At 33.8% G+C, this 65,021-nt stretch overlaps 2 protein-coding genes across 3 annotated transcripts; both read right to left on the bottom strand.

Moving 5' to 3' along the window:
• Window positions 1-5,764: 5,764 nt before the first annotated feature.
• LOC110100519 (E3 ubiquitin-protein ligase BOI) lies at window positions 5,765-31,169 on the bottom strand. 2 transcript variants are annotated; one of them, XM_020828047.2, is made up of 6 exons: window positions 31,009-31,168; window positions 30,813-30,906; window positions 29,837-29,949; window positions 15,757-16,091; window positions 7,179-7,732; window positions 5,765-6,087 (listed from the first exon to the last, which is right to left on the bottom strand). In XM_020828047.2, the coding sequence occupies exons 2-5, from the start codon at window positions 30,836-30,838 to the stop codon at window positions 7,181-7,183; spliced, it is 1,026 nt and encodes a 341-aa protein (XP_020683706.1). In that variant the 5' UTR covers window positions 30,839-30,906; window positions 31,009-31,168; the 3' UTR covers window positions 5,765-6,087; window positions 7,179-7,180. The 2 variants fall into 2 exon arrangements, with proteins under 2 accessions (XP_020683706.1, XP_028553255.1); XM_028697422.1 differs by lacking the exon at window positions 5,765-6,087 and having other exon boundaries at window positions 7,173-7,732; window positions 31,009-31,169.
• A 5,969-nt stretch (window positions 31,170-37,138) lies between these two features.
• Window positions 37,139-52,692, bottom strand: LOC110100517 (cytochrome c). The gene is made up of 3 exons (XM_020828046.2): window positions 52,414-52,692; window positions 43,920-44,053; window positions 37,139-37,556 (listed from the first exon to the last, which is right to left on the bottom strand). The coding sequence occupies exons 1-3, from the start codon at window positions 52,523-52,525 to the stop codon at window positions 37,461-37,463; spliced, it is 342 nt and encodes a 113-aa protein (XP_020683705.1). The 5' UTR covers window positions 52,526-52,692; the 3' UTR covers window positions 37,139-37,460.
• Between the last annotated feature and the right edge of the window lie 12,329 nt (window positions 52,693-65,021).

Here is a 65,021-nt window from a genome sequence, read left to right as displayed (position 1 = left end):
AATTAATGTTTCATCGATTATTATATTAAATATTTTCAAAATTAAAATTTATTTTCAAATAAACAAAAAAAAAATCAATGGATCTCTCAACTTCTTCAAATTTATTTTAATAATATTTTTTAACTATTTTATTTTAAATTTTATATCTTTATGTATATATTTATATAAATGTATATATACTCTAAAACTATTTAAACATTATATCTATGTAAATTTTAAATAGTGAGGGATCTCTTGAAACTTTAAACATAGATTAAGCCTATTTTAATAGAATTAGTGGGGAATGATAACTAATCAATGGGCAATTACTTAGATAATTGTTCATTAATTAACTCTTTAATTAATTAACTTGTGTTTAGTTCTTTGCATGCTTAGGGTGCACACACTCGCACTTAGCCTAGGGATCTCCTAGATTTAAGGACATGAGTGTTTTGTTTGTGTACTTGTACATGTGATGTGTAAGGGTTAGTAACTTTGATTCAATCCCACACAATTTAGAGACATCCTTAAGGACAAAAATTAATGATTTGTATAGAAAACTTAAAAATTTGTTATAATTAGGGTGCATGTTCTCTTTACTCGAGACTTTGAACAAATAAACTTAGTAATATCACCCCTCCATAGAAATTATTTTACCAATTTTTGGAGATCATTAGGCTCCCTAATCAATTTATTTAGGATTAATCCCTTAATTGACCCCTTTAGCCTTAATAAAATTCTAATAAATCAATATTAATTCTTAAAATTGCCTAAAATACCTTTAATTGACTTTAACTAAACCCTCAATCATTGAAAATTTAAATCCCTTTAAGTTGACATTGAAATGGACCTTAATTTAATTTAAAGTTAAAATTGATGTTTAATCAATATTAATTAATTAAAACTTATTAAAAATACCAAAAATTATTTAAGCACTTGTTGATCTCTCCTTAGATCATTCCTGATCTTTGGAGTTGATTTCAAGAAGTTTAGGACTGGTTTGGGGTTCAAATCCCTAAAAAGGACCCTTAATTCTAACAATTAAATAATTCCAATAAATACCCAAATTTCTAAAATTCATAACTAATTGTAAAAAATTTCAAATCAACCAAACTCAGTGGCTAATGACTCATACTAAAATCTAGTATTTTCTAAAAATGTCAAACCCCCAAAATCTGATCAAAGTCAAAAAGTCAACATTTTGGTCAACCTTAGGTCAAAAATTAGGTTAAAACTTCTAAAAATCATAACTTTTCATAGAAAACTTCAAATTGAGTGTGTCACCTGTCTAACAACTCATAATAAGGCCTAATATTTATTAAAAATCTGAACCCTTTAAATTTCCCTCTAATTCTAAAAATCAACTTTTTAGTTAATATATATAGATAATTTCCTAAAGCCATTAGATCATTAAAAAATTAAAATTTTTTTAACTTGATCGATAAAATTTTCAACCAATCTCCTAAAATCAGTAACCAATCCTTTTAATATTAATCTACTCCTCTTAATTTCAACCAACTTAAATTAATTTAATAAACCCCGATTACCATTGGGTTACCCAAGCCTACGAGGCTATTAGCTTAGCCCCAAGGAAGGTGAAATAAACTTCACGGACTCGATGTGAAACAAATGTAGTAATCAACTAACCCTTAAAATATATTTAAATAAAATTCTTAATATGATAATATTTAAGCTCTAACTTAAATCTCCCTTTAAACCTTAATAAACTCAAATACTAGAATACTTTAACTAATCACCCAACTTTTCTACACACACTTTAGATGGTTTGCTAGGACAAAAAACTCTAGATCTAGGTTAGGCAGGTGTTTAATTTACTGTTGTGTGTCAAATTTTTCGTAGTTTTACTGCATGCTGTGGATGACTATACTTGCTGTGTATGCTTACCTTTTTGCTGCACTCTGTGGATAATTGAAGTGTTTGGCGACTAGATTACCCTTAGGATAGGAGCGATCTGGATGTTCACATAATTTTCTGTAGGTGACCACGCTCATGCAGTGCAATAAAAAAGGGGGCTAAATCAATAAAATTTAATTATAAATATGCTTGCATATGTGCTTCAGCTGCCAAGCCCGCCAAGTAACTACTTGGGAATATTTTTGATTTATTAACTGCTTAGGATAACCCTACAGGAGAGTCTAGAATTTTTATTTTTATACAAGTGTAATTTGTGCAAGTGTTAAGTGTTGTGAAAGTGGAATTTTGAATTGGGATATATAGGTTCAAAGCTTGGACTCCAAAGAGAAAAGGACACCCCTTAGGGGAGTAGCCCTTTTCTATTTGGAGATCCAAATTTGGATCACTTCTTTCCTATCCAAAGAGAAAAGAGTGGCCTTCTCCTCAAAGGAAGTGTCCTCTTATCTATTTGGGTAGCCTACTACGAAGAATCAAAAGAGCTTGAAGGAAAGGAGCTTGGAGGAGAACGAGATTGAAGATTTGAAGACAAAAAATATCCCATTCAAAATTACTTGCATCTCTACCAGGTTTAGAATTCGGGTTGTTGTCAGTGGTGCCGGCCATTTTACTTTCTGCAAGACCCTGATTTGTAATAAGTAAGATAACTTTGCCTATGGACATTTATTAATTAATTCATTTATATTTGATGTGATGAAATGATTGCGTATATAATTACTTGTTTTCTTAGTTTTTTTGTGTTTGTGTGTCGCTTTCATTTTCGCTTAGATACTTGAGGCTCGTGAGGATGTGAAAGTTTTATACTCATAATTAAATAGTTTAAAAATTAATGAGTCTAAATAACATAGAAAGATAACGATTCTAGGGAATTAGCCAGGGATCGACCCCGGGGTCGCATGCATATTTGTGCATTTCTTCCTTGCTTTAGACCCTTCCCCGCCTGCGGGTAGAGTCCGGATAGTCTGACCTATGAGGACGAGGTGCCAGACCTGGGGAAGTCCAGTCCTCTAAAAAAATTATTTTCTAAGCTTATTTTTAACTTTCAAGTATATTTGATTTGAAGTTGTCAACTAGCATGCATCGCATTATAAACACATTTAAAAGAGTCAAAAATTTTAATTGCATTAGTCCTTAGTAATTTGCGCCCAACATAAGTCAAAAGGGTCCAATTAGGGAAATTTCTAGATGTCGGCCCGAGCTTTTCAAAACCTTAAATAAAATGTCCTTACCACTCTTTCATAAAATGTCCTTACCACTCGACGAGAAAAATCCAATGAGTCCAAGATCATTGAATTCTGACTTCATTAAGACCATCAAATGTCTAACGAATGGTACACGTTCAAGGGATTCAATATCGGACGTCCATCCAACCACTCCCCATTTACCCTTGATCTATCACCTATTTACGGGCCATACCACTCCAAAAATCTATAAATAAATCCCTAATTTCTCTTGAAATGGGACCTAAGCAAGAAGTAGAAAAGAAGAAGAAGAAGAAGAAGAAGAAGAAGAAGAAGAAGAGAAGAAGGAGAAGAGAAGAGAAGAGAAGAAGGATATGAGGGAAGAAACTCCTCGACCACGGTTCGGAATTCTGCCCGACGTCTTCCACGGGATGTCGGAATTCTTCCCGACTTCCACGGGATGCCGGAATTCTGCCCAACTTCAACTGGACGCCAAAATTCTGCCCAAGTAATGCCGAAGTTCCGCCCGACTTTCTCGTGACACCGAAACTTCGCCCAAGTGACGCCGGAATTCTACCCGGCCTCCAAGTGAATTTGGGATTCAACCAGAATACCCAATATCGTCGAATCTTAAATTATTGTTTGTAACTGAACTTCAATTCAAGAGTGGATTATTGTAATCTGATCGTCCTAAATTTTAAGGATGATTCAGCCTCTTGTACCTCAAGAAAATACTAGTAGAACTCTTTCAACTGGGCGTGACCCCTTGGTTTTTTCCCCTTCTCGGGTTTTCCACGAAAACACATTGAAATTGGTCTAGTTAATAAGATTTCACTAGTGCTTCTTATCTATTGCAAATGATGGTCTATTCCATGATTGATGTTGATATAATATAATATAATATGTATAAAATGTATAAAAGGGATTCCATAGTGGAATTTAGAAGAGCCTTGTAGTATGAGAGCTGTTTTTAAGAGATTATTTGTTATTTATTCAATTGAACTTCTTTGAAGAGAGGAGATAAGAGGTTAAGAATTCAAATATAACTCTTGGTGTTGACATTTGGAGTCAAAATTAATATTACATGTATCGATCTTATAAACAATGGCGTATATTGATGTTGGTGATGATCAAGTGGGAAGGTGTTGGCCCTTGTGATGATGATGTGTATTAACTTTAAATATAATGGCTTGAGTTAACATTATCTATAATAGTATGTGACAAAGTCAGCGAGCATCAATGGTGATATTGATGTCATGCATCAGTCTTATAGTGATGACATAGGTCATCGTCATTATTAATGATATATGAATAAGCTAACATGCATTGATTTAGTGAGAATATTAAAGTTGGGTGACGATAGTTAGGAGATCATATCTAGGTGAGGTAGTCAAAGAATTGTAGTCAAGCGATAGTAGACAAAGGATCATAATCGAATAAAGCTAATCATAGGGTCATAGTTGAGTGATGGTGGTTAGACTGTAGTCAATGAATAGTGGTCAGAAGACCATAGTCGAGTGATGATGGCTAGAGGACCATAGTCAGATGACGCTGGAATTAGGTGACATAATCAAAGGACCATGCGACAGTGATCAAAGGATCATATTCGGGTGACAATGGTAAAAAAAAAAAATCGTTGGGGCATTGTATTCGGACGATAGTAGTTATAGGGCCATAGTTAGCCAATGATATTTAGAGGATTATAGACAAATGATAGTGCTCGGGAGACTGTAGTTGTGTAATGGTGGTCAAAAGATTATAGACATGTGACAATGGTCAGTTAGAGATTATAGTCGGATGATAGTAGTTGAAGAACCTTACTCGCAAAAAGATGATTGGAGGACCAAAATCTGGCGACAGGTTGGGGAATAATAGTTTGTCGTAGTGGTTAGGGAACCAAACTTACTCAGCGATGATTAGAAGACATCATCACCGTAGTCGGGAGGCCATAGTCTGATGGTGGTGGTTTGAAGCTTTGATATTCTTCAAATAATGAGCTCTCTTAAATATCAAGCCAATGATCATAGCCCCTCACTATGTAAATATAGACAAAATCCAATACACTCCATTGGACGACCTGTAAATATAATTGATCTACTTCCTTTTTATTGATTGATATTCTAATTTTACCTGATAAAATAATTTTAATGGTACAATAACATTTCATACTTATAAATCAATTCTTCAAATCAAAACAATTTTACCTCATCTCTTGAAGCTTAGACCATCTCCAACCGTTCGGCAAACAACCAAATGGAGGCCAACCGGATGCCTTTTCCTCCGCCATTTGATCGGGGCGCCATTTTTTGATCTCTACCGAACTTGCGGAAGAAAGACGCGAAAGAAGAGAACGACGGTCAGAGAGCAAAATGGCATTCGATTGGAGATGAATCACGACAGTTTTTTGTTTCACTGCATTTTGGAGTGAAAAATGAGATTTTCGGTTGGAGATGCCCTTACATCGTGATTTTGGATTAAGGGTTCGTTTGGAACTATTTTTAATTGCTTAAATCAACTTTTAAAAGAAAAAATAATTGTACTAAAAAAATTATAATTAAAAAGCCATCCCAAACAAAACCTAAATCCCTTCAACAAGCGGTACTGTATGCTGCCAAAGTGTAGCACCTAAGGGTTTTAGAACTTCCACCACCAGATCACAAAATGCAGATATATAAAAGAAAAAGAACACTAACATAACATAACCGTTTACATCACGATTCATATGATTGAAATTCGAAATACAGAACAGAGAGCCATGTCATGAAACATCATTTAGTCCGTAATTAACTATTTAATGGTCACAACTTTACACTTTTACAGCATCCGTCAATTTTGTAATTCTGCATTAATACATTCATATTATAACGATAACAATGGCACACAACTAGTTTGCTTAGATCAAGCTCACATACCTTCAGCTCATTAATTTACTTCTGCTCCAAAACCTTCATTCCGCTCAAATGAAAATCAGTGGCAATCCCAGTTTTCCAGCAACCTATACAAGATGAAAAACTACATAAAGGTACGTAAAATCATATGCACGAAAATAGCCAAAAAGAATTCTACAAGATGGATGGCACAAATCCTAGAGTCTTCTTTTGTGCTATTATGAGTTGGCGAGCCAAAATATATTGGGGGATTTACATACCGACAATTGAACTTGTACATAATTAGCTATGTTGCACCGATATGGATATAGCGATACGGATACGACATGATACGGATACGGGACACGTCAATTCTTTAAAATACAAGAAAGGGTTGGTGCGGACACGACATTATAATTTATAAATTATATATAAAAATTAAGAAAACAATCAAAGCATAATATTTGAAATTACAAAAAAAATGAAAATAACATCATTTGCAGCGTATCAAAATAAAAGTAAGCATTAAATGTCTAGTACAACAACAAAAGCATAAACATAAATTGTCTAGCAAATGAAGTTTCAACTATTCAATAGAAAGAATGATATGATTTGCTTCTTCAATTGTTTGTCTTTGAACTTCTATATCATCTTCAATAAAAAACATGCCTTCTAATTCAGGCTCATCAGATGAAAGATTAGCAATTTCTAATATTCACATATCATCAAGAGACACAAATCCATCTCAGCAATGAGATGATCTCACTCGCAGCCACAGAAGTAAATACAACGGGTCTTTTTTTGGATACGCGTGTCCTTTTGAAATTAAATAGTATTTTTATTGGATACGGCAAAGACGTATCCAACACGTATCAATGCCGTATCGGACGTGTATTCGTTATCGGTGTATTGGATACAACATGCCTTCATAAATAGGTGTATCGGTGCAACATAGATAATTAGATAACTAACACCTAAAATGTTATATTTAGGTATATAGCATCCCAAAGTCCAAATGATATCGGGACATATGCGTGAGAAGATGTATTTCACCTTATATAAGTGATGTTAGTGGTATTTTAATATTATTTAGAGATTAGAATGTTATATTAATAAAAATGGAACTTTAGGTGTAGCAGAGAGAAATAAGAATTCAGCAGTATGCATGTAAATTCCTCAAATATTTTCCTATAATAAAAAATTTCAGGTTGAGAGCAACCTTTATGTCATGAAAACCTGGACACTGGAGGAGTTTGCACAGTGGCAAATAGGACAGACATTGGTGTAACCAGCACAGTCCACGCACAGGCAAAGATGTCTACATGGTATCAGCAGCATTGAGATCTCCTTGGCCTTACATGACTTGCAGGTCATCTGCTCACGACTTAGTCCTTTGCTAGCAGTTTGAAGGTAGCAGCTGCCCCCAAGAACAGGGTTAGGATTAAAAGAAGAGGCTGCATCATCAACTTCACTGTCCCCACAACCTTCCTTGCCTTGATCTGCAGCAGCAGCACCCTGAGCCAAGGCTTGTTTAAGATTGCTTTGCAGCATTCGCACCATGGACTCATTGTATTGAGCTCTGCGCTGCCAGGACTGTGCTTCCATGGCCGTGTTCTTAATTCGCTCGACAAGCTCCCTATTCTTCCTGTTCATGTTCTCAATCTCAAGTTCCTTCTCCTGAAGCTTCTTTCCTACCCCTCTCTCAATGGCATTCAGAAATGAAACCGTGTGTCTCTGCTTCATCTCCTTGACACCTTTCATGATCTGTGCTTCCTGTTCAATATTTAAATTTCAGTTGATGAGAAAAGATGGGGTAGTGTAAGGTTTGGAGAATAGAAGACATGTTTGAATTCAATTCATGGAAATTAAGGAAATGTCCATGCTTAATGGTCATCATCGTCAGCATTATCTCAATTATTTGGGGTCTATATTATGAGTCATTTTTCTCAGATGAGATGTTCACTTTTATTGAGGCCTTTATATAAAATTTATAACCAATGCTAATTTTGATCTATCATTTTTTTTCTTTCTAAGCATTCAAGATTATAATAGATCCCACACAAAATAAACATACATTTAAAATGATTTATTTAATTCACATGGATCGCATCTTAATGTATGTAATGCTTCGCATTTCACTTCACTCACCAAAGTTGAATACAAATGAACACACAAAATAAGAAAAACACAAGCACATAATGTATTGAAATACATAATTTTCTTGATTCTTATGTATTAACATGGAGTTAAATTTTGGATGGGTTGTTTCGTATCTTCTAACAATGTTCATCAAATCAAAAAACTGTCATCTACAATCAACATACACCAAAAAAAAAAAAAAAAGAGAGGAAAAAACACCAAGGTATCTCATCTTTAACATATTTTCAAGCATCTCCATAAATCAATCGTAAACTCTTTGGTTACTTCACTGCTTCTATAATGCTAGTGGCAAGCAACTCCATCTTCGATCACTTCGAATAGTTCCTGAACTCCCAAAATTGTGAACTTAGAAATTCATCATGAGATTAATTGAAATTTCCACAAATATCAATTTGCATTTATTTAGACTTGGGATTCAAGAATTCCTGATAGAGACATACTATAATCAATGACCCCTCCCTACCAGAAAAAGACTCTTGAATGAGGATATTTAGCTCTTCATACTAGGGGAATTTGCTTTCCGTAATGGCAATCGCATAGAAATCCCACTACACTATGGGCTCACAGGAGGAAAAATGGGTTTGATGATGGATGATAAAACTCAAGAACCCATTCCATTGTTTAGGGTTCTGTCAGGTGGGCCCCATTCAAACAGCCAAGGAGTTGTTTTACGCAAACTTGAGTAAAGAGTCGTTTGTTGTAACTATAGACATAGGTCAGGCAGCTTGTTAGGATCATTCATACTGAAGCAACAAGCTAGACTTTAGTCTAGATTTAGTAAGACTTGATTATTGCAGTTGCATTTGTTATTAGCAACCATAAACTACATCATCCAAGGTGTTCCCCTAAGGATGGGGGCAACATCATGCTAAGGACATGATTTTCTTATGATCTTGCAAATTAGAATTGAGTAATTCAAAGGTGTAAAACATGTCTAGTTATGATTTAGAAGCATTTAGCATAATAGACAACTCAAAGGCAATATATGTCCACTATATGGAAAACTATATTTGTTCATGCCTTTAGAAATCATTAATATGACAACATGATTTTTGGTGTGCTAGGATGTTTTTCGGTATATTGACGAATTTATTTAAGTTTGACCCGACATTATGAATGAATGGCCTCGTCCAGCCTTCTAAGGGTTTAGTAAAAATATCTAATTTGCTCAATTTAATCATTGGGTTTCACATTGCCCCAATTTAGTCCCTCAACTATTAAAAAATATCTAATTTGCTCCTCTGTTAAATTTGCAATTTAAATTGACAGAAGAAGCAGCAAGGCTTTGCTTCTTTAAGGATATTTAAGTAAAAATACTTCTTATTTGCTCGCCTTCCCGCTATAATCTCCTAAGACGAAACTGGTGACCAAACTGTGAGAGGGGGAAGACTTGCAGCTACGAGCAAGGCGACGTGCTGCGAGCGAGACGCGCTTCGAGTGAAATGGCATGCTTCTATTCGACATCCAAAGTTGCATGCTGCTGCGAGCGAAACACGCTGAGAGCAAGACAGCGCGATTCGACATTCAAAGACAGCGCGCTTTGACATCCAGAGACCCCTACTGCTACGAGCGACCGGGATCAATCATGATGAGCTTCAACATCCAGAGACTTAAAGTTTTTTTTAACAAAATAAAATTTCAAACTTCACAATACATAAGTTGTGAGCTTTGCCTTGTCAAAATTATTGCAAAGTATAAGTTCCTCAAAATTAGTTTAGTATTTCCGCTTATCAAAAGTTTGGGATACAATAATTAACCGCCCCCCACCACACACACCGACACACCCACACACAGAAAATGACATTTTTTATTATTTATATAGTTATATTATTATTTATTAAAATAAAATCATAGTTAAATTATGACTTTTATCTTTTAATCATCTTTTTATAGCACTAGTTTTTATATAAAAATAAATTATATTGGGATATTATAATCAAAATTTTATTATGATAAAATAACAACTTTAGAATTTGGTTTAAAATAAATATTTGATTGTATTGATATTATGATATTATAAGTTGAAATAAATATTTTTTGTTGTGATTACTATAAAAAGTTAGCTATGAAATATGATTAGGCATTAGTGTATGAATGATGTTTTAGCCATAACATTGAGAAAGAAATATTTAATTATATTGATATTGAAGTAACTATTAAACTTTTCTAGAATATAACAAGTAAACATTACAATTTATATATATTTTTTCATCTTATATTTTATCTTTTTAAAATAATAATTATCAACAATTTTTTTTAACTACCTTGGCCTCAAATTTGGATAAAAATTTGAGAGAGATTATTTGAAAAAATATATAATTTATTCCCCCACAAAAGAGAATTCCTGGCTCCGCCACTAACAGGATGATTTGCATCTTTAGGAAGTAAATTAAGATAACAAGAATGACTTAATAAGTGAAGATATTGCACATTCATGTTTTATTTAAAATATCGAGAAATAAACTAATATTTTTATTTTATTTTATTATGTTCTTGTTCTACTTCAGATTTAGGTGATTGTTTCTTATATAACTCAAAATGACTATCCAATGGATTGCAAATTAGTTTTGACTAACTCATATTGAATCACTGCAACACCTTTTCAACATACTCATCTTGGAACAACTTCAATATACCTACACTTATATCCCTACTGATTCTCATACTGAGAATTTTCTTTATTGTACCCAAATCTTTCATTTCAAACTCCTGTGATAATTGCTTCTTCAAACATCTTATCTTATTAATATTTAACCTAGCAATTAGCATGTCATCCACATACAACAACAGAATGATATAATAATTATCAAAATATGTAAAGAAATAACAATGATATACCTGGCATTTTATGTACTCATTATCTGACATAAACCTATTAAATCTTCTGTACTATTGCCTTTGGTGTCAGCTTTAGCCCATATAAGCTATTTTAAGCCTACACACCTGATCTTCTTTACCTGTGACCACATATCCTGAGATTGCATCATGTATAACTCTTCTTCAAGGTCACCATGAAGAAATATTGTCTTTACATTCATCTAATATAGATGTAAATACTTCACCGCTACTATACTCGGCACAACTTTGAATGTAGTCATCTTCTCCACTTAAGTAAAAAAATTTCAATGTAGTCAACTCCTTCCTTATACTACAAAAATTTTAACTACAAGTCTGGCCTTTTAGCACTTATTACTATCGGGTTCTTCTTTCAACTTATAAATACATTTATTATGTAGTGTTTTTTTGCCACCTAGTAGCTCTGTCAACTACCAAGTCTAATTCACCTCAAGTGATCAACTTAATCAGTCTCATCATAGCACTCCAGTAATATAAGGAAAGAGAATACCTCTATGCTGTTTTTTAGATTCTGCTGGATCTCCTGACTTCAATAGGTATCTGAGGAACTCTCTATGCTTCTTCAACTTTATCTTCTTGATCATCATTATCATCCTCAATCTCAACATATTTAAAAGAATCTAAAGGAATCTCAGTTCTATCCTTATACATTTCATTTTCATTGAATTTAACATCTCTACTCCTAATGAATTTCTAATTCTAATAATCTCAAAATTTATTCTCAAAATTTATAGAAAAATTCATCTGAGCCATATCCAATGAATGTACACATAATAGATTTTAGATCAAGCTTACTCCTATATCTTGCATTAATATGAACATAGGATGAACCAAAAATTTTGAGGTGAGATAAACTTGCCTCCTTGTCACTTCAGACATCCTCATGTAACTCTTATGCAGGGAAACTGAAGGATCACAATTGATCATACTAGCAGCAGTATTCGCTGACTCTGCCCATAATTATTTGGATAGACCTGTATGCAACCTCATGCACCTGTCACCCTCAGTGATATTTCTATTCATGTGCTTTGCAATACCATTCTGTTGTGGTGTTATTAGAATAGTAAATTCATGTATAATCTCATTCAAGACATAATACTTCTTGAGCTTCTTATCACAATACTCACCACTATTATCTGATCTGAAACATTTCAGCTTTAAACCTGTATTATTCTCAACCATGACCTCCACTTCTTGAAAACATCAAACACATCTGACCTTTGTTCTAAGACTACACCAACACTTTTTGCTATGATTATCAATAAAAGTGATAAAATAGAGAGACCTTCTATAGAAGAAACTAGTGCAAGATCCCATACATCAATATGTACTAACTCCAGCTTTTTGACTTTACTTTTGGACTAATTTTTTTAAAGCTCAACCTTTGTTGATTGTCATATATACAATCTTCATAAAATCTAAATTTATAGATTTTAAACCAGGAAGTTTTCTTGTAGTAAGAATTGAATGTCTACCTTTTTTACTCACATTACCAAGCCTTCCATGTCAAAGACCTCCATCAATATCTGAATCAATTATTCCAATAAAATATTATCTCTTGTTGATAACATACAGGATGCCTTCAATACTGCCATGAGCTATAACCATAGCTTTTTGTCACCTTCCACAAATCTCTTGTGAATGATATCACATAGCCTGAGTTTGCAAGCTGACTCACAGAAACTAAATTCCTCTTCAGACAAAGAACATGTTTAACATCTTAGAGTCTCCAAGTTGAACCATCTGTCATTTTGATATCATCTCTTTGTCCTACAATGCTACAAAGCTTGTTGTCTCCTAAATACACTTTTTCCAAATCACCTTGAGTGTAGTTCTTGAATGCCTCATTGTTAAGACTTGAATGAAATGTAGCACATAAATTTATAACCCAAGATGCAGAATTATCCAGACACAACATTAGAAAATCTAACTCAAACTCTTCTGCAAATACATTTGTAAAGTGATTTATCTTGATCTCCACCGATAGCCTTCTTTGGAACAGTATAATCATTCTTCAAGTGATCATTGTTTTCAAACTTCTAACAAACAACTTTTACTCTACCAGAAGTAAACTTTCCTCTGTTGGATTTAGATCTTCCTCTACTGGGATTTCTATCTAAACCTCTTCCTCATGCTTCAACATTCATACTCAATGTTCGTCTGTCTACGAACCTCTTCATTAAGCACCAACCCCACAATATCCTCAAATTCAACTTTGAACTCCCTATAGAGTTACTCACAGTAGTAATCAGTCCATCCCAGCTATCTGACAATGAAGATTACAACAACACTCTCACCTCATCATCAAATTTGATGCTAATTAAACACAATTAACTAATCATATTGTTCAGACTATTCATATGCTCTGCCATTGAAGAGTTGTTTAATTATGAACATCTTCATAATGAATAACTTCATCAAGAATACTTTATTTACAGCCAACGACTTCTCATGCATCTTAGTCAGTATAGCCATGACATTGACTTAAGTATTCTCATTTATTGTGTTTTGACTGTAGTCTTCTCATTTATCGTGTTGAATGCAACAAATGAAAAGTGAATGTCGAATCAAACCTAAGGTTGTTTGGTCAATAACCTGCCACTCCTCAATAGTCATCGAATCCGGTTTTTTAGTGATTCCTTTTAATGAAAAACACAACTTCTGGTACAACAAATTTTAAATTTACATTCTCCATAATGCAAAAGTTTGAACCGTTGAACTTAACAAACTTGTATCTTGTTTCAGCAGCCATTACTCTAAAAAATGTGGCTTCTGATACCAGTTGTTGGGGGAAGTGAAACCACATAATGAAAACAACAAGAAATAAAAATGCAACGGAAAGGAAAGAACACAATAATTTAAAGTAGAAAAACCTAAAACTGAGAAAAAAAACACGAGACCACACCACACCAAGAGATATATTATGAAAATTTGGTAGAAATAGTATAGGTTTCGAGGAAAAATCATGGAGGCACACCACACCAAGAAATTCACCATAAAAATTTGGGAGAAATAGTATAGATTTATATTTTCTCTCGCTTTCGCCTTGTCTCTCTTCATCCTTGCACCATTTTCACAAACAAACAACGATAAAACCTGACATAAACTGCCAAGGTATACAACCCTCATAAAAAACGAGAACGAAAAACTATAAGCCTGTCTTGTAACGCCACTGTGCCAGTTTGGAGCGTCGCAACGCTCAATTCTCTATCTCCAATCTGCGTGACAGCACTACAATACCAGGGTTTGGAGCACTGCAGCACTGGGGTCTAGAGCATTATAGTGCTAACTCTCTCTATTTTTCTCCAAGCAAACTATGGAGCGCCGAGGCACTCGGGTGCACAACGCTGGAAGGTAGGGCTCACAACACTGTGGTGCTGTAAGGAAAACATTTTTCGAGTGCTTTGCACCAAAACCCAAGGGGAGGACCCCTGTAATCCCCCAGCGAGCTCAACAAACTAAATTGAGATCTGAGGTAATAATAAAACCTGATTAATTAATTAGATTCCACACAGAATTAACAGTTATTTTAGTTCACCAACATCGGTGTTGAAGCACCTAACTTGGAAAAGAAAAAAATAGTTTGCCTTTGAGGCTGTCATTCAAGATCCAGATCAAATAAGGAAACACGTTAAGGAGATTATTGGAGACAATTATGATAATCAATCGCATAATACACAAGTTGTCTGTGCCAAGATGTACAATTACCACAGTCACAGTGAGAATACTACTACTTGAGGGATAGAAAATTCAATGGCAGGTGCAGAATTGTTTTGAATAGATACATTTTGGTGTGCAATATATATATGCATATGCTTCAAAGATCTCTTGCAAATGATGAGTCTGGCGCCACTTGAGCTTTGCCTAGTTGCACAATGACCAACCCTTTTTAAGGTTTTGAAGTTTAAACAGCTCAATAAGGAAAGGAGTCAATAAGAAAATCCAAACTATGATGCCATATTATAGGAGGGAGCAATGGGCTCTTGATATTACCTTAATAATACTACAAGAAAAAATACGAAATTCAAACTTGATAATTTTAGGTCAAATTATATTTTAAAAATTGGATTGATTTTTTTTTTTAAACTAACTTCATGTCAAATTTTGAAATAAATTTAAATTTCCACCAGTTAAATTCCTACAAATATAATTAGGAAAATGGGAATAGGGATTTAATGGAGCGTTGTAGTCTGTTGCAAATAATAGAAAAACAAAAAAAACAAAAAAAAATTGAAAGAAAGAAGAGAAACTTGGGTGGTGCCATCCTCGACTAATCAAGAAGAGATATAATATTACTTACATTTCTAAATTTCCTCTCCTTGACTCTCTCTATATGATCCTTATATTTCTAAGCAATATTATAAGATTTGAAAGAAGAGAGAACTTTTGTGGTGCCATCTTTGATTGCTCGAGAAGAGATCTTCTGATATGACAAAATCTCTAAATTTACTCTCCCTCTCTTTGTGCATGATCCTAGCATTTCTACAAGATATTAGAAGATTTTATAATTTGTTTAAGTTAAGATATTTGAGACTTCTCTTTGTGATTAAAGTGTATTTGAATTTGGGAAAGAGCATTTTCTTCAACCTTTTTATTTGTACACTTATACAGCTTTTTGATGGTGGTTCAGTTTCTCTCACGTCTCTCATGAATGCAACTATAGTAGTCATTACATAAATCTTAATGTGTTATTATGATATTTTCAGTGTTATTACTTTGTATTCAGAAAAGAGAAAGGAATAAGCAAAAGCAAGGAAAAAATCATATGAGAAAGCCAATACCTGGATTCTGATGTAATTATCAAATTCCTCCTTTTGGCGGTCAAACTCATTCCTAAGGTTATCATCCAAACACATGATAACTGGAAGAGAAGATATGTTCCCACTACCAGACGAGATAGATGAATTGTGTTCATCATCATCATAGGAAAGCCTCAGCCCAGTTGACACAGGGTTTGGATTCGGAATGCTGGCTGTACAATCAACATCATCTTGGCAAAAATTATTTAAGGAAATCTGAAGCTTGTGAGGCATTCCGATAACATCTGCATCTCTGCTTCTTTTGTTAGGTTGGTTCAAAGTATAATTCACAGCATCAACGTGACAAGCAGCAGGAACTGCAAATAATTTGAAGCAGTAATATGCTTTTTTTAATAAATGACATATTTTTCAATCAGCCAGACAGTTGGCAATTTGTTAAAAAATAAATGTAACACCTGAATTAAACGCATAAGGAAAAGGTATTAAAAAGACTGCACAAAGATATTTGATTCAATAACTAGCTCTATCAAGCAGGAATATTCCTTTATGCAAAAATCTCAAATATCAAAGAACCGGGCAGGAAAAACAAAAGATTTATACTACACAATGGTTCAAATACTTCCCATTTGCAAGTGCACACATGTTTAGCACTTACAGCGTAATACAACAACGAAGGGTCTGAAGTTACCAAAGTAATGCACATGTTATTGTATAAGATCCAGGTTTCTTCAAAAAGGCTTGGCTTCTATAGTTTGTGGATCATGAGGATAGCAAAAAAATTCAGCGTGCTCTTACAAGGATAGCAAACAATAAATAAAGAAATATGAATTAAAAGGAAACCTAGTTGTGTTTCAAAACATGGAATATACAAAAGATATTGTATATGGAGAAGAATACTTTATAAGATTTTAAAAGAACCTAATCATTTAAAAAATATTAGGCATGATAGGTCACGGCAAATGATGTGTCAGAGGAAAATACATACAAAATAATGCATGTGAATGCTCCTTCATATATTTTTAATGAATCAAAAGAAAAGCACTTTCTCGATTGAAATGGCAGCACAGGGACATAAGAAAACGTATACTATGTTGAGAAATCATAGGCCAGGTTTGTAAGGAGAAGAAACTTGCACGCTCAAAACCTATAGGTTTATCCTATCATTTTCAAGGAGCCACTGACCATCTGCAAGAGTTTATCTGTAGGCTATATTCTAACAGGTATCTCTATCAAACCCGGAGAAGTGCTTCTAAAGTTTTGTTGGGACGAATTTCTTACTGCTTCTATAGAGTTTATCTATAGGCTATATTCTAACAGGTACCTCTCGCAAACATAGAGAAGTGCTTCTAAAGTTTTGTTTGGGATGACTTTCTTACTGCTTCTTAAAGCAGCTTTTTAATATAAAAATTTTAATTTTTAAACTAAAAAGTTGCTTTAAGAAGAAGTAAGAAAACCGTCTCAAACGAAGCCTAAGTTTTCTACTGCATGGTAATGGATGTTTGAAAGTTCAAAGAATTTCTTACTAGCAGTTTACCATCGACCTATGTTGCACGGACACGGACACGGCGACACGGACACGGGACACGACTTTTTTTGAAAATATAGGACACGGGTACGGCGCGGACACGCCAATACATTTTTTTTATATTGTGTATATATATTAATGTAATATCATATTAAAAATGACAAACAATAATAAATGAATGACATGATAACTTGTCTATATATATATATATATATATATATTCACCCAATATAGTGTGCCAAAGCATCAATATGATCTTAAATATAACTAAGGACCAAAGCACCATTATATGTACCATACTAACATCTATAAACAATGCATAAACACCAATTATGTATTGGAATATTGATGATTGAGCTATTACGTCAACAAGCATGCCAACATACTCAATTTTAGCAAATGAAACAAAACTTACATCTATAGGGTTATAATAAGCTTGCATAATGTCAAATGATACTAAACTTACATCTCAAATAGTATTAACCTTACATCTATAGGGCTACAATAAGCTTCTAGGTAACCCAAATGATCCTAAAACCACTTCAACCTTGTCTTCAAAACATAAATTCAACCTACATGGGCATTCAATTAGAAAGTGATTTCTCCTTCCTCCACCTCTGCTCCAACATCCCAATGCTCGCATGCATGGGGCACTGGCCCTCGCATCCCTATGCTATAGGCTAAGCTCTACAATTGTTGACTTATTTCTCTACAGGTCTTTTTCTACATGCATTTGCATCATCACCGCATAGTTCTTCACCATCCCATGATTCGCGTAGGGTTCGCCCTCTCTAGCCGCCCTTGCAAGGCACATGCCAACACTTCCTGATCTTTGGGCATATGGCTTGGATTGTAGTTGTTGAGTCATCTAGGGCTTCAACCCAACTCTTCTTTTCACTCACCATCCTCCACTTTCCCTCCTGATAGCATTTAGTTTTACTCCTTTTAGATCCATTTTGCTCATGTTCTCACCTCATTGAGCTATGTTGCTCTTCTTTCCCTCCTTGTTGCCAAATCCTGCTCAATCGTCTCCCTCGGCATGTCCTAGGTTTCAGTAGTTGGCTCATGCTATTCAACCACCACCAGGACCTCTTGTTCCAGTCGATTCAATCATCTCTGGGGCTCTTCCCTGTTCACACCTCTCATTCTTTTACAACTATGTTGGGTGGGTTACCATGTTCATGATCAATCTCCTTCGAAGTTCCCATTATTTTTCATCAAACCTCATATCCACCTTTACGTAAGCAAGCTTATATACTTGCATTTTCTCTAATGCTAAAATAACTAAGCTTACTCGACCATTTTCTTTCTCTATCGCTGACAAATTCTCATTGAGTTGTCTCAACCTGTATGTTATTCTTTCATGACAGATTTACAGTTGGTCGTTGAATATTCAATAGGTTTTATTGATCATCATCTTATCATTATGACTTTCTCTTTAGAAGCATATTACATCAGACAGTTTTTTCATCGTACCTACTATGCCAATGTCTATCTAATGCAATTGCAAAAGTGGTCTCTCCATTTTGACACTATCATGCAACCATCTATCACCATTATTTGAATGGATTTTCTAGGTTAAATTTCTATTATTTTAATCAATCCGCTTACTTTTTAGATTCTTTTTTGGTAAACATTTGCAAGTGGATGTTGCTCCCGTTCATCTTTCAAAGCTATCAAAGACCAAATTCAAGATAGAAATGAACATTACTTCTCAACTTCAAAAGAAGATATGGATTGGTATATTCCCTTGTAGTTACTATTAGAATCTTGAATTTGATAGGATCCCCCACAATTGTTCCTTTGCCAGATATTTGACGACAATTATTCTGAATGCTTCAAGGCTCATCCGGATATAAGAAAATAAAACATTCAAGCACAAGAGGTAGACTCAAATGATCAGATCCCTCTCCCATGGTGGTTGATCGTCCTTTAGTTCAGGTTTCCATTCATATTAAGAACTAATTTGTTTTCCATTAGATGCGGCCCAGCTAGTCATGCAAAATATATTATCGACTTCACATTCAAATAATATTATGGATATTGACCCCCATACTTTGAAAGTTTCTCATCTCCCTTCTATTGGTGAAGAAGGCAGAAACAAACATAATCCATGGTATTCTCTTGATTCTGATGAGAGCATTTTAAGGGATGAAGCTCTAGTAGATAAAATGTTATATATTTAACTTACAATTAAGAAAAAATATACCAATCTACCATTTTCAGTAGGCTTCAAGCAAGGCTATCAAAAGGAGTGGTTTTTCAAGTTATGACCATGCCATCTTTAATTTGTCTCACATATTTTTCTTTTTCTCTGAAAAATTATTATTACTTGTTCATATTGTACTAATGTCATTTTCTAATAATAAAATTATATTTAAAAAAATAATGTCAACCTAGTTGATCAAATAAATAAGACAAATACTGAAGTTTGACCTCATTGACTCCCAGTTGATCTCATGATTATGATGAATCATCTCAATACACTAGTTAAAATATGCACTACATAAAAAAGTGAATTATGACCAATTTAAACAATCAAATCACATTGGCCACCGGATGAGGTCTTATGACCCATTATTGAGATGACTTCAATATCTAAATCATGAATTTCACATGAATGCAAGTCAAAAGCCAGGATAATAAACCCCAACCTTCTATGAAGTTCGCAACTAGAGCAATAAATTCCATATTTCAAAATAAGTTAATTTCAAGCATCAAGCAAAAACAAAAAAAAAAACTAATTGCAGCATAGTCGGCCTTCCTATCAACATAAGCCATATCCCCATTATTTGGGTCAATACAAAGCCAACAAACACATTAAATAAAATATTGGGCTTTCCTACTACTGTAAGCCCCATCCCAATTAATTTTGGCAGGCATAAAGCCAACAAACCTTCCAATTCAAATCTTGGGCCTTCCAATAAAAATAAGCCCCAATCTAACCTTAACTTGGGCATCATGCTAAAGAGTCCAGCAATTAAAACCGCAAAAGCCAAAAATCCCATGTTTCATTTATGCTTTTTTGAATCACGCTGAAATTCATAAAGAATTGATATATCATACCTAACTTTGAACTATTATCAATCATAACTAATACTTCTGAATCACAAATGACCATACTATATGCCTTGAAACTATTCAATGAATTGGTATAACTAGACCTTTAGCGCTTAACAAGTCAACACTAACCTTGAAGCACATCTTTGACATAAATACATTTCCAAGCTAGTATGTTCAGGATACCTGTGATGAAGTAACCAATGTTTTTTTAACTAATAGTTGCTAAATAGGCTACCAAGATATGATGGCTTATAGCTCTCTAACATTGACAGCAGGTTCATTACTACACCCAGAATAATGAAACCATAAAATCTTGATCAGTGTCTACCTCCATCCATCCAACCATCCATTTTCCACTTATTTAAATCCACATCGACCTACCAAACTAAGCCTAGACAACCTCCTTATTGAGAGTGCACTTTAGTGATTAAGAGGATTATTTAAATATGGGGGCTTATACCTAGAAGAAGTTTGAGACCCAAATCTAAATAAACTTTAAGTCTTTATCAGGAAAAATATGGGTAAAATAAAAATAATCTAACTCAAAAAAGGACTCGTACTAATTTTTTTCTTACACAGAGGAGGTGAAGGGAAGGGTTAGCTTTTCCTACATTTTTATGCTGTAAGACCCATGTCAGGATATGAAAGTTGTGAGAAACCATGCTAAATGATGATAAGCAAAGATCATGAGAATATCTACTTGTAACATCTGAAAGATGATCATGAACATGCTATAGTATTTTAATTAATGTATTGCATGCTCTTGAGTGTATGATTAGAAAAATAGAAGATCAGTCATGTTTGATTAGAAAAATAGAAGATCAGTCATGTTTGTAATCATTGTTAAGCTCAAGTCTGAGTGGCGACCCTAAGAATTGAGAAAGACCCTAAGAATCTGAGTGGTGACCCTAAGAATTGAGGAAGACTTCCCATTTTTGAGGTGGAGGCCATAAACCGAATGAATTATGGCACGCCATCAACATTAGTGCACAACTAATATGAAATGAAAGGCTTAAGCTAGGTTCACAGGTATTTACAAACTGACTTGAAGGCCTCCCACGAACTAAGGTGACAACTTACTACCCGATGAACTTTGGTATGTTGTAAATTCCAAAAAAGTTGAAGTGGTGATGTGATGCTATATGATGCAGGCAAAAAATTTTCAATTTGGTTCTTTGGGCATTTATTGGGGGCTGTTTTTTTCTTCTATTAGGCTTGGCCCATTTATCCTTGATTGTTTGTTGTTTGGAGGTCTCAACTGATGGTTTTCTTGGCAGTTGGGATGCTTGGCTGCTCGGTTCCTAGGCTGGTCGTACCTTTCCCTTGGTGTCTGTTGGGTTTCCTGGCTGTTTGGTTCCTGGGATGGCTGTTGGGATGCTTGGCTGCTCAGGTTCTTGGGATGGTCATGCCTTGTTCTTTGGGGTTTTTTCCCTGTTTTGATTGGATGCTTGGGTGGCACTTATGGGAGGCTGTTTGGCTTTTTTTTTTCCTATTTAAGGGGATTGTTTGCTACTACTTTAAGGGAGATTAATGTTGAATTTTGGAATGTGAAACCTGTGGGTTTTGAATAGCTTGCGAGCTATCCTCTTCTACCTCCTCTCTTCTTATAATTCGTCTCAATTTATAATCTACTTCTTCTCTCCACAAGTACCCTTCCAATTGCATCCTTCTTCTCAAAACTTCTGAAATTTGAAAGTAATGTTGTGTTTTATATTTGAAGTTGATTTGTGTCGTTTAAGTTTTAGTGAAAGGAAATCTTGGTACTATGCCATCTAATTTTTTTTATTTGCATCAATTGGTATCAGAGAATTAAGTTGTTGTTAGTCTTCCTTTCTTTTTAAATATAAAAAGCAAAAATGGATAGTCAAAACAATCAACAAGAGGAAAGCCATAAAAATTATGAGAAAGATAAATCTGAAGAAGAAAGTCAACCAATTATGCCTTGGATTCTAGAGGATAAATTGCCAACAACGAAATGGTTTCCACCTCATGCATGTTCGTCTAATCCTCTACAAATCGAGCTTCTCAAAATTCGAAGACATCTATATTTATGTGCAGAAATATATAAAGCTAAGAAGCTTCAACTTCTAGCTGAGTTTAATTGAGAAAAGGAGATGATCAAAAAGAAATACGCTACTTTGACTAAGAATTTAGATAAGGCGCAATCTGCTCAAGTTGGAAGTTCCGAATCTATCTCATCAAGAGATGAGATTTCTCCATCAAGGGAGAATTGATGTAGGCAAAAAAAGTTCAATTTGGTTCTTTGGGTATTTATTGGTGGGCTGTTTTTTCTTCTATTAGTCTTGGCCCATTTATCCTTGGCTGCTTGGTGTTTGGACGTCTTGGCTGATGGTTTTCTTGGATGTTGGGATGCTTGGCTGCTCGGTTTCTGGGCTGGTTGTGCCTTTCCCTTGGTGTTTGTTGGGTTTCCTGGATGTTTGGTTCCAAGGCAGGCTGTTGGGATGCTTGGCTGCTCGGTTCCTGGGCTGGACATGCCTTGTTCTTTGGGTCTTTTTCCCTGTTTTGATTGGATGCTTGGGTGGCACTTCTGGGGGCTGTTTGGCTTCCTTTTCCCTATTTAATGGGACTGTTTGCTGCTATTTTAAGGGAGATTAGTATTGAATTTTTGGAATGTGAAACCTGTTGGTTTCGAATAGCTTGCGAGCTATCCTCTTCTACCTCCTCTCTTCTTATAATTCGCCTCGGTTTCTAATCTACTTCTTCTCTCCACAAGTACCCTTCCAATTGTATCCTTGTTCTCAAAACTTTTGAAATTTGAAAGCAGTGTTGTGTTTTATATTTGAAGTTGATTTGTGTTGTTTAAGTTTTAGTGAAAGGAAATCTTGGTACTATGCAATCTAATTTTTTTATTTGCATCATTATACTAGGCCATGAATAAAATGATTAATGATATATCAAACAATCAAGAATGACATGATATGTTATGTTTTATATCTTTCATACTTAGTTGTATTGATACTACGTTATTTATGAAATGATATAAATGACATGCTGAACTGAAAGGAATTAAATGACTACAGCATTAAATGTTATACCACACCTTAAAAGCTATTTCATGTTTATATGTGATACCATGCTTACATAGAATATATGGAGATAGACTTATTTTAGGATTAGTAATATAAGATGACTCACATGCATAACATGCCAACAGAAGTGCATAAGACAATTTGCACTTTGGATTGTACTAAGGGATAAGATGCCTATAATATCATTTTTAGAATGTTTATTACGTTTCAGATAACTTAACGAGGCCATGGTTAATGATTGAGTAAGCCAAATATAATAATCAAGTGAGTTACTATGTTTAGTATCCTATTTAGATGTGGTTGTCGCTATGTAAACCAAGATGTATAATGTTGTATAATCTGTACATGTGACTAGAAGCCTTATGAGACGAATGCAATCATGGATTTCAATAAGCTGTATGGTTAGCTCGTAGTTATGTTTGGTAGAAAAATGGCATAGTTATTGGATATAGAACTTAGAGATGCCATTTTGATTATTAACCGTTTGAGAATTATGCATATGTAATATTTGATTGAAGTAAATTGTTAATGTTGCAACGGTAATAGTCGTTATGCTGCCAAAATTTTCAGGGGTGGCTGAGTAAGACATTACAATTATACTCAACACACCAGATCATTATGCCATCAAATCTCCCCGCACCCTCCCACATCTGCACATGTGCACATGCACACAAAAATTAATCAAAAGCAAAACAAAACATCATACATTTAATAAATTTACTATATTGACAATCACTACGTTAGAAGGCCAAACCATATAGTTCAACATTCCAATTTCACAAAATCTGTCTCCACGCCACAAAATCTGTCTCACTGTCTCACATTCATTGCAAGTGAAGCCTGTAAGGTTTATGTTTGTAATGACCATTATAAGTCTTAGACCATATATTTAAAAAGCTTTATCTCTCGCAGCTCTCATCTAATTGATAACAGCAGAAACTATTCAAAAATATAAACTAAGTTATTTGATCAACAAAACATTGTTCATACCTTTGAGTGTGAAGTCTATCAGTCACTGTGCTCTGAAGTCTCTCATTTGGTGTGCATATTCACGAGTATCTTCTCCCTGAGTTTGTTTATCCCACTTTATCATATCATCAGCACTAGTGGACATATTCAAGAGTCTCTCACTCTCCCTTTCCTTCCTCTCTCCCATTAACAAAACCTAATTCTCACCTTGAGTGAAAAGTCTGCAAATCACTGTTCCCTCCTTCCATCTGTGACCCTCTCAGGGCATTAAAAACCCATTTCTTTTTGAGGGGGTGGGACAAAACCTTACTCTAAAGCTTACTTTAATGTGTCAAGAATGATTGCCATTTATTTCATCTCTAGATAGAAGGATCAGAAAGACTCGGAAAAGAGAAACAGTCAAATGACAACAATATATGATTTGTTAAAATCCCTTATTAATTTCTCCAGGTCACATTGTAAGAAAATTCCCTCACAAAATCCAAATCAACAAGAAAGCTCCATTTTATAATAGCCTTGCCTAAAATAAATTTTTTTATTTTATTCATCATTTAGTGGGAGAAATGTATTTCTTATTTAAGAAGGGCAAACCAAATCTATCGATTCATAAAATACAGAGAGAGAGAGAGAGAGAGAGAGAGAGAGTCACAATAAAAGAGAAGACCAATCATTTTTTAAAATCTAAAATAAGAAGTTTGCTCCATTTTAGAATGAGTATCAACCGATTAGTTTAAGAATATTTATTCTTTTATATAAAGTTTTGAAAAAAATTAAGAGATTACTAATCTTTCATTGAGGCCTAATATAATATAACGTACAGATCATATTAAGTGGCAACAAGAAGGTAATTACATTATTCAAATGATGATAATGCATAATCGAATTCAGAAAAATAAGTTGATAAATTTGTTGAAGTACCATATTGAGATTATCAAAAGTTTGTCAAAAGATTAAAAAATAAAAACATAATCACATGCATTATAAATGATGAAAATGAAGAATTGGATTAAGATTAATAAAATTGATATTGAAATCAAGCTAATGCACCTTCAAAAACAACAGACAAAATTATTATTTAAATTTTTAATTTAATTAAGTTGTTGCATTTGAAGGTTAATTTAATTATTTCATGATTTTAACCTTCAAATGCAACAAGTCAAATTATTATAATTATACAGTTATTTATCAATTTTATTCATTTAATTTAGAGTATCCATTATCATCATTTATATCATAAAAGAATAAAGTCATAAAATAAGAGCATACAAAAAATATTTTTAAAAATTAATTATATAAAATTTTATTTTGGCAATTTCTTAAAAAGTTAGAATAATAATATTTTGACTGTCCCGTGCATTGCATAGGATTATCTTCTTGTGTAAAATTGGGGTATAATAAATGCAGATCAAGCTACAATGTATACGGGTTTCTTGATTAAATATAAGCAACATGTAAATAAGAATCATAGGTTTGATGTGTGCGCTTGAAGAATTATGCAAGGAAGCATATAATTTAATAAAGGTAAAAAATATTTGGATGGAGACAACCTTATTAGATCTCAAAATGTATAGCATTTAACTATTATCAAACTCAAGATGAAGGTCCAAACTACAAAAACCCTGCTGATTGCACTTAGAATTATGAACAGAAAAAACTTTATTGATAAAAAGTTCCTTAAATAAAGTTGGATTACATTTCAAAGCAGTCACTTTGAAACAGTCAAGACTTTCAGCTTGCGGACAAGGTTTGAGGCTTCAGTATTCTCTGAAATTTCACTGCTATAGTCAGCTTTAGTTTTGAACAAACCTCAATCTTATTAAAATTAAGTAACATGCAGCTAATTAAATTTTTCCTATCGCTACACAACTAGTATTATTGGGATACTTATATTGTCAGTTCCAATCCCAAATGAAAAGTTAACAACTAACTGTACAACGTATGTCAAAAACAATTATATTCGAACTTGCATTTTGCTAGTGCTAGGGCCTTATACAAAAGTGAAATACTATAACCTAATCTAATTTTGGTGAGTAGTCAGGAATTGGCTAGTACATCGTCACCGGGAAAGGATTAGCAAGGTCTAAAACTAATATTAAATTTGCCACAAAAAATTGACAACTCCTAACCTAATTTGGGCGAGTAGTGAAGAAATGGCTAGAACATCACCCGTAAAGGGTTGGCTAGGTCTAAAATTAATATTGAATTTGCCACAGAATTTGTGGACTCCACATAAAAAATAATAAAATTGGTGGAGGCAGTTATTAGAAGAACATATATTGTTTGTGTGCTAGAAGTTAAATGGAAAGAGAAAAAAATCCAAGGATATTGAGAAAAGCACAAGTTATTGCATGTTGGAAAGGTTCACAGTAGAAACAGAGTAGGGGTAGTTTTAGATAGACAATTAAAAGATAAAAATTTTTCACAGATAGGGTAATTTCTGATAAGTGAATTATCAATGAAAATATTATATATGTGGTTAGTGCTTATGCTCCTGTTAGATTAGAAGATAGCATTAAAATAAAATTTAGGAAGAGACAGACTAACTATCACAACGTACACATGAAAGAATATTCATTAAAGGTGACTAAAAGGGATATACAAGTTTTACTAGGGTGAGTTATGAGAGGAGTCATGATGGATATCAAGTAGAAGATAGAAATATAATGGGATAAGCTATATATGATTTTGCAATAGCCTAATATCTTACAAATACAAACTTTAAGAAACAATACCAGAACTTAATTAGTTTCAAAAGTGGAGTCATCAAATCATAAATAAACTTTTTTATACTTATAAGGAAAGAAAAATCTTATTGCAAGGATTGTAAAGTGATTCTGGAAAAAAAAATCGATCATACAACATAGAGTGATAGTTATAAATCTAAAATATCATAAGTTATTTAAAAATGATAAAAAGAAATAATTTCCTAGTGTAAGATGGTGTAATTTGAAAGATGAGAAAATAATTCTGTAAAATTTATCATAAGTAAACTACGACATGTCTAAATTATGATAAATTGATTGAGGTAAAGTTGGGACAGGCTATTCAAATCCATCAATGTTGCTGGAGCAATCATCAATTTGAATAGCATAATGAGAAATTCATAGTGACCATATTTTGTTTAAAGGGCTATCCTGGGCATCCCTCCCAATCTCAGTTTTAACACTTCCACTCAATCCTACCCACCACCCTATGCTTCCCACAACTCTAAAACCATCCCATAACCCCTCATAGCTATTCTACATTTTCCTTCCCCATTCTCACATAAACCCTTAAAACAAGTCTGCTCAAGTTTAGCTTTTCCAAGCTTCCCTCAAGCCCCACTTCCAAGCCATCCACTAGCATCAACAATTCCTTCCAAACATTACCAAACCTGAGAATGTATTCCCAACTCTCTTCCACAACATACACAAAATAATTCCCTCCGAGTAGCCACGTCTTGACTAACTCAACGTTCCACCATAAGCTAATCCTGGCCATCAACAAACCCATCCCAAAGCCCACCAAGAAAAAAAGTGCATTCTCCTTAGGCTCATCCTATCACAAAACTATTAATGTCGTTACTCTTCATGAGAAAACCAAGCAACATCTTTGTACATTCCATACAACCTACATACTCCATGCTCAGTCAAAATAACTAATAATCATTCACCGGCTTATCATCTCTTACAATCCTAAGATTAGCAATCACAAATTTAGAAAAAAACAAAATAAAATCTTCGGGCTGTAAGCTAATGATATATCTACCATGCAACATGTGTCAAGAAAATGCTTATGAGAAGTAAAAGAGCACAGGAGTAACAAAACTTGATCCTCATCACAAACCATTACATAATATTGGTCAAATCCCTATGAAAATACATTCATTCAAACGTGACTTGATCGGCATGCTTCCATTCATGTGAAGCACCTAAATCTTTAGTTTGGATAGAGGGTGCAGTTAGAGGGTGGCATATCTTGGTATATACGACTTAAATTTTAGCAACAAGCCCATGCTATTTGTTTACTCCAAGATCAACATAAATACCTCATCCGCCAAACATAATTAAACCATTAAAATAGCCCTTAATCCATCGCATTTTCCTTTTCATTTATATTCTCAAGGATCTTTAAATGCCCTAAAAGAGCATTTACAAGTCATTGCTAGACTAGCATACAATATATATTGGTTCTTCAGAAAGAAATATTTTTTGCAACCATCAAACTTCATGATATCATATATTGTTTTCACTAAATCTTTCCTTCGGCTGTAATAACAATTGTTAAAAACTAAAAGTTCATAAATATCAAATGTTGCAACATACTTTTTTTTATAGAAGCGCATACTAGGCAAAAATTTAATGAACATGTAAAGAAAATAACAAAAAGATCAAGCACACTGAAATGTATCATGATTTGTGGTTCAACAATCAGCTAGATCCATGGGAGATGAGGGAGATGAATTGATCAACTATTTAGAAGCCACACAAGTGCCCAAATTATGGGTAAAAGAAATACTCTTTCCTAAACCTAAGTACACCCACTCATCATAAAGAAAAGTTCTAAATCTCTCGTCACTAAATAGGAAGACCTTCTAATAAGGTTTAATAAATATAAGACCATATAATAGAGGTAATAAACAAGAACATCAAAACATATCAAAAATCTCTACCCAATGTCATCAAACAAACACCAAAATTGCCCATCTGTTTGTTGTTATGCATGAGATGCTCACAGACACTAGTTGCTACACTAGTTGCTAGCTTGGTTTCTAGCTTCACAACTCAAACATTACCTTACACAATGAAGATAATAAATAGCTTGATTGTGCTACTACATAGCTTGACCATTTTTCTGAATTCTTTAAGACCACCTACTTAGTTGAGTTCTTATGGGAAGTATACTTAGGCATAGGTTAATCTTCATAAGTCTTTAAACTTAGGATTGCTTAACAAATAAGAATACAAGATTGTCAATGTATAGGACCCAATACTCGCTCCCAACCACCCAAAATAGCAAGGCAATGCTCATCTCTTGAAATAGTTCTTTGAGCACAAAAACGAAACAATGTAAAGAAACATCCACATAATTGCTTTCTCCTCGCAAAATTCCAATTGTGTGCATACATAAAATTACATGTTAAGCTATAGAGAAAAGTTCAAGCACAAGAACAATTTATTGCTCTATTTACCAATTATAAACAGATCGAACTTGAAAAGAGAATAAAAACTGAAAAACACGAAAAATAAATTCTTTTCATCACATGGTATAGGAAACTTCAATACATATTGTTAAATACCAGCTAAATTACTCCTGGCCGCTGCCTGTTGGGCATACTATAAATCCATAGATACATTCAGGGAATAATGTATTTGTTCAATATACATCAAACTTTGGGATTGTGCCGTGTGAATCTAAACCAAAAATGGGCAAACCAAAAATGGGCAACTGCCATGATAAGTAGGATTGTTTCATAAGTAAGCAATACGCTCACTTAAAAAAAGTTGCAACTTACAATTTTCGAACAATTGTAGTTGTGTGGTTGCATTATTTGCAGTGTAGTGAACCTGGCTCTCCTCCCAGGCAGCTGGAAATATTGGTTTGGCATCACTTCCTCCAAACATTTTCCTGCAAAGACTTCTTCCATATAAATAAAAGAACCATTCAACGAACTACATAGAACAATTAGTGAAGTTGATTTTGGATCTTAGTTTATTATAATCCATAACATGTAACAAAACAACAAACCGAAACCAATACCAACGACAGTAACATGGATAAACAGGGAAACAGGTCACATAAACCAAGTCCTTGATCACATATTTGCTTCGCATGAATCAGAAAGCAAACTAATGACAACTTAACCAAACTGCAGAAATACCAGCATGAAAACATAAAAAGAAATTAGCAATATGAAAACCAAAATAATAATGGGAAACGCATCCGATTATGAAATTTCAGTATATATCACGAAAAAATGCCTTCATTCTTTTAGATTTAAACTCAAAGCCCTACTCACCAGAAATACATTCACTGGTATTCTTAAAGAACCACACAACAAATTTTGAGTCAGCCCAAACACCCCCTGAACAATCTAAAAAATACAACAGATCGTCGCAAAAATGAACGAGATAACTGCAGCCATAAAAAAAAAAAAACAAACAGACAAACAAACTACGAAATCCAACTTATGGAGAGGCGAAGGAGTTGAAAATACAAAACTATATATAATCAAATATTATTACTCTTAGATAAAATATGTACAGATATTAAAAAGCATATTATCAAATACTAATTATCCTCGCATCAAAATTTTTGCTCAGGGAGAGCACTAAAACAAGAAAACAACAGGAAGTAAAAAAAGAAAAAAAGAAAGAAAGAAAGAAAGAATCAGGCAATCTGCGCGATGATACCAAAATCTGCCACCGATTAAGATGAACATGAGAGAGAAAGGGCGGAGAGAGAGAAGGCGGCGCAGAAGCAAACGATACCTGACAGCTGATGCCTTGCAATCCATGCCTCGATCCGTCGCATTGATCACATAATATACATTCTATCCCACCTAGAGAAACCCGGCAGCATTCCCTGCACCAAAATCCCCAAATTTCCAAACCAAAACTAAGAACAAGTCATCAAAAATGATCAATCTCCTCATGAAAGCACCCAACACGTAATTTCCAAACTAACCTCTCGATTCCGTCCGAGCGAAGAAGCCCCGGGGTTCCTTCCCAGCCTCACCCCTTTTCCTCTTCCCCTCTCCCCACTTCCTCTTTTTCCGTTTTTTTAATTTTTTCCCCCTTCGAATATTGCTTCTAACAGCCTTTAATTACTACACTGCCACACAGCTTCGAGTGACGGATCACCGTTATCCTTCGCCCGCGCAAGCCAACCGTATTAACGGATCAACCGTCCGATCCCCATCGGACGGTTTCTACATACCTGTGCCGTGGCACTAGATCCGCTCGTTTGGTCTCTATCTTATCTCCATCCTGACCGTTGATTCTGTCAGTGCATATGGCATCGAAGCGGAGGCACGTGAATTGTAGACCCCGGGTCCCACATCAGCCGGAGACTGCGGGAAGAATTGAAGGCGAAGTCAGGCAGCGTTCAGATAGCACGTGGAGACACGTGGATGATCGGATTCGATACAGTTATCTGGACGGCTGTGATTTATCAATGCGCCTCTTCGCATGGCGATAGATAAGGATTAGGATGGTAATGAATATAATGATGAAAATTGAAAATTCTTTATTAAATGAAAATGTCGTGTCGGATAAGCTTCATTAGAGAAGGAATCACGGAACGTCGTTAGGCGTTGTGTGTTGAGGAGTCCAATCCTCGATGAAATTGATCAGCGAAAATATTTAATATTGAAGTTAGGTGGCCGCTGAACTGAGAATATTTGGTCCAGTCACACGACATAGCTCTACATGCAGCCGTCAGTAGAATCGCGTCACACGTTCTCATTATTTACCACGTGCCCCTACAACCTGACCTGAAACTGACCCAGAATGGCTGATATTTCTCGATTTTGCTAGGTATTGCTCGGTATTGCTAGGTATTGGTCGATTTTGTTTGGCAATAATCAATACCGAGCAACTACCGAATAATATCGAGCCAAAACCGAGCAATACCGAGTTGTACCGAGTTTTTCTATAGAAAAACTCGGTACAACTCGGTATTGCACTGTATTGGCGTCCTCACAAAATGGCATTTCTCGTTATTGTCATGCAATACCTAGCAATACCGAGCAAATACCGAGTAATACCTCGCAATATGCGAACATAGCATTCCCGGGTTCCGCTCCGGGTCAAGTCGTCGTGCCGCGCGGTAGAGAGTAAAAGCACGTGGCGATATGTTATTGGAGGCCGAACGTAGCTCTACGTCCGGTCGGAGGACGTAATAATTGTTCCTGAACTGAACGTCTTTTGAGTCGATTATAGGGGTAGGAATATATTCTAATGTTTAGCCCTAAATAACATCGAATTAAATGGAACAAGAGATATTATTTGAATAGAATGAATTTACTCATGAAGAAGAGATATTGTTCATGTTTTATTAAATTGTTTATTTTTAGCATTCAATTTTTTATAAAAATATCAAATTCCACTAAAATTTATTTTTGGCCAAAACTCCCCCTTAAGCAGGATTAGAGAGAGAGAGAGGAGAATTTTAGTGAGAGAAATTTTGGTTCTGCTATCAGTCTAGTTCAATAAGTTATTTGGATCGAGGTATGTTACACTCTACATATCCAAGTTATTGAATAATGTGAAATTTTTGGGATTTTTTTATTAAAATTATAAAATTGGGTTGTAAAATTGAGGATAACTTTATATTCATTAACCTTTCACCATATAATTTTATGTATGTTTTTGGTATAAGTATTCTAGACATTTTTAGTATTTTTTTTTTATTTCTATCAATTAAACAAGAAAGTGTGCTATTTTTAGCAATCAGGAAAATAATTATAACCTCAGAAAATAATGTTGTAGTATATTTAAAGCTCTAAAATAATTTTCTTGAAAATCCTTGATAATTTGATACAATTCGAAAATTATGTATTTCTGCTTAGTTTACTTAATATTATGGCTACCAAAATAGTATTATGTGATATTCTACATTATGAATTTTTCCATTTATATTTACTTAAAAGCAATAATATATGTGTTTGCCAACTTAAAGTGTATGATTTTGAGAATTTCTAATGTTGGGAGAAAAATTTGTTGTGTTGCATGCACTAAGAGTCCTAAGGGTCTTAATGTCACAACTCATTGTCAAATTTTAAAAAGGTGTCTTATTTAATCTCTAATTGAACTACCAAAGTTACTAATGATTTGTCAATATAAATCAATCAAATGGAAGCAACTAATGATCATATACATTAAATATAAAACTATGCTTTTTCCTTAAAATTTTTGTACAATAATCAAGAGTATCATCAATACATCAATCAATCAATCTTTTTACTCTTGATTACAAAAGAATATAACAAAATACAAAAAAAATAAAAAATAAAAAACATTGAATCTCGATCTACCTTACTCTACTAGATCATATCCCCTTTCTAAGAAAAATATGTAAAATCATAAAATGAGATGACAACTCAATAGATTATCGTAACATACACTGAAATCAATGCAATAAAATAGAAAAAGTATGCATACAATCGTTTAATCAATATCATTATGAACATGTAACTATAAAAATATATAGCGGTCAATATAAATGTTGTCATGTCATATGAATAATAAAATCAGTGCAATTGTATATCTTGTAAGCAATAATTAGTAATCAGTACCCATGTGAAGGTTCAACTTTTGTTTTATCATTTTTATACCTATTAGTTTCAAAATAATATAGTTCATATATCAACTCAAGAAATTTGTATACTTGTCATGTTCATATGCATGTCATGAAGTATTTAGAAAATGCATGTATCTCATATCTTGTATCCAACGCAACCTATCAATGCCAAAGCAGTATATCGTATATTATATAATGTATCTGAATCGAATGCCAATGTTATATAAATCATGTAGTTTATATTTATTATATACTCATGTATCAATCTTATTAGTTTATAAGTCTTACCATATTAGTCATATTATGTATCATATAATATACATGTGCAAGAAATGAAATCAGTCAAGCAAGATAGAACATTTGGTTACTTGTAACATTTTTATATATTCAGTCATATAGGCCAATTCTGCATGAATCATTTTCAATCGTATCCATCCTGCCCTTCGACGTATTGTATCATTTCCCTGTGTCATTGTACCCGCAAACATGGTGTTATAGCACTCCAGTTCATTTTTTTTTTCATATTTGTACTTATATATTGAAAGGAAAATTTATGGATGGCATATTTTCTATTCTTAGAAGTAAAATAGTAGCTATGTTATGTGTTGATAATTATATATAAAAAAAAAAAAATCTTAAAAAATCTCTAAATTAGATATTTGTTCGGTTTGTTATCATCCAACACGATATGACCCATTTTATCTATAGGATATATTGGATTGGGTTGTGATAATAAATATGTCAAATTTAGAGTTCATATGATCTTGATTTTAATTTTAAAAGATTCTAATTCAAATATTGTCTTAAGATTCATGTAGATCATATGAAGTTTTGAATTCATATAATTTGCCACCCTTTTTTCAAACGTCAAAGTTTGTTACATTCTAAAATATACTTTAAATATTTAAAAATTTTATTATTTTTTTTATTTTTTTAATATTTTTCCCTTAAACTTTCAACTATTTAACTTCCACCTCTTTAATTTCCACATATCTAACTTCCACCAATTTAATTTTTACATATTAATTTCCACCCATTTAATTTTCACCTCTTTAACTGTCATAGACCTATCAAATTTTGGATGAATTATCTATTTAAATCCCTTAACCAATCTACCATAGCTACTAATCACATTTCAATAATAGAACCCAGTAAAAGCAATTACAAATTCTATTCTTCAATTTACAATTTTATTCATTTTCCTAAATTTATATAAAATAATTAAGATGTTGATTAATACATCAATCTATCATTCTGGATTCCTGACTACAAAAGAATAAATAAAGATACATAATAAAAGAAAACCTAGAAAAAAAATTGACCAGTATCACTCCATAAGATCCTTAACATGAAAATATATAAAAACTCACAGAGTGTTAGCTAATAGATTATCAAAACTTACCATTACAATCAATACAAGGCAACATAAGTATGCATGTAATCATCCAATCAATATAAAATTGTATTCATTTCACAAAATTTATATACACTAGTCATGAGTTTAGTCAAAATAGACATCAGTTCCTTTCAGCTCCTAAGTATAAGAGAATAAAGCAAAATATAAAAATAAATAAAACATGTATCTCAATCTACCTCACGCTACTTGATACCCATTCCTGAAAAATATTTTTGTTTTATTTTCTTTTGCTCACAGAAAATAATCCTAAGCTATCACAATATTATTATCCCATATTTCAAGAAAATAATATACCAAAAATAAAAATGCAAGAAATAAAGTGTAAAATAAAAGGAATGAGCACGCAAAAACTTTTATAGTGGTTTGGTCAAATCTTGACCTACGTCCACTCTCTGGAATCTTACTCTCTATGTGTTAATATACTAAATCTTTAGTGACTCTCTTTTGCTAGATTTATCACTTTGAACAACTTAATTTGATTGTAAGCACATCAAATTGGAGATCATTGGATCCCTCAATAACATTAAAAAGTTTCTAAATATATTTTATATGATTGATTTCAACTCATTTTTAATCAAGTCAGATCACTTGCAATGTTAATGAGTTTGTCTCATCAATATGCTCAATTTAATTATAAATTTGTTAATATTGAAGTTCAATTGATCATTCATTTAATTTTAAAAAATTTTAATTCAAACATTGCTTCCAGATTTGCACCATTCATTTGAAGTTTCTAGAGACTTATCAAGCTATACTTCAAAATTCATAAAAAAAATAAATAATTTGCCCCACAACACAATTTATAGCCAATTCCTAAAAACTTTAAAAAAAACTCATGGTTTTGAAAACCGGACCGGACCGGCCGATTTAACCGTGAACCGGTCCAATGGCTTATTCGGTCCTCTTGGAAAACTGAACTGGCATCAAACTGGTGAAAACCATCGGTTCAACCACCTAATCGTTGAACCGGCCGATTCAATTAGTTTAATATAAAATATTTTATTAAATATTAAATTAATTTAAATATGATATAACTTCAATTTTTTATTTTTTAAGTATTTAATTCTTAAAATTTCATAATATTATATATTAAATTTTAAACAATCATTCCCACATGATTTCTTCATCCCATGAGAGCTCTTAACCTATGGCTACAAGAAAATGTATATAAACAACACAACATAAAACTCCTAAGTGATGTGGGATTAAACAACTAATAGTTTTTAGTTTCAACAATGAGTACAAGATGGATGTTTCAAAAAGAAATTGTTGGAAAATTTTTATATGAAATATTCAAATAAAAATAATCATAATAATTTTTTAAGTTCTTAAATATATAATTATTTGTATATTTATAATTATTCAAATAAAAAATAATTATTTATAATTTTTAAAGTTTTAAAATTTCTCCCATATATGAATTTTATTTATTTTTAGTCTCAAAATTTTTAGAATGATGAAATTTTTTAGATTAAATTGGTATTGCTATTATGTTACTTTTCTTAATTTTAATAATATTATTATTAATTACATCATATGGTTCGACCCCGGTTCGAGAACTTCTTATTTTACCAATTTATTGTCCAGTTCGATTTTCACAATCTTGAAAAAACTAACATGCTGAATTTATAAAACTTTTTTTGTCACCCGCTATACTTTTCTCTTAGTGCTAACACATTTAACTTTTTTTTTTTTGGAACAATGGATGGGTAACATATATCCAACGCTTTAGTCAAGTTATTAAGGTTTCATTTGAGACAACTTTCTTATCACTTTCTAAAACAATTTTTCAGTACAAAAATTTTCTATTCAAAAAAATTTAGTACTAAAAAACTGTTTTAAAAAATAGTAACAAAACTATCCCAAATGAAGCCTAGAACAACTTTTTAGTTTTTTTTTTTGTTTAAGAAAAATTTGAACTAAAAAATTACTTTAAAAAACAATATAAAAGCTGTCCCAAACAAAAACCCTAAACCAATATATTCTTATCCCAGAGGTGAAAAGCGCCAATCAATCCTATGAATGAATAAACAAATCACCCTTGTAAATATTGTCAAGGAAGTATATCAATAAAGCTTAAGAAAATGCAAAGGTATGAGCTCCCTCAACTCCATAAACTTTGAAAAAACGAAAAACTCAGAAAGACAACAAGCATGTAAAAGAAGAGTAGAACCAAGTTCCTTAACATTCTAGCAATTATAACATGGCAGATCCAACGTATTAATAAAGATATAAAAGGGATCATGAAGCCTTACATCTGCAAGAGAATGGCACAAACGATGCAAGAGTAAGTGGTATGCTGTTAAGTTATTTTGGACTTAAGAAGTGTCAAATAATATGAAAACTGACTGAAAATGAATCGAAATTTTATTGGTCTTCAAAAAATCACTGTTGTGGTAAATCAAGTTCTTCCAGGGTTTCAAGATGAGGTAGACTCCTTGAGATAAGCAATAAGATCTGCACGCTCCTGTGGCTTCTTTAGACCCGGAAAGACCATCTTTGTGCCAGGTATGTACTGCAATTTATAAAACAATCATGAGCCTCTTGAATAAACAACAGAGTCCCCCTTCTGAGGAGATTTTAAATAGATTTACCAAAAAAAAGTTGTGGCTTAGGCTTAGACTTCCGCTTCATTTGAGATGGCTTTCTTATTGCTTCTTAAAGCATTTTTTTCATACAAAATTGAAATTTTTATAATAAAAAGTTGTTTTGAAAAGCATTAAGAAAGCCGTCCCAAATGAAGTCTTAGTTTGGAGCGATTTTCTTACTGCTTTTTAAAGCAATTTTTTAGTACAAAAATTGACTTGTACTAAAAAGCTATTTAAAAAAAACTGTCCCAAACAAAACCTGAATCTAGGTAAACATACCTTCGATGATGTGCCTAGGAAGGTAGAATGTGTTCTATTTAGTTAAGATGCCCTTAGTCTGAGTAACTTCTCTAGTTTGGTTTTAATTTGCTTCTTAATCAACTAAATAGTCATATAGAATAGTGAACTTGGATCTACTAATCAAAGCTTTGGATTTATCTATTGCAGCCTTTGAATTAGTTATTTGGAATTATCTTACACGAGGTTTACGACTTGTTAGCACTCCCTTGGCATTACTACGATTGTTTTCTTATGGAGTTCCACCACCTTCAGCTTCAGTTACCGCAGTTTCTAATACGTGATCCCTGTAACTATTTCATGTAGATTTTTTTATGTGGATCCAATAGCATGGAAAAGGCTATGATGCACATACATGAATATGGAAACACGAACACGTCAATTATTGAAAATATAGGACATGTATATGACATGATATTATAATTTGTATATCTTATAAAATATATAGAAATTGAATAAGTAGAATATTAAGAATAATTGAATAATAATAAGTCATTTAACTAAAATCTAAGTTAAATTGATTAATATTAGAACGTCGAGAGTCAGGTGTGGATTTTTGTGTCAGAAATCAAAATGGGAGGCGACAATATTATCGAAACTTGGGCATCAATGTTGTGCAATAGGGGAATCGGGCATCGATGTCGAGACAATGTCGACCCTCGATGTCGAAACAACGTCGGTTGTTGAGGTTGAAATGACGTTGGACAAATCTGAGATGTCGAGACGACACAGGGGCCTAATTGTTGGTGTAGAAATTGTTGGCGTTCAGTGTCAATATCACGACAATCACAGTGACAATATTTGCAATATGAACAATCTATTTTCATATAAGAAAATAATCAATCTGCATTTTACTATGTCCATTCTTATAAGTGATGAGATGTTCATCTCATTTTTTTAAAATAAAATATTATCAATTACAAAATCATAACCAAAACTCAAATTTTTATATGAATCTGGCAAAAAGATTGAGCTGTCCAACAAATTAACATAGCTATTCGATATTAATACATGCTATTTAAAATAAGAAAATCATAATAGAATAGCATTTGAGATGAGTAATTAACAATATTTCAGCGGTAGAAAACAACTGACCAAGAAAGGAGAACAAGGACTCAGATGAAAAAACTAAAGACCACCAACTATTGCCTTATTGGACAGACGAACAAATGCAATCTTAACAATTGTCCAAAAAGATATTAAAAACATACAGAATAAACAAACATGTTAAAAAATTATAGCATAAACTAAGAGCTATAGAAAGCAAGAGTAGAATCACAGGCGCTTATATTTATCTTAGCATAAACCCAATTAATATAATAGTACCTTCTTGGGATTAAGCAAATAGTCATACAACGTTGACTCCTCCCAGATCACGGCCATATTCTTATTAGCCGTTGAGTAAGAATAACCAGAAGTAGTACCAGATTGCCTTCCAAAAAGGCCATTCAAATTAGGACCTAAAGAGCAAATAAATACAAAGTTAGCCTAATTTTTTTTTTCACGCAAAAGAAGGTTACATAGTAAATGGTTATTTTTAGCAAAAAAAGAGAAAATCAACAATAAATAAAGCTGGAAAAGAATCAATGAATTTAAACGAGAATGAGAAATTTATTCCTAACTAAGTGAAACAGGTATGATATAGCTCGTTCTAAAACTAGGCCAAATAAAAGACATAAACATGAAACCAAACTGCAATCCGATAGAAATTAACTAGGAAAAACTTGCATTCTCCTCTTCCCAGCAGAAATGGTGATATTAATATTCAAGGCATAATGTATAATAAGTTATATGAATCTGCAGAGCACTTCTCTAGAGTAAAAGTAGGATGGGACAGGACCATACTGTTTTCACATGGATAAAAGCAAACGCTGCAGCAAGGTTCAACTCCAGTACTAGCAAGAGCCTCAGACTTGATCACGATAGAAAAATTAATAAATTGCACGCATAAACTCTACCTTTTTCAATAAAGTTCTTTAGGATCGCAGCATCCTCCGGACATCCGGTTTCAATGCACCTATAGTGATCAAGTTCTTGCCACAGATTTTGTAGAATGGTGGCATATTCCGTCACGGTCTTACCCCCTGCTTCGTGCTTCCTACTTTGACTTTAACTTCAAAGATTTGAGCCGCATCACGAGCTTTGGAGAAGGTTTGTCTGGCCGCATCCCATATGTCCTTTGTAGTTGAAAGGAACATAAATGTATCACTAATTTCTGTAGTCATGGAATTCCACAACCATGACATAAACATGGAGTCTGCTTCATCCCATACCTCAAATTTGGGATCTCCTTCTTTTGGTCCTCCTCCAAGGAGGTGATTTATTTTACCTTTCCCCTTCAAGTAGGTTTTCACAAACTGAGACCACTTCAAGTAGTTCTTCTCATTTAGACGATAGGAAGGTTGCATACTTTGAAGGTCACCTCGTCCTTGGTGCACCATCGATTCCTCAGTTTGATCAACACTTTGAGAGGAGTTAATTTCTGACATTGGAAAGCAATTAAGACTTCCTAGAATTTTCTCGTTCGACAATAAAGGTCGAAAGAGTTTTTTTTTTTTTAACCAGCCGAGTCCCTTAAGAAACCCGGATCGGGATTAGGACCGGTCTTCTTCACTGAGCGAAGGCTAGCGACCGAGAGGGCGTCGAATTGGGAGTTCGAGAAGAAATTGGCCGGTCTTCTGCTTGGATCGGACGGGTGCTCGCTCGAGCGGTAACTCCTTCTCCCTCGGACGCGATTTCTCTCGCTCGACCAGCAGCGTCTCGGACGCGATCTCTCTCGCTCGACCAGCAGCGTCTCGGTGAATAGAAACAAGCTGCTTAACTCTCAGGTGCAAGACGCTCGTGCGATTCTCGTGCGATTCTGGTAGCACGACGGAAGAGGGAAGCTGTCTCGGACGTGGCGTCGGGAGCTCGCTCGTGTGATTCTGGTAGCACAACGGAAGAGGGAAGTCGTGCGATACCAGGTGACGAGACGGTCAAGCCGGGACTTCCGCTCTGTCCGTTCTGAGCTTGCGGTCCTCTAGCTGGGCAAGATGAGCAGCGAGGGGTCGGGCTCCTTCGTCTCATTCTTGGCTGTCCGACTATCCTCCTTCGACGATCTAAGATCGTTCACCGACGGCAATTAAGGCTGTTGGCTCTGATGCCATGTTAAAACTGAGAATTTGAGAGGGAAAAGCTTGAAATTCTTCATTACAATCTTCCCTATTTATAGATCTATACAAGATATCCCAATGAGAAAACAATAAATTGCAGATTTAATACATAAATAATACATAAAAATCTTTCCTAAATTCGTTCCTTCATTATGGCGTGATCCATGAGAGTATCCCGCGGATTGATCTTTGTGTCCGTCGGATCCTTTGCACTGAGAACGGCTGGATTTCAACAGAAATAAACACAAATCTAATATAAACATTTATCATTTTTAATGAACCAGACTTGAACGCAAACAGAAAAGCTTGAATCGAACTCAAACCAAATTTGAACAAGCTAGTAATACACGAGCTCAAACATAAAGAAGCACCTGCTCGACTTAGCTAGATTCGTTTGCAATCCAATTTATTATGTCTAGTGGTGGGAGTCTTGATTGTAACAAAGTAAAATTAATAATCGGCCAATGCTTGCTAATATTCGTAGATTCAAAATGATCATAGTCAAACTAATTTCTATAGACGAGTCAATTAGTGATTTAGAATTGTGTCGAGCCAATTGCTAATTATCTAAAGAAAGAGGAGTTTAAATAAACAAAATCTATTGATTGTGGTCTAATTGAGATTAAAAAGAGGTTTCCAAATGTACTTGTCTTTAAATTGCCTAATATTAATTAAGTGTTTCAGGTTCCTTATCATGCATTTGGTACAGAGACTGATAAAGTATTAAGGACAAAATTATGCCAAAATTTTCTAAATTAATATCAAATGCTAAATTTACAAAGCTGAATTTTTTTCAAGGCATATTTGATGTATATATATATATATATATATATACTCTTGCAAAAAATAAAGTAAATAAATCATCTGAGCAAGCTTAATCAATTCCATAAATTTGTTGTTTATGTTAGAAAATTCTTAATTTCAATAAATTTGTGACATACCTTCGATGATGTGGCTAGGAAGGTAGAATGTGTTCTATTTAGTTAAGATGACCTTAGTCTGAGTAACTTCTCTAGTTTGGTTTAAATTTGCTTCTTAATCAACTAAAAAGTTATATAGAATAGTGAACTTGGAGTTAGTTATCAACGCTTTAGATTTATCTATTGCAGCCTTTGAATTACTTATATGGAATTATCTTACACGAGGTTTTGGACTTGTTAGCATTCCCGTGTCATTACTGCGATTGTTTTTTTATCGACTTCCGCCACCTTAAGCTTCAGTTCCTGTAGCTTCTAATATGTGCTCCCCATATCTATTTCATGTAGATTTTTTTATGTGGAACCAATAGCATGGAAAAGGCTATGATGCACAGATATGAATATGGCAACACAGACACAAGCACGTCAATTATTGAAAATATAGGACATGGATACGACATGATATTATAAATAGTATATAGAAGTTGAATAAGTAGAATATTAAGAATAATTGAAAATAATAAGCCATTTAACTAAAATCTAAGCTAAAATGATTAAAATTAGAACGTGGAGAGTAACCTAAAATATTTCTTGATCTCCTAAGCATTTCCACGCATCAATGGAATATTATCAGGTCCTATTACTTTTCCACAGATCATTTACTTTAAACTCTCTCTAATTTTGGTTATACTAATAGAACGATAAAAATACAAAACTTTATTTTCATATAGGGAGCTAAGGTCACTAACCTTTATTGAAAAGTTTATCGAAATATCTCATCCAACTACGTTAAATATCTTCTTGGAAGAAAAACACTTTTTGATCTTTATCTTTAATACACTTCATTTGAACTAAATCTTTATTTCTCCTATCTCATTGTCATGCAAACTTATACATACATCTTTCATCCTCCTTGATATCTAATATATTACATAAATCACTAAAAATTAAATTCTTTGTATTTTATACTACTTTTTTAGACTCCTTATGAGCCTTTCTATATCTTTCCCAAATTTTCAAACTTTTTCATCTAAAATAATTTTCATAATAAAGTTTTTATCTTTTTTATATTTTTTTGTACATTTTGATTCTACCACAAATTATTTTTACTATTAGGAGCTATACTTTTTTATTTCTCAAACATATACTTTGCAAAATTTTTAATATCACTAATTACTTCTTCTCACATAATATTAACTTCCTCATTAACAACTTAAATTTTGAAATCTTGAATCTTACTTTCAAAAATATTTTGATTGACATTTTTTAAATACCCCCATATAATCCTAGGATAATATTTTACTTTATTTTTTATTTTACTTTCCATCACCTTAAAATCCAAAACTAATAAGCAATTCTAGGTACATAAACTTTTACACACAATGACTTTACAATATTTGCAATATGAACTATCTATTTTTCATATAACAAAATAATCAATCTGCATTTTACTATGTCCATTCTTATAAGTGATGAGATGCTCATCTCTTTTTTTTTTTAATAAAATATTATCAATTACAAAATCATAACCAAAACTCAAATTTTCATATGAATCTGGCAAAAGGATTGAGCTGTCTAACAAATTAACATAGCTATTCGATTTTAATACATACTATTTAAAATAGGAAAATCTTAATAGAATAGCATTTGAGATAAGTAATAACAATATTTCAGCAGTCGAAAACAACTGACCAAGAAAGGAGAACAAGGACTCAGATGAAAAAACTAAAGACCATCAACTATTTGCCTTACTGGACAAAGGACCAAATGCAATCTTAACAATTGTCCATAAAGATATTAAAAACATATAGGATAGACGAACAAGTTAAAAAATTATAGCATAAACTAAGAGCTATAGAAAGCAAGAGTAGAATCACAGGCGCTTATATTTATCTTAACATAAACCCAATTAATATAATAGTACCTTCTTGGGATTAAGCAAATAGTCATACAACGTTGACTCCTCCCAGATCACGGCCATATTCTTATTAGCCGTTGAGTAAGAATAACCAGAAGTAGTACCAGATTGCCTTCCAAAAAGGCCATTCAAATTAGGACCTAAACAGCAAATAAATACAAAGTTAGCCTAATCTTTTTCACGCAAAAGAAGGTTACATAGTAAATGGTTATTTTTAGCAAAAAAAGAGAAAATCAACAATAAATAAAGCTGGAAAAGAATCAATGAATTTAAACGAGAATGAGAAATTTATTCCTAACTAAGTGAAACAGGTATGATATAGCTCGTTCTAAAACTAGGCCAAATAAAAGACATAAACATGAAACCAAACTGCAATCCGATAGAAATTAACTAGGAAAAACTTGCATTCTCCTCTTCCCAGCAGAAATGGTGATATTAATATTCAAGGCATAATGTATAATAAGTTATATGAATCTGCAGAGCACTTCTCTAGAGTAAAAGTAGGATGGGACAGGACCATACTGTTTTCACATGGATAAAAGCAAACGCTGCAGCAAGGTTCAACTCCAGTACTAGCAAGAGCCTCAGACTTGATCACGATAGAAAAATTAATAAATTGCACGAAAGAAGGTTTTAATCTATTAATATAAATAGCGGTAATCTTATAAATTAATAGAAATACAGCCACACAAAATCGTATCTACAACAAGTGAAGCTCATCTCAATCTACGTTGCACCAATACGGATACTGGACACGTCAATTCTTAAAAATATAACATACAAGTACGGCGCGGACAATTCATTATAATTTATAAATCATACATAAAAATTAAGAAAGCAATCAAATCATAATATTTGAATTTACAAAAAAAAAAGGAAATTAACATCATTTGTAGCCTTGTAGCTTATGATATCAAAATAACAGTAAGCATTAAATGTCTAGTACAACAACAAAAGCATAAACATAAATTGTCTAGCACATGAAGTTTCAACTATTCAATAGAAAGAATGATATGCTTAGCTTCTTCAGTGGTTTGTCTTTGAACTTCTATATCATCTTCAATAAGTGTCATAGTTTCTAATTCAGGCTCATCAAGTGAAAGATTAGCAATTTCTAATATTCTCATATCATCAAGAGACTCAAATCCATCTCGGAAATGAGAGAACCTCGCTCGCAGATGCTTAAGTAAATACGACGGTCGACGGATCTTTTTTTTCGAATTTTTTTTCAATGGACATGCGTATCCGATACGCGTGTCCTTTTGAAATTAAATAGTATTTTAATTGGATACGGCAAAGCCGTATCCGACACGTATCGGTGCCATATCAACGGCGTATCCGTGAATCGATGTATCGGATACAACACGCCTGCATAAATAGGTGTATCGGTGCAACATAGATTACTTATCTTCCTACAACATTAATAGCATGTGCAATGTCCAAATATGTGCACACTATAACATACATAATGTTTCCAACTGCGCTAGAAAAAGGCACTCTATTTATATATCTTTCTTTTGATCAAGGTGGAATTACTGACAAACTAAAATGACCAGCTAATGAATAAGTGACAAATTTTGCAGCTTACCAATGAATATTTTCCAATAATTCAGTATGACTTTGTTGTTTCAGAAATAAATTGCGTGTCTTCTTATTTCTTGCTTCCTCCATTCATAAAAATTTCTTAATAGCATTAAGATCTTCATCTAGAATATTGTGCTCAAATCAAACTTTATTTTTTGGTTCTTTGATGTCTCTAGCTACAATCAATATATAATTAACTTACAAAAGTAAATGTACAATGAGGACCACGTTTGTGCATGCGAGCATTGGCGTGGACATGGGTTTGGTGCATGCGCAGTGGTACACCTCTCGTCGACTCAATGCTGGGACAAACTAATTTCCGAACCAACTACATTTGTTTCCAACATTTTAGGATTGTATCTGGACAAAGTTAGATCTGAATTAGTTACTTCATTTGGTTTTGGTTGAATTCTAGGGTCCAAATAAAGACTATCTATTCATTTGCTTATAAAATTACATGATTAATGATTAATAATACAACAACAACAAGACTTTATCCCACTACATGGGGTCGGCTACTTAAATCCTTTTTTTCATTGTGTCCTCTCCGACACGTATCGGTACCGTATCAGAGGTGTATCCGTGTATCGGATACAACACGCCTTCATAAATAGGTGTATCAGTGCAACATAGATTTCAATTGAAATGTAAAGCTTTTTTTTTTCTAAATTTAACAGAATATCAAAATATAATCATGCACTGTGGAAAAGGCGAGGGGCAATTCACCAAACAAAAAAATAAATAAATTGATATTAGAAATGCTCATATGCCAAATTTGACAGAGAGTGTATGCATGTATAGGAATTGTATTCTTCTTGATGAGAGTAGAGATGCAGTTCACTTAGGTTTTGGGATTTGAGATGGTTTTAGGGTCAATGTTTGAGGTGGTTTTAGAGTTGGAATTCTGAATGGCTTAGGAGACAAGGCTTGGGCAAGGTAGAAGTAGACTAGAATCATCGGATTGTGAAGAATCTGAAGTGCATATATTTCGAATTAGATAAATTTGTGAACAAGGAAGTTAAGATGGCTGAGTGCCAAAAAAAGCATGACAAAAAGACTTGCAACTTGGATGAGAAATAAAAAAGATAAGCCAGAAATACGAAGAGGGATCAAGAGGCGTTCCATAATTAGGGTTTCAATAACAAAGATAACCCAAGAATATGAGACACAGAGAGAGCAAAAATCATGATAAGGAGGGAGAGGGAGAGAGAGGGAGAGAGAGAGAGGGATGTCGCTGAGTAAAGTATCAGACAGATTAAAAAATGAGACGTCAAAAATTCTAAATCAAATATTACCTAAGGTTTAAGGTTCGATATACAGGCATTCAAATATTACTTAATCCCTAAATATATGCCATGCTTATCTTGAAATTTTAAAACTCCAACAATTTAAATTCAAGTAAAATACTACTAAGAATAAATAAATATCCCAAATCACAAATTATCTTAATCAATTAAATCTCCTATAAATTGTAATGCACAGAATCAAATCACTATTCGAAAATAGGCATTATTCCTTGTTTTTTTAGTGTCGAAGAAATGCTGGCATGATTGTATTGAAAATGCTAGTAGTTGGTCTCCATCGATTCTCCCGGGGTAGGAAGAACTCTCCTCTGAAGAGTACTAATTATGATAATCATCTAGGAGATCAGGAGCGACTCATTGGATTTCTTCCTGTAGTAGTCGAGAATCATCGGATTGTGGAGGGTCAAACCATCAAATTAAATATATTTGTTGGCCTAAAGGGACAAATCTTCAAATCATTAAAGATATGTCTGCAGGAGCTATTACTTGTGTTCAAACATAAGGTGGTTTGACCAAGTATTTCCCTATTTCGGTTGGGTTACATCAAGGATCAGCCTTAAGCCCATATCTTTTTGCTTTATTCATGGATGTTCTCACTAGACATTTGCAAGAGGATGTACCTTGGTGTATGCTTCTATAAGATGGTGGTGAGGCCTGCAATGCTTTATGGTGCCGAATGTTGGTCATTAAAAGAGAAGCATAATACTATGTTAAGAGTGGCAGAGATGAGGATGCTCAGGTGGATGAGTGGCTTTACCCTTAGAGATGGATACGAAATGAGCATATATGTGAAAAGGTTGGAGAAGCTCCAGTAGAAGATAAGATTAGAGAGAGTCGTCTTAGATGGTTTGGTCACATAAAACGACGGCCTTCTGATGACCCGGTTAGAAAAGTAAAGGTATTAGATTTGACTTACGTTAATAAAGGTAGAGGCAGACCTATAAAGACTACGTTAGAAAATATTAGAAATGATTTTTCTTTATCAGATTTAAATGAGAATTTGACTTTTAATAGGACACAATGGCGAAAAAGGATTCATGTAGCCGACCCCACGTAATGGGATCATGGCTTGATGTTGTTGTTGTTGGCCTAAAGGGACAAAACTAACTTCATCTATAATTACCTGTTTAATTTGTAATGTTGAAACTAATGGTAACACAAGAACGGGTAGAATCATTGGTGATGTACAAATGTCGCAAACTCCATTAGAAGATACACTTACTGGAAACATAGAAAATTAGAATGTATGAAGTTTATTTTCAATCTTCAACATTTAAAGTGAAACCTAATTATAGCATAATCGAACCATATATCTTAGGTGATCCCTTCTAATGTTACTAACCTCCAAACTCCTTGTTGTAGATTGCAATCATATATGTCAATGGTGTAAAACAGCACGTGTAATGATGAATGACACGGCATAACACACCCTCGACAATATTTTCTTGGCACAGTGCACTAATTCAAAATGATGTGCACAATTCGCCCCATATAGGAACAATGGCACACGCTATTTTTTTGGGATTTTATGGTAAAACTATTATTTATGCTTTTATTTATTAATGTTAGCATTCATTTTAAACTTAATAGCCCTATCCCTAGATACCAAATGGACACACAAACAAGAAGACAATGCAAGATTCGACAAACAATGACTGTCTCCCTCCCTACTGGTGACCAATCAAGAGTCATATGGTTGATTTAAAATTTCATTTCAAAATAAATTTACATTACTTGTTATATATAAATAAATAAATATGAACTATGACCAACTTAACTCTAATATCATCTAATCTAATTTCTTGGAATTTATTTCATTCATCTCTAAGATTTGTTTTCCTCTCAAACTTTACAAGCATTACTCTTAGTTTTCCCATGGTTCTTTCAGTTATTAATCTTCAAAATGTATGATTCTTTTAAGGTTCTAAATTATACACTAAATCAATTACTAAACTTAAACAAATTTAAAAGAAAACAAATATGTTTATAATTTTAAAGTTATATCTAATGTTTTGATTTTTATATTTTTGTTTTATGAATACCAAATTTCATTTTGATGTCAGTTTAAAATAATTTGAAATAATGGAATCTATTTAATTTGAAAGTTTAGACTAGTTAAACATTTATCAACTAAATATGGAATTCAATTTAAAATGTTTATATATATACACATTGGCACCTATGTAATTTTATAAATAAAAATAGACCCTTACTAATTTTATATTGTTGGTTTACATAAAAATATGAGGAGCTGTTTGGTTGGAAGTAAGATTTCACTCGATTAGGATTAAATAAATCATAACATCTTATATTTAAATTTATAATACCTATATTAATCTTAATTAGATTGACTAAATTAAAATTAATATAATTAAGCATATTAAATAATCATTAATCAATAATTTACCAAGCTAAATAATCAATAACTTCTATTAGGGGTGTCAAAAAATGACCCGAATCAAAAAATTCGGGTTCAGATCCGAAATTTTGACCAATTTATTAAACGGGCCGAGTTTGGATTGACTCTCCAACCCCATTTTGACATGAAATAACTCGTTTAAATTATTATTTTTTATATGATGGTATGAATGTCTTATTTTTTATTAATTAACCTAAAGTTTATTGTTAAAAAATTATTACATTTGTTTTAAATCATAACGAGTTACCGGATTGGGTTCGGATCATTTGGGTTGCTGTCGGGTTGGGTTCTAGTCTGCATTTTTACGCGTTTATTAAATGGATCGAATTTAGATTGACTAGAGTCATGTAGGTCAATTTTGGATCAGACCCAAACGCAACCCATCAATTAATTTTGACACCCCTAACTTCTATTAAGACAAATCAAATCAAAAGTAATATCAATTTAAATATGTTATTATATTTTTAATTAACTAATATTAATTATTAAAGTTGATTTAATTTGTAATTAAGGAATACATAGAATTTGATTAATTAAATATAAATAATCTTGATTTTAATAACTAATATATTTTTAAGTAATTAATATCAATTATTTATTTTTATTTAAAATTTCAATTAATATATTTTATCTACAAAATTTATAACAAAAAAAAATCCAACCCGACCCAAAAATTTCGGGTTTGGGTTGACTCAAACCCAAAGCGGGTCGGGTTCGAAAAAACGACCGGTTTTAAAAATCGGGTCATGTTCGGGTTAACCCGGGAACCCAGGAATGACCCAAAATGACCCGGAATGACACATAAACCCGTATGCCAGGAATAACCCAGCCCCGCCTGCTCGGCTGCCTGACCTCCTGTCCCAGCTGCCCTATCGCGTCGAGTCGTGTCACGCCCAAGGCCAGCGTCACATGGCATGTCACTGGCCGCGTCAGTTCCGCGTCGTGCGTCCCACGTCAGTTCCGTGTCGCGCGTCCCACTTTCATCGGCTTTCGGTTTCGCCGGCCAATTCAGTGTCAGTTGCCATGTCTGCGGGTCGGGTCGGGTCAACCCGAACCCGAATAGAGTCGGATCAGTTTCGAGTTCGACCCAAACCCGACCCGTGACCCGAAATTGACAACCCTACTTGATGTGACAAATAAACATCATATAGATTGCATTACATAGTGGGAATATGAAGAATCATTATTGATGTGTTCGTTTGGTCGGAATGACCATAGTTGGCGGGCAACGGAGGCTGGAAGGATCGTTTTCTGACGAAAGAGGACAGAAGGACCATTGACGGGAGAAAATATAGCATCGGGTAGAAGTCTGCCAAAAGTCCAGCGACGGGCAGAAGTCTGAAAACAGGTAGAAGTTTGGCGTCGGGTGGAAGTCCGACGAAAGTTCGGTGACAAATAGAAGTCTGACGACTGGTGAAAGTTCGGCATCAGGTAGAAGTCGGACGAAAGTCTACCGACAACAGAAGTTTGGCCATGGGCAGAAGTTCGGCGTCGGGTAGAAGTCTGACCACGGGCGGAAGTCCAGCGACGGACAGAAATTCGGCTTCGGATAGAAGTCTGACGAAAGTCTGACGACGACCAGAAGTCCATCGACGGGTAGAAGTCGACATCGAGTGGAAGTCCGATGAAAGTCCAACAACGGGTGGAAGTCCGATGAAAGTCCAACGACGGGTGGAAGTCAGGCATGGTGTAGAGATTCGACAATGGGCAGAAGTTTGGTGTCGGGTAGAAGTCCGATGAAAATCCAACGACGGGCAGAAGTCCGGCGACGGGTGGAAGTCTAGCATCAGGTAGAAGCCCGATGAAAGTCCGGCGAAGAACAGAAGTCCAGCAACAGTAGGCTGCCGGGTGGAAGTCCGGCGGTGATCAAGGAGTCTAGTGGCAAGAGAACTAAAGTTTCTCTTCTTCCTTCTTTTCTTTGCTTCTTTGATTGGGCCTCCTTCCTCCCCCCTCCATGAGAAATGAGGGGTCTATTTATAATTTTCTGAGAGTGGAATGGCAAGTAAAAAGGAGAAAAATCAAGGGTAAATTGAGAGTGGTTTGAATGGACGGCCGATGCTGAATCCTTTGATTGTAGACTATTTATTGGGCATTTGAATGTCTTAATGATATCAGAATTCAACGATCTTAGGCTCGTTGGATTCATCTCATCGAGCAGCTAGATTCGACTATAAGCATGTCATGTTTGGAAACCGTTTGGTAATCCAAATTATGATTTGAACCTTCCAAATGTGCTTAGGGTCTTTGATTTGGACTCATTTGTGCTCGGATTGAGTCGAATTTGGTGTCGTTGGGTTTGTATTTTCGAGATGTTCAATTAGAATGTAAGTTTGCTGAAATTGGAGTTTAGATGGTCTCCGATTTAATTTTTGAAGTTTCCAACTTGATTTTGCCTCAAGATTTGTGCCTGATAAATATAATTTTTTGATGATCTATCAATAACTAATATTTTTAGTAATTCATAACGATTATATATTTTTATTTAAAATTTTAGTTAATATATCTTATCTACAAACCGCGCTTTCCCCCAAAAGACCCGTCCCCAAAATTCAGAAACCCTAGAAGACAAAGAAGAGAAGGCATGAAACTGCTCCGCGTGATGAAATGTGAAGGAGAATTGGAGTTCCTGAGAGATTTGCGGATTTAAGTTACATCCGTCCAGTGCCCGGATTTACTAAATCCAGGATTTAAGGCACAACAGGGGAGAAACGAGATTTAAGATTCTGTCGGATTGCAGGTTGTCATGTTTGCTGTTTGGCAGAATTTCGGTTAAATCCTGCTTAAATCCTTCTCAAATCCTACTAACAACAGCCCCTAACATTGCTAATTAGTTCTTATGCAAGAGGAAGTCAGATAAACCCAACATACGCGAAACATCAGATGAATGGTGTACAAGAAAGTGAGCCTAGACAACCAAGAATTACAGGGCCAAAACCTACTGTATGTGTTGAAAGGTAAAGTTAACGCTAATGGAAGAAGAATCGCCAATCAATTTAACATAAATAAAAAAGAAAACTGTGGCTAAACACCACGAATCTAATAAGAATAAACGTTCATCAGAACAGTTATCGAAGTTGTTCAACAAAACTGCAAGGAAGCAGATCATTTCAATTCCGAACTACGGACGGTCATAACCAAACGAATAGAAAACACAAAGGAACCCACAGACGGACGGAAGAAAAAAAAAACACACCTTGCTTGTGTCCTGCCCCTTTCTCCACCGTGTGGCATTGCGCGCACTTGGTCTTGAAGATCTTCTCGCCGGCCTTCGAATCGCCTGGCGGTGCCTCCGAGAAGGACGCCATTCCTCCGATTGCTCAACTCCAATGCCTGTATCAGTGCTAAAAGAATCAAGTGTTAGGGTTTCGACCTTGTCCGACACGCCTGTTCGGTCTACAATGTTGGTCCTCTTTCAAATGATTTTCCTTTACAAATTCGCCACGATACCAAGCGGGCGGAGGTTGAATTATAGAAATGCCCTTCCTCCCACGATATAGTGCAGGAGTAGAATTATGCAACGTTGCAGTTGTAGGGATAGATCCGGCATTGTAGGAACTCGGGCACGGGGCACCGTCCTATATGACATATAATATATAGAATAAAATATATATATCTTAAAAGTTTATTAAGACTAAATACCTCTGCTCGGAACATCGCATTATTATTTTTTAACTTATTTTTGATAAAATTTGATTCAAATAAGATTCAATTAAATTTTAAAATATATGTAATAAAAAATTTGATTTATAATCGAATATTATTTAAACCCTAATAAAAGAATTTATTGTTGGGAAATTTTCATATGTGGACTAATATATTTATACATATTGTGTGCAGGAGTATTCTCGGCGGTAGAGAAATATAAAGTTTAACGTCTTAGTGTTGTACGAAAATCTGGCACACAATCAGATAAGAGAAAGGGTATAGCATTTATAAGACACCAAGATTTTTACATGGAAAACCCTTGAAAAGGGGGGAAAATCACGAGGCCTAGCCCAATTTGAATGAATCCACTAGTATTGCAGTTGATTACAAATGAGGCCCTTCCTTGGGGAATGTCTTAGCTTAATGTACATTTTATAGGGTACATTACATGAAGTGAACACAAAGAATCACTATTGACGTGTTCGTTTGGTCAGGAGGACCATAGTCTGGTTACGGAGGTCAGAAAGACTGTAGTCTATGGACGACGTAAGTCAGAAGGACCGTAGTCGGCTGGCGATGGAGGTCGGAAGGACTGTAGTCGGTGGGTGACGTAAGTCAACAGGACCGTAGTAGGCTAGCGACGGAGGTCGAAAAGACTGTAGTTGGCAGGAGACATAAGTCAGGAAGATTGTAGTCAATGGGCGAAGGAGGTCGAAAAGACTGTTGTCGGTGGACGACGTAAGTCAAAAGGACCGTAGTTGGCGGGCGACAGAGGTCGGAAAGACATTAGTTGGTAGGAAACGTAAGTTAGAGGACCGTATTTGGCTGGTGACGAAGGTTGGAAAGACTGTAGTCGGCGGGCGACGTAAGTCAGGAGAACCGTAGTCGGCTGGCGACGGAGGTCGGAAGAAATGTTATCTGACGACGAAAGTTAGAAGGATGGCGTCAGGTAGAAGTCCAACAATGGAAAGGAATCCATCTTCTGATAGACGTCCAACGAAAGTCCGATAATCGGTAGAAGTCTGGTGTCGGGTAGAAACTTAGCTATGAGTGAAGGTCTGGCATCGGGTAGAAGTCCGACGTCTATTGGAGAACGAAGAGAACTCTTGTATCACTTGGGCGGAGTTTCGGCATCAGGGGGGAACTCTGTCGTTACTTGGGCAGAAATTTAGCATCCCGTGGAAGTCAGACAGAATTCTGGCGTCCCGTGGAGGTCGGGCAGAATTCCAATGTCATTTGGAGTTCGGGTGGAACTCCGGCGGTGGTCGAGGAGGAGTCTCTTCCCTCCTATTCTTCTCTTCTTCTTCTCCTCCTCCTTGCTTTTAGTCCCCCTCTCATGAGAAATGAGGGGTCTATTTATAGATTTTCTGAAGTGGCATAACTTGTAAATAGGTGTGACACCACAGGTAAAACGCCAAAAACCGATGGTTTTCTCCGGCGGTTCGTATGGCTACACCGGCGGTTTTTTTAATTACCGGCGGCTTGGCGGCGCCATTCAAACCGCCGGAAAAAATCGCGTAGGAAACACTTACCGGCGGTTTTTCGGCGGCCTATACCGCCGGTGACAACCGGATTTGCAACCGGCGGTGTTCCGGCCGTTAAGCCGCCGGTTAGTTTACCGACGGCTAACCGGTGGTCACATTACCAACGGTATGCTAGCGGTTAAAGCGGCGTCGTGTGTTCGCTAAACCGCCGGCAAGCGCCGGTCGACCGCCGTTTCCATTACCGGCGGTTACAGTTTAGGGGCAAATAGGGAGTGGTCGAATGGACGGTTGATATTGAATCCCTTGATCGTGCACCGATTTTGATCAAGATTCGTGCCTGATCAAGATAATTTTATGGTGACGTATCAATACATATAATAAAGAATTATACATTATACGCTATCTAAAATCAAGCCAATTAAATTCGTGATCTATTTAAGTATTAAATTATTAATTGGCTTATGTGACTTCTCAAATAAATTTTGTATGGAATTAATTTGTGTAAAGGCCGGATATTTATTTTATTTTACTGATTGGCTAAAATAAAATATTTACACTTAAAGTATAAAAGGGTCGTGGTCCCTAGTTTAGGTAAAGTTCTCATTTATCTCATTTCCCATCTTGAGTGAAAAGAATGGGTCTCTCGCTCTTGGAGAACGCCGCTCTAAACGTGGAAGACCGAAAACCTTAATTCTGCATTTCAATGGATTCTGGTACAAATTCTTCTCGATGATTTGACATGTCTTTTGGAGATGATCGAATTATTTTTGTCTCCATTAAATCCTAACACTTATCATTATAATTGAAAACTTTTTTATCATGATTGGAATATTGTTTAAATTTTTTTTAATAAAGTATTATTAGAAAAAAAATATATAAAATAATTGAATTGTATGATTGAGTAAGTTTTATTTAATGTTCGAATAAATTTTGAACTTGTTAAACAATAGTGTAGCAATACATAATATAATACACAATAGATTATAAAGCAAACATAATAAAAGATAAAATTTTGATAATAAGTCTTATATTAAATTCATGGAGTTATAATATTTTATAATAATATAATAAGTATAATCACCATAGTTATAACACAAATGATAACAAAGTTTATACAATTAAATATAATAACAACATCTAGAACACATACTTATCACTATAAAGTTTCCAATCTGATTACATTTATATTATCCATAAAGTGCTCAAATATGAAAACATCTATATTACTATAAAATATGTTTTTGATGATCATCATGATTTAAACAATTTTAATCAAGTAATAGTATGTGTATTTTTTAAATTTTACGTTAATGTTCAATAGTGCATCCATCCGCACTAGGTAGATGTGGTCATAATATAGCATATATATAGGGCCCCTGTAATATTTCATATAATGCACTTATAATATTTTAGATCTCAGAATTTCTTCAATGCTATGCCATGAATTATGCAGTATGACTGTTTCAACAGACAATTATGACTTTAAACATAAATATGATGATATATGAACAATAAGAATTATCAAAACTAGGAAAAATTGCATGTGTAAAGACCTATGCACTTAACCTTTTATTTTCTAATTGCAACTTCAAAAGAGCATTAAAAAAAGAAGACTTCTAGAGAACTATCATAAATACATGAAATGTCTTATTTATTTGAGATGCATATAAATCATCATAGAGAAAATTAACCAGTGAAGCATTTTATGATATACAAAAAGTTACACGGTAAAAATAATGTAATACTTGAGAAAAATATATTGTTATCTATATCTTGTTATATACTTTTTGGAATTAAAATCAGAGACATATGTTTAGAAGTCTACATGGGGCTCATCAACAAAATCCTTAACCGACTCAATGAACAAATTCAGCTCTACGGCCTCCAAACTTCTCTAATCCTTTACTTTATTGTCATTTCTCATCATTCTATACTTCCTTCTTCAACAAACTAAGGGGACTAGAGGTGGGGCTGGGGGTTGTTGTGGTAGTTTTGAGAAATTGATTTATATTTTAGATATAAAAAATATATTTTAGTAGCCAAGGTGATGACGCTCATATGCCACAACGCTAGGTTAGAATATTACAAATTTCTCTAGATGTTCAATAATACATGGCTAAGCGCCATGGCGGTCAACCGTAGCATTTTCTTAAGATTGAGAGGGAATGTCCCAGTGCTCTCAAATACAACACTGCAACGCTCTGAGAAAAACATTACCCCATGTAGTTAGGAAGAAAATTCTTACCAATTCAAAATCTATATGTTTTATAAAGTAGCTCTCTAATATTAAATTGAGGCGATTGGATTGGTCCTAACCTTCATAAAGAGCAATCTCCACAAGAATACTATTCGGAGTAACTGTAAGTGATTCATCTTTTCTTATGACATAATCAATATCCATCCAACATAAATAAAGATGAATTAACTCTTTTTGCACCTTATAATTATCACTTAACTCAGGAACATCACGTTTAATATTAGAAATATTTACTAATTGCATGACTATAATAAATAAATAAATACATACATACAAATCATATATTTAAAAAAGCTTTAAATGTACTGTCATGAATCTTTTTGTTTGTTTCGCAATGTTCTAATTCAATTAGATTTGTCTAAATCCTTATAACAATGCTATCAAATTATTTAATATACTTCTTTTTGCAACAGCTACTCCCTTAAAATAAATAAAGTTAATAAGCCTAAGACCAACAATTGAAAAGTTCACATAAAATTAATGGTTTGTTTTTGACAACTTTCTTATTATTTTATTTTTCAATATAATCACAATTTTATTTGATTACTACTTTTTATTATTTTCTCACAACTTTTAAAAAAATTTATGATTGAAAATTACTTTACAATAAGAGTAGCTATATTATTTTCCAATAATAATTTCACAATTAACTTATAAAATATTGCAGCCGTCCCAAATAAATCCTATATATAAGCAAATCATCTAATAACATGGATAAAAGAATGCAACTTATTTTTTGATGGAATTAATTAATTTAGTCCTCAAAATCTCATGAATTTGCAAAACTTATCTCTAAATTTTATCAATTTTCTTACGTAAATTTTCTTTTATGTAAGCTTTTAACAAATCATAGAAGAAGTTGACCGACTAAGCCCGCAATTCTTGAACTTTTATTACATCCAGTGAACGTACGCTCCTCTACGTTCGGTTTTAGACCAAAACAGCGCAATACCGAGTTTTTTGAAAAAACTCGGTACAACTCGGTACTCGGTACTAAGTATTGTACTTTTTTTGTCTAGAACCGAACCTAGAGGAGCGTAGGTTCACTGGATAAAATAAAAGTTCGCAATTCTTCTTCTAGCTGTCAAGCATTTTAAAGCGAAGTTTCACCTATCGCATAATTTTAATCGGCCAAGAAGACATCTCTCTGTACGCGGAGACAACGCAAACTGGAACCTACAAATTAAACAGGAAAATTTTATTTATATTTTTATACAATTAAAATTTTAAATATAATGTAAATAAATATTAAAATGTAAAGATCAATATGTAAATATATATAATTATGTGATATGCCTATAAATTGGTATTCTCTTTTAAAATGCAGAGTTTAAGGTTTTGTTTGGTACGTCTTTCTTGTTACTTTTTAAAGCAGCTTTTTAGTATAAAATTTTTTAATTGTACTAAAAAGTTACTTTAGAAAACAATAAAAAAACTATCTCAAACAAAACTTAAATGTCTAAAGGTTGAACGCCATGTGTAATATGCTCTTCATCAAATTAAATCTTAATAGGAAAAAAATTCAATGATAGAGAAGGAACAATAGTTGGACTTTTCACATTGAAATTGAAGTCATGTGTGAGAGAAAGTCAGTCTTCATCCTACTCCACTGTTTCAATTGAAGTTAGATTACAGCTAGATTGTTTTGTTTGTTGATCTTTTCATTGTATTCTTCTTTTCCCATTAAAACATAATTAATTAATTGAACTTAGAGCTTAATTCTACCGATCAGCTCATTTATTATGAAAGAGACATAATACGTCTAATTAAAATAATTATTATAAAAAAATGATGATTCAATTCTCATTTAAATCTAACATTTTATAACCAAGTCTTTTTAGGTCTATCTTTATCATTCTTAACATAGGTCAAGTCTATTACATCTACTCACCTAACTGGGTCATCAAAATGTCAACATTTTATGTGTCTAAATCATCTGATGCGGCTCTCTTTAATCATATCTGTCAATGGAGCTACTATAACCTTTTAACATACATACTTTTTTCGTTTATGATTTTCTGTAAATGACTAGCATACGCACCATAAAGTATTGTAAGTCTCACCATCATCTTGTATAATTTTTACTTAAGTATGGGGGGTACTTTTCTAGCACACAACATGTTCGATATAGCCCTCCACTTTAACGGTCCATCTTGAATTCTACTAGTAATATCCCCATCTATTTCACCATCATTTTAAATAAAAGACCCGAAATATCAAAAACATATACTCTTATTAATGAATCATCCAAAGTCATTATACCCTCACTAGATTTATCACTATTAAAATTACACTCATGACATAAAATTAAAAGATAAAAACAAATACTTAATATAAATAAGCGAGATAAAATTTTAAATATGTATAAGAACGTCATATTTAAACTCTTAAATATTAATTTATTTTAATTATATTTTATATTAATATTTTTTAAATGAGCACGCTTACAAGTTAACAATTCTAATCGAGACCGACTTAAATTTAATTTACTAGCTTGTCGAGCTGAATTCAAGTGCTATTAACTACAGGTTCGCTTGACTCAATTAATCTCCCATTCTAGTTTTTTTTTTTCTTTTTTTCGAACATTTATGCAAATTAACACAAACTCACAAACATATCACGTATGCAAGACTCGAACCTAAGATATCATGATTGATAGTCAAAGCTCTCAATTAACAAACTAAGATGAGCTGCATTTACAACCCCCATTCAATCTTTCCAATCTATAGAACAATTTCCTTTTTCAGAGAAGTCCACATCTCCCCTTCTGGCTTGCACTTGAAAATTGAAATATTACACATTTATCACATTTCAATTTTTCTTAGACCGTGCTGTGACGGTTATTAAAATAATGATGGGTCTGAATAGAGAGCTTATCGGTCTAATTGACATGTGGGGTTTCTAATTCTTTCCTAATCATTTGATTAATGCAAGATTTATTCTGTTTATTGTTGTAGACTTTTTGAACTTATAAAGTATTCGTGAGAGCTTTAGGGCAATAGGAGAGGTTAACTCGTTGAATAATTAAAGTTTACAAAAATGATTTCGTGGATTAGAGGAGACATTTCCAAGTGTTAGTGAAGAGTTTTGTGAAGGAATTTTTTTTTGTTTTTTGGATGTTGATTTGGAGTGGTGTGTTGGCTAATAGATATGGAGTTAGAGTTAGGCTTTGTTTGGGACGGCTTTCTTACTGTTTATTAAAGCAATTTTTAAGTATAAAATTTTTAATTTTGTACGAGAAAGTTGATTTAAGAAGCAGTTAGAAAGTCATCCCAAATGAAACCTTAAGTGGTTGGATGATGATGCATTTTTAGTGTTTCGCTTTGAGTTTGAGTAAATATTTTTTGGAGACATGAGCCATAAATAATGTGACTATCATCTCAAGATTATAATGATGAAATGAAAGGTCATTAATAATTATTGATATTTCTTCATCCCCAAGCCTTCATATCAATGGCAATTTTACATTTAATGATGCCTTAAATGTGTTGGGATTTCTTAGGTTTTAGGCCTCTCAAGGGGAACAACCAGACGAGTTATTATAAATCAATAATAGCAATGAATAAAATAAGGGAATGAGTTGTAAGAAGATTTCACTTGAGTGGCACGCAGCTAGGCGACCCGATGCAAAATATATATTGGGCACTTTATAGAAGCATTTTGCAACTTGACATACTCTACATGCAATTTGAAGAGTGGACAAAAAGAGGACTGCTTTGCTATATGGCAAGCCCTTCCCCTTCACAGGGGGACAACAACAAGAATTGGCACCATGTTGTGGCCTTCACTCATTTTCAATGTGGTAATTAGTATTGCTAATTATAAATTAAATAAGCTATTACAAATCACTAAATGAAGATAATAAATAAGGGAATCTATTATTGAAAATTGAAGTAATTTTTAAAGATTATATGTCTTTGATATCTCTCATAATTACCCTCAAGATGGAGTTCATTGGATAAACATCTTTCTTGACACATAGATCATTAAGTTGATGGTGAGAAAGGGTTTTTTTTAAGGTATTTGGAAATTGATCATTGGTTGAAACATGAGCATTACAAAGATTATGATTTTACATGTTGCCTCAAATAAAATGAAAGTCCATGGCAATATGCCATACATTAATTAAATATTAAATTAACCAATATACATATTTTGTTGTCATTATCTTAATAAAAAATTGATGTTGTGTAAATAGTCACATCTAGTCCTTGGAGAATAAATATTGGAACATGACTCTCATTGCTTTTAGTGACTATCAAGCCATTCACGCATACTAGTATAAGTAGTATTAGTAGTTGGTGTGAGAAAAAAATGAATGATGACTTGTTATAATTTAAGTTGACAAACCCATTGCAGCAAAAATTCATGAAGCTCTTAGTACCAAGCTCATTGTGCTTGCTTGAAATCATAGTCTACTTTTTTGAGATAACATGCATGATAGAAAAAAATATTGTTTACAAACCCAAGGACGGGGGCTTGTAAACATCCTCATAAAGAGTATCATATAAGAAGGCATTATTCATGTCAATTTGATGAAAAGACCATCTATTGCAATGTGCAACATGGGATGATGCAAATAATATTTGGATTTATGATTGGGCTATGGATTCTTTGATAATCAATGTCTGAGCATCATGAAAGCCTTTAGAAATAAGATAATTAATATAGCATTTTAAGGGAAACATCTATTTGTAGACAACTAAATTTTATGATAGGTGAGATAGAATAAGTTCTTAAGTTATATTTTGAAGGAAAACGGCCAACTCATTTGACATTGCATACCACCATTTAAATAGGTTGGGACTAATATGGCTATTGGTGGAATATTGAGGTCATATTTGTGTTGAGGATTAGGACAAGACAATTGCATAGAGGAGGTATTTATGGAGTTTGTGTAAGGTGTCATGATTTAGAGATGTAATTATGTATTCACATGGAAGTGCAACAGTGTGGGAAAAAGATTAATGTGGGGTTTGGATGCAAAATATTACATGACAATGGAGCCTTTATTCTATAGTGTGACACCCGAAAATCTAAAGAGGAATTTAACCCCAATTCCTTAGTCAAACTAAGCTAATAATCAATAAATGCAAATTCACTAGAGCCACTAATCATTACAGTATGTAAAATAAATATTAAGAGTTCACAAAACATAAGTTTCATTTCCCAAAATATTATTCAAGAATCTAGATTTCAAATACATATAACAAAACATAATATCTTGGAATTCCAAAATCATAAATACCTGATGATCTGGCTTGTTTGCTTTCTATTAAATCGAATCTAATCAACAGTATCTTTACCTTTTCCTGAAATGGTATAACAATAATAGAGTGAGTATCTAACTCAGTAGGTTAAACTTAGTTCTTATCATAGTATTCAATTCAAAATTATAAAAAGATTTAAAAGACTACAATTAAATATTAGAAATAGTTTTTAAACCAAAAAGCAAAAAACATCATTTAATTTATAATGTACTTGTAAATATATGAATACAAGTGCCTTGATGCCCCTTATAACTTCAGATGTTCCCAAGAGGCACGGCTCGCGAGCTTGCGAGTCAGCTCAAATCACTATTAATCGCGATTAAATTAAGAAAGTATTTTTAAATATCCCGCTTGAGGACCGTGTGACAAAAATCCTGCTCGAGGCAGATAGCGGACCGTGCAACAAAGTGAGGCTTGAGGCGAACGACCGCTCGAATGCGAGGCAGCGGATGGCGCGAATACGAGATAGCGGGCCGCGTGGGGCTTGAGGTGGAGGTTCACTAGTTCATGGAAGGCAGACCAGAGGTGGAGGCTTGTGAGTCAGCTCAAGCTCGTTTATAAGTGGGACCAGCCTAGTTTGGGCTCATCTTTTGAGCTCGACTCGAGCTTGAGCTCGAGCTCTAGCCGACTTTCTTATTGATGAGCCAAGATCGATAAGGCCACAACTCAACTCGACACTTTTAAACCTGTAGCCTATCTCGAGCCTAATGACTTCCCTAACTGGGCTGATGGACAAAAATTTGATTTTGGAAGCCAAACCCTAGATTTCTCCTTCTCGTTTCTCCCTCTCCCTATCTTCCTTCTCCAACAAGTTGGGCGAATGGGGTCATGGCTAATGACTTGAGATATTTATTATTTTTAAAAATCATTAACTTATGGGAGCATCGCAGAACTACAAAGAAACTCCCAAATTTTCCTTCTCATTTCTTAAATGAGGTAAGTTGAGTTAGACATCTTAATTGCTCTTATTAAATGCAATGAAATGATCATGGGAGGGAATTGAGCCAATTAAAAAAAAAGTATTACTAGATGGGTTTGGGTGAGTAATTATGTTATATTATGGGGTTTTCAAATTTTAGTGGTCATGCATGGTGAGATAATTTTCATGTCATGTGGAACAGGTGAGGTAGTGTGAATGACTTTATGAGTTGGGGGAGAGAGCATTATTGAGGTGGAGGAAATAGAATCATGTATATTAATTTGATTTTTGAAGGAAGAAAATATAAATATTTTGTTAATGATGAAATTGTAACATTTGTAAGAATTTTGTTTAGAGTATAGCCTAAGAAGATATATGGTGTTGAGTGAGACTCAAGTTTGTTGGAGGGTTATGGACGAGGCCAATATTGATAATGTATAGTTTACTTAGGTTTGGTGGATGGCCAAAAATGTTTTTCAAATGAGCAAATCATAGAAAATGGGGTTTTGGGCATGCGATTGATTAAATAAAGAGTACTTTCAAGTGCATGTGGCCAAATGGTAAGAGCAAGGGAAGCATGGAAGAGAAGCATGAGCCCAATTTTGATAATATATTGATGTCACCACATAGAGAGTTCATTATATTACATTATAGGAGTTAGTGTGGCGAGGCTAGAGATATCATATTGTGCTAGAAATGTACACATGGCTTTTTATTCACCGCCATTATCCCTAAACAAAGTAATTATGGGTTGCTAAAGAAAATCAATAATGTCTTTGAATCAAACTGAGATAGTTGGATATCAAAATTCTTTTGAAATTGATATAGCACAAAACAAAAATCACATAATATTTGTAATTATCAAAGAGATCCTTATAGTTGTTAGTAAATATCATCTTTACATGTACATACCAATCCTTTATAGAGATATTTACTATGATTGCCTCAATATGTCAATCCTTCATACAAAAAGAATTACATGAGAATTTATTATAATATTATTATTTTAGAAAAAATGTGGAACTGATATTAAATTATGTTGCATAGTGAAAAATACAAAATATTAAATGAGAGAAATTTTCAAGTAAGAATACTATAAGAAGTGAAAACCATGCATATATATTAAAGGCTAAGTTTCGTTTGGGATGGCTTTCTTAATGTTTCTCAAAGTAGATTTTTAGTACAAATTTTTAATTTTTATACTAAAAAGTTGCTTTAAAAATCAATAAAAAAGTCATCCCAAATAAAACGTAAAACAACAACAATGAGCTAGAATGCCATCATTAGTAACAAATGGTGCAGAGAAAGATATATTAGAGAGACATGATGCAATTTGATGAGAACTGAGAAGCATTTGTAGCAATGGATTTAATGGTCTAAAGATATTATATGATTGACTGACTGACTTTTACGAAAGAAATTTTTTTTTTAAAGAGATGAGATTGGTGAGAGAGAGAGCTAACTATGATATTGTGAATAGAGTTGTCTTGTCGGATCAAGAGTATAGGCGAGATTTGGTGTCGGTCTATAGACAAAGGTAGAGCTGATGGTTGACTTGATTTGATTCTATCTATGAAATCAAGAAGATCAATGAATGTAATAAGCGTATGGAATTGAAATTTTCAAGAGGCGTAGTTTGTGGATGTGAGTTTTAGTGATGATTGGGTGGTAGTATTGGTTATAAGCTTGTTTTGAAGATATTCGTGGATATATCAGTTTGTTTTGAAGATATTTGTGGCGGTTATGATCGTTGCAAATATGTAGGTTTGCACTGATTATAATCGCTATTAAATCTAGCACTCCGTCCAATCTACCTCGCCGGAAATGTCGTTGCAGCACATAGCAATTACAACGGGGTGCAACGATTTTAAAACAGATGTAAAAAAATTAGTGGCGGTTATAACCATTTGGGATAACTCAAAAATAGTTATGCGATAATCTTATTTTTTTTGTAGCGACACTAGGTTTTTGGACTCATGGGAGATTGGGAATTACTGTTAGCATATTTGTGATGGCTATTGAAGGGGAGGAATTGGTCAAGCGAGGTTATGAAACTCAACCATTTGAGGCTTTGATACCATAATAGAATAGAAATAAAGAGATAAATTAAGAATAACTTATGAAACTCAACCAGACCTCAAAGTGCTGTTGCACCATCTCTAATCCTTGAGAAAAAAAATAAAGAGAAGGATACAATATTTATAATTATAAATGCATGACGAGTCT

The sequence above is a fragment of the Dendrobium catenatum genome, unplaced genomic scaffold, assembly GCF_001605985.2.
Source record: "Dendrobium catenatum unplaced genomic scaffold, ASM160598v2 fragScaff_scaffold_926, whole genome shotgun sequence".
NCBI classification, from domain to species: Eukaryota; Viridiplantae; Streptophyta; class Magnoliopsida; order Asparagales; family Orchidaceae; genus Dendrobium; species Dendrobium catenatum.
Note: the sequence above shows the minus strand (reverse complement) of the source record. Positions and strands in the feature narration are given on the sequence as shown.

What these genes read in the sequence shown, in the direction of transcription:
- LOC110100519 (XM_028697422.1), bottom strand. Translation starts at nt 30,838, where the DNA reads ATGGATTGCAAGGCATCAGCTGTCAG. An exon ending in TGCAAGGCATCAGCTGTCAG is followed by an intron (nt 29,950 to 30,812) that starts GTATCGTTTGCT and finishes AAGTCTTTGCAG; the next exon opens with GAAAATGTTTGGAGGAAGTG. An exon ending in ACTACAATTGTTCGAAAATT is followed by an intron (nt 16,092 to 29,836) that starts GTAAGTTGCAAC and finishes AATTATTTGCAG; the next exon opens with TTCCTGCTGCTTGTCACGTT.
- LOC110100517 (XM_020828046.2), bottom strand. Translation starts at nt 52,525, where the DNA reads ATGGCGTCCTTCTCGGAGGCACCGCCAGGCGATTCGAAGGCCGGCGAG. An exon ending in AGGGGCAGGACACAAGCAAG is followed by an intron (nt 44,054 to 52,413) that starts GTGTGTTTTTTT and finishes TTTGCTGTTTAG; the next exon opens with GTCCTAATTTGAATGGCCTT. An exon ending in ATTTGCTTAATCCCAAGAAG is followed by an intron (nt 37,557 to 43,919) that starts GTACTATTATAT and finishes TATAAATTGCAG; the next exon opens with TACATACCTGGCACAAAGAT.